This window comes from Phragmites australis, chromosome 21, assembly GCF_958298935.1.
Source record: "Phragmites australis chromosome 21, lpPhrAust1.1, whole genome shotgun sequence".
Lineage (NCBI taxonomy): Eukaryota > Viridiplantae > Streptophyta > Magnoliopsida > Poales > Poaceae > Phragmites > Phragmites australis.
The window spans coordinates 22,990,244-23,061,137 of NC_084941.1; the positions used below are offsets into that span (position 1 = coordinate 22,990,244).

Below are 70,894 nucleotides of genomic sequence, written 5' to 3' on the forward strand. Positions count from 1 at the left end.
AGGAGATCGATAAGGAGGAGAAGGCCAAGGTGGAGTCTCGTAGCTCTTCCTCATCCTCCGGCAGCTATGGTGGCTCAGGGGCCAACTACTACATCAGCCTTCGCTGAAGCATGTGCCCCGTCACTAGGATAATTTGGTAGGGTAGTTAGGTGTCCTTTTGTTTGTGCTTTCTTCTCCGAGTTGCCCGAGATGCTATGAACTCAGAGAGGTGATTTATGCATGCGTATTTTGAATGTAAAAACAATTGTTAGTTTTTATGGTTTCTGTGAATCCTTGGTCATCTCCTTTTGATTATCATATGCTAACGATGTTTTTCCTTTAATTGAAACGTTAGTGAGCCCTCGCCTTCTCGGGTAGGACTTCTATCCATCCAGGGTCCTGATGGCCCCTAGTTTATCGAGCTAAGGTACTGAGCCTTGCCTGATGAGCTTTGTGAGTCACCCAGTAAGCACCTTCCTCCGAGCAAGAACTCCGGGTTAGCTCGGAAAACTCTTTAGGATGGGGAAGGCTAGCCCTTTTGGAGGTGAGGGGTGGCGCGAGGACGGCGAGGCTCCAGAGCCACTCACACCCTTGTGTGCTACCTAAACCGTCAAGATCTCAACCCTTATAACCCTTTGAGGGTAGCGTGTGCAGAGAGGGTTAGCGAAAAACCTTTAACTATGCAGGACTGTCTAATCTAGCTCTTTGCAGGTTGTTTTAGTGTGCAACTGGGTGCATAGTGGCCGTCATTTTGACTTCTTGATCCCCCAATCTCCTTTGCGTCCTAGGCCTATCGCTTCTAAGTTTGCTCGCACCTATGCTCTAGTAGCGCTTGCGTCTTCCCGACCCCCTCGCACGCTATGATCATTAGTGGCCAGAAGGTGCGACCATAGGTGCACTAAGGTGTCTTAGGTGCGACTCGGATGAGTAGGCCTCGCTTAGTGAATCGAGTAAGTTTTGATGCTTATGCCCTTGACGCGACCGAGGATATGCCTTCGAGGTGCAGAGGTTTTGGACCTCGACGCGATCGAGGCTATGCCTTCGAGGTGCAGAGGGTTTTGCTCCTTTACACGACCGAGGCTCTATGCCTTTGAGATGTGGAGGGTTTGGACCTCGACGCGACTGAGGCTATGCCTTCAAGGTGCCGATGGTTATGTTCCTTAATGCGACCAAGGCTATACCTTCGAGGTGCGGAGGGTTTTATTCCTCGATGCAACTAAGGCTTTATGCCTTCAAGGTGTGGAGGTTTTTGTTCCTCGATATGACTGATGCTATGCCTTCGAGGTGCAGAGGGTTTGGACCTCGACGTGACCGAGGCTATGCCTTCGAGGTGCGAAGGGTTTTGTTCCTCAATGCGACTGAGGCTCTATGCCTTTGAGGTGCAGAGGGTTTTGTTCCTCGATGCGACTGAGGCTATGCCTACGAGGTGTGGAGTAGAACCATGGTGATAGGTGACACTATTTGAGCAGGGATATAACTTAAGTTTTGTGACTACTATTATCAGAGAATATGTAATAGAGAATATCAATAGCTAGGTAAGCTACTTTCAGCATACACTAAACTCCTTTTATGAAACATATACCAGCTAGGTAAGCTATTGCTAGTACTGGGTAGTTGTCAACGGGCATCCCTTTGCACGAGTTGAGCTTCCTCAGCAAGGCTAGGGGAGCAGAAGCCTTCGCTTGAGCCTCCGGAGTGGTTGGAGCCTGACTGCCAGAACCCGGCACCCTTCTACCTAGATCACCAAAGCGAAATTGGAGCCTTAACAATAGGGGGTTTTCCTGAACCCCTGAAGCAGTTGGCGATGTTTGGCCATGATGATTAGGGTGTGGGTGTAGGGGAAGTTCACCCCCACTGTGTTTTGCCGGAGGCGAAGGTCACATGGGCTTTGGCTTGTTTTCCCTGGCATGGATGCCCCAGTGTGCGTAGTTTTGTCGATGCCGCTTCCAGGAGGCACCAGAGGTTCTGTCTTCCGTTATGGCTAGGACTGTTTGCGTGGCATGGTCCCCATTGTTGAGGCGCTGCACCATTGGTGGCGGAGTTGGAGGCGGCAGAGCTAGCTATATAGGGATGCTAGCCGTAAGGCCAGGTGATCCACCTGGCGGCCTGTCACCAATTCTTTTCCCCATCGTACGTGTCGCCTGCCTCTCGAGGTATTCCTATCGGAATGTTACGAGGTCCCTGCAATTTTCGGTATTGTGGCTACGTCCAGCCCCATGTAGAGTGCACCAGTACCCCTCTTCCAATAGCCGTCCTAAGCTGCGTTGTCTTTTAGGGAAGGAGCTGGAGCACCTTCGGTCACACCGCCTATATTGGGGCGGGCTTGAAGCCCCCCACATGCGATTGATATTGTGGATGTCGTGTCATTGGCGTTGACGGGATCTGCACGCTCCAGAGTCCTCGTCCTCCTTGGAGCCCCTTTCCGCCGAAGGAGACTGAGGAGGCTGCTGGGCGAACTGGCTCTCATATTACACTAGCTTGACGAAGGTGCCCTAGTTGCTGATGGAAAGCCTCTGAACTGGCAGGGGCCCCCGTGCCAGCCACCACAAAGGTCGCGGAAGGATCGGCGGTGGCCGCTGTGCCAACGTTCCACCCGAATGTGGAACTGGTGGTGGCACATCGCGTGTGTGGTTGCGATTGCCGTGCAGACTTTTGCACAGGTGAGGCAGTGGAGCCGGTAGCTTAGGCTGGCGGCCTGGTGGTTTTCTTCTTTGGTGGCATTCTCTTAGTGCTCCTAATCTTCTACAACGTCCATCCCCACGGACGGGGCTAGTTGTTGATGAAATAAATCATTTTTCGCAAATAAGATGCGGCGAGAACTAGATCACAGGAGCGGCTCAAGCTTAGGGAAGAAGTGGAGAGAAAAAGAATGCCAAGAGTGATTGTGAAATCTGCTGCCCTGGGGATCGCGTGCCCATGGTATGTATTTATAGTGTCATTCAGAGAGCAAGTGTACAAGCACATTCCTATGGGGATTATGATACAAGTTGTTGCTTACACGGCTGGGGACCTAGCGCTAGTCTAGTAAAAATTCCCCCGACCCAGACCATAATATCAGCTACTCTGATATTATCCTCGAACAATGGAGGTTACTGGGATGACATGTGGCCACAATGCTTGGTCAGTTCTGGATGACGGCATGCCGGCCCTATGTGGCAAACCTAGGGTGGCCACCACTTGCTCTGGGTGTCAGGACGGTCACCACTTGTTCTGGATGTCAGTGCGGTCACCATTTTCTCTGGGTGTCAGGACGGCCACCACTTGCACTACACGTCGGGGCTGCCACCACTTGCACTGGAATTAAATGTTAGTCCCATCGTGGATGTCTATGTGACCAGTTGACCTGTCCCACTGATTACATCGGGGGCTCCTCACCCCTCCCGACGCCTCCGGAAGGCTCCTCTAAGCCTTCGGGATCCTTCCGAAGCCCGCCATTGCCAGAGGGGTTCTCAGCCTAACTATCTTCAGACACAGTCTTAATGGAGCCAAGGGGTGTTGGGGGTCCTTGGTTGCAACATCCCAACATTATCCATGGGCTTGGGTGTTTCCCCAACAAAATTTTATTTCCTGCGTTCCAAAGGGTTCTAGTCGTTCTTGTTGTCTACAAAGCTTTTAACGTCAGGAATCCTATTTTCAACTTAGGTGTTTCTTTCCCCTTTCTCACTTGATTTCTTGTTCGTCTGATCCATGCCAAGATGTGTGGTTCTCGAGCTCCTCCTTCTCCGCTGAGGTTATGGGAGGGGGTTTCTCCGGCTAGGCTCTGGCAAGGTTAGAGTTAGGGTTTGAGTTGGGTTGGGCTAGGGATCACCTGAGAATGGTGGGCTTTAGAGGGATGTCGCAACGGCAGGTTAGCCTAGTGGTGGTGGCGGGGCGGCAGGCGGAGGACAACCGGTTGGGTGGTGTCAGTGCAGGGGTGTCAAGGTGACAGCCTGGCAAAACCGGGTTAGTGTGGTGGCGGTCGGCGATGGTGGATCCCCACCACTGGAGACTAGAGTATGAGGGCAAACATGGGGCGTCACGCGGTGGAAGTTTGTCGGCGCGGATTTGAGATCAGGAGGAGAAAGAAGGTCGGGAGGAAGAAGATCAGCTGGCTATTGGATTTAGATCTAACGTTCCAAAAAATTGAGTGGTAAGCGAGTTAGAAATGCTGAGTGTTGTATAGATGGACCCTTTAACATCCTTTTGATTGGGCCCTGAATTTTGGTCAAAGATAGCCATTGTGTCAAAACAGTTCACCTGATCTGTCCTGCTGCTAATGTATCGCACATCAGTATGCAACAAAGAATATAATGCAGCAACACAAAAAGCAACCAGAATGTTTCCTTGACCATCCATGTTAAAGCCTCTATGACACACACTCTCAGTCTCAGTCTCTCAGGCTCTGATTTTCTAGCAGCCAACTCAGCAACACAAGCATCCTTGATTGCTGATCCTAATCCAGAACGAAAGCCATCTTCATCTCCGAAAAGAAACAATTGCACCATCTCTCTTTCTCTCTCTGCTTTCTCGCTCCTTTTCCCTCCCTCCACCATGCACCTTTTATGCTGCTAACCACAGACCGAACTCATCCTCTCCCCTCCCCTGCATTGTCTCCCGGCTGTCATGCAAATGGACATGCTCAGCATCGTCCTCCTCCTATCCTCGATCTACGCATCGGTGCCAACGCCGGTGGCAGCGGCGGAGACCGACGCGCAGGCGCTCCTGCGGTTCAAGGCATCCATCCAGAAAGATCCCAGAGGAATTCTCTCATCTTGGCAGCCGAGTGGGAGTGACAGTCCATGCAGCTGGTATGGCGTGGCGTGCAACGACGATGGGAGGGTGACGCGGCTCGACCTCGGCGGCTGTGACCTTGCTGGGCGCGCGTCGCTCGCCACGCTCTCCACCGTCGACGCGTTGTGCCACCTCAACCTGTCCGGCAACGGCGCGTTCCATGCCGACGCTGCCGACCTGCTCAGCCTCCCGCGCGCGCTGCAGAATCTTGATCTGTCCTACGGCGGCCTCTCCGGCAGCCTCCCGGGGGACCTGCTCACGCGGTACCCCAACCTCACCGACGTAAGCCTCGCGAGGAACAACCTCACGGGCGCGTTGCCGGAGACGGTCCTCGCCGGCGCGCCGAGCATCAGGTCGTTCGACGTGTCTGGCAACAACCTGTCCGGTGACATTTCCAGGATGTCGTTCGCTGAGACGCTCACACTGCTCGATCTGTCAGAAAACCGTTTCGGCGGCGCGATCCCGCCGGCGCTGTCGCGCTGCGCGGGGCTCAGGACGCTCAACCTGTCGTACAACGGCCTGGCCGGGACGATACCGGAATCTGTCGCCGGCATCGCCGGCCTCGTGGTGTTCGACGTCTCGTCCAACCACCTCACCGGCGTAATCCCCGACAGCATCGGGAACGCGTGCGCGTCGCTGCAGGTTCTCAAGGTGTCGAGCAACAACGTTTCTGGATCCATCCCGGAGTCCCTGTCGTGGTGCCGTGCGCTCCGGCTGCTGGACGCCGCCAACAACAAGCTGTCCGGCGCCATCCCGGCCGCCGTGCTCGGCAACCTGACGTCACTCGAGAGCCTGCTGCTCAGCAACAACTTCATATCGGGGCCACTCCCCAGCACGATCTCTTCATGCGCGAACCTCAGGATCGCCGACCTCAGCAGCAACAAGATCTCTGGCGCGCTGCCAGCGGAGATCTGCTCGCCCGGCGCGGCACTGGAGGAGCTCCGGCTGCCGGACAACCTGGTCACCGGGACCATCCCACCGGGTCTGTCCAACTGCTCGCGGCTGAAGGTGGTCGATTTCAGCATCAACTATCTGCGCGGCCCAATCCCGCCGGAGTTCGGACGGCTGCACAGCCTCGAACAGCTGGTGATGTGGTTCAACAGCATCGAGGGCCGGATCCCGGCAGAGCTGGGGCAATGCCGGAGCCTCCGCACGCTGATCCTGAACAACAACTTCATCGGCGGCGACATCCCCGCCGAGCTGTTCAGTTGCACCGGCCTTGAGTGGGTGGCGCTGACGAGCAACCGGCTGACCGGCACGATCCGGCCGGAGTTCGGGCGGCTGACCCGGCTCGCCGTGCTGCAGCTTGCAAACAACAGCCTGAAGGGCAGAATTCCCAAGGAGCTCGGCAACTGCAGCAGCCTGATGTGGCTGGACCTGAACAGCAACCGGCTCTCCGGGGAGATCCCGCGGCGGCTCGGCCGTCAGCTTGGATCGACGCCGCTGAGCGGGATCCTGTCCGGCAACACGCTGGCGTTCGTGCGGAACGTGGGGAACTCGTGCAAGGGCGTCGGCGGGCTGCTGGAATTCGCCGGCATCCGGCCGGAGCGGCTGCTGCAGGTGCCGACGCTCAAGAGCTGTGACTTCACGCGGCTCTACTCCGGCGCGGCGGTCAGCGGGTGGACGCGGTACCAGACGCTGGAGTACCTCGACCTGTCGTACAATGAGCTCTCCGGCAGCATCCCCGAGGAGTTCGGCGACATGGTGGTGCTCCAGGTGCTGGACCTGGCGCGGAACAACCTCACCGGCGAGATTCCAACGTCGCTCGGGCGGCTGCGAAACCTCGGAGTGTTCGATGTGTCGCACAACGGCCTGACCGGCGGCATCCCGTACTCCTTCTCCAACCTCTCGTTTCTGGTGCAGATCGACGTGTCCGACAATAACCTCATCGGTGAGATCCCGCAGCTCGGGCAGCTCAGCACGCTGCCAGCGAGCCAGTACGCGGGCAACCCGGGCCTCTGTGGCATGCCGCTGCTGCCGTGCGGGCCGCCGCCGAGGGCGACCGCGTCGGTCCTGGCGGAGCCCGACAGCAGCCGTTCTGACAAGCGCACCATGGGTACCGTGATCCTGGTCGTGCTGGTCGCCGCCGGTCTGGCGTGCGCTCTGGCGGCGGCGTGCGTGGTGGCGGCGCGCGCGCGGAGGAAGGAGGCACGCGAGGCGCGGATGCTGAGCAGCCTGCAGGACGGGACGCGCACGGCGACGACGTGGAAGCTGGGCAAGGCGGAGAAGGAGGCGCTGAGCATCAACGTGGCCACCTTCCAGCGGCAGCTCCGGCGTCTGACGTTCACGCAGCTGATCGAGGCGACGAACGGATTCTCCGCCGGCAGCCTGATCGGCTCAGGCGGATTCGGCGAGGTGTTCAAGGCGACGCTGAAGGACGGCTCGTGCGTGGCCATCAAGAAGCTGATCCACCTGAGCTACCAGGGCGACCGCGAGTTCACGGCGGAGATGGAGACTTTGGGCAAGATCAAGCACAAGAACCTTGTCCCCTTGCTCGGCTACTGCAAGATCGGCGAGGAGCGGCTGCTGGTGTACGAGTACATGAGCCACGGCAGCCTCGAGGACGCCCTCCATGGCCGAGCACTGCGGCTGCCGTGGGAGCGGCGGAAGCGGGTGGCGCGCGGCGCCGCCAAGGGGCTGTGTTTCCTGCACCACAACTGCATCCCGCACATCATCCACCGGGACATGAAGTCCAGCAACGTGCTCCTCGATGGCGACATGGAGGCCCGCGTCGCCGACTTCGGCATGGCGCGGCTGATCAGCGCGCTGGACACGCACCTGAGCGTGAGCACGCTGGCAGGGACGCCCGGGTATGTGCCGCCGGAGTACTACCAGAGCTTCCGGTGCACTGCCAAGGGCGATGTGTACTCCCTCGGCGTCGTGCTGCTGGAGCTCCTGACCGGGCGAAGGCCGACGGACAAGGAGGACTTCGGGGACACCAACCTAGTGGGCTGGGTCAAGATGAAGGTCAGGGACGGCGCCGGCAAGGAGGTCGTCGACCCGGAGCTCGTTGTCGGCGCCGCAGACGGTGTAGAGAGGGAGATGGCGAAGTTCCTGGAGCTAGCTCTGCAGTGCGTGGATGACTTCCCATCGAAGCGGCCCAACATGCTGCAGGTGGTCGCCATGGTCAGGGAGCTTGACGATGCGCCGGCGTCTCAACCAGCACCAGCATCAGCACCAGCACCAGCACTAGCACCAGTTGCTCCTCGTGACTGATGACGGCATAGCTGTTGCATACTTGAAGAGTTCTGTGTGGATGAATGATGTCGATTGCTCTGTTCTGTACATTGCTGCTCTGTAATTCTGTATCGATGCTGGACTGATTTTTGTAGTGAGATGGACACGTTATCGTTGCAGATGGCTCCATTCAGCGTACATTCTAGTACAAAAATAATTGTTGGAATCAATCTGATGCACCTGCAAGATCGAATAAATCGGATCGCAAGCATGAACCATGGAGGAATTCACGGCAGTCACCAGTGGCGAACACAGGATTGGTACAATGGGTGTTCAAGCTTCGAAACTAATAAAAATTAGGCAAAAATGATGACGTAGCGTTATTTTCGTTTTACAAACATACTACTAGAATTCATGCTTTTGCTAAAACTGGGCATCGATGTATGTTTGTTGGACTCATAGGGTAGATGGGTCACAAAGAGGTTCACAGTTGGACTTTTGAGAGATCCGAGTATTAAACTAGGCTTTTTATTATTTCAGGCTACAAATATGTACCATTTGATCCAAATTAAATGACACATTATACAATTTACATACTATATAGCCATTTTTTGGCTCAAAAGTTTGCCCCTGGCAAGCATGAACTTGTACTAGCTCTTGGTTAGCAGGTAAAGGTTCCATGAAAGATACAGGATGCAGGAAGTGAGCAAACAACAATCAACCACTAACCAATTAAAGTGAACTAAAACACAGAAATTTGCACAATTTCATATTGCTTTCAATAAAATAAATTTGTACAATTTCATATGCTTTCAATAAAATCTTGGTAAAGCATATCTCAGTTGGTTAAGTTCTTTATGGTGAAACCTGCCCACATGGTTCGAAACGTCTATGGTGACTTTATTAATATCAAGATTTGCTAGCCCAATCTCTCGTAGGCATTCATAGGGGTAGGGTGTGCGTGCCTACATTCATATGGGTGAATGTGTGTGCGTGTGAGCATCTGAGTCTGTACTGTGTTTCAGAAAAAAAAAATCTTGTGAACAAAACCTTGTTCTCTGGGAGAGGGAGAAGAAACACAGCAAATGGAAGGATCCAGCGTCTCAATACCTACATTGGGCCCAAAAACTTGAGTCATGTGTTGGGCTTAGAGATACTGGGCCGACAGAGAATCGACATTTCAGATCACTGCTGCTCTCCCTTTCTCTTTTAAAGAAAAATCTACCCAGGATTTAAAAAGGAGGGGGAAAAAGATTAGGGTCATTGTCTAAAATTTGGCAAGAAAACAAACGAGGACAAAACGTCAAAGCACTTTTTTTTTTTTTAAACGGATACGTCAAAGCACACGCAGTACTGCAAGAAAAATGGTGGACTTTCAGTAAATAAAATTCCGAATTCAACTGCTATCAATACCGGATTAGTAAGTGTGCTCCAATATGATGTAGAGATATCTAAATATATATTAATGCAAGTTTCTCATTTTTTATATGTGTTCTGTAGGATTTATTTCCTCAATTCTTCTACTCTGACAAGTTTAGATTGATAATTGGACGATTACGAGTATATCGGATCAATTCCGGTTAGCAGTTTTTATTTGGAACAATTGCAAAGAAATCACTATTCCTGATATTATTATAAACTTATCATTTAAAAATTAAAAAATGCTATTAAAACTATTATTCGAATAACAACTTTGAAAAAAAATAAATAACCAGTGGTATATTTACAAATACCCTTTTTTATTTTGTACACACCGTACGTGTTCCTCCAACTGCTGGCCCGATGGCTCTTGGGATCGAGCCCTTCCAAGCTACATCCTCTCTCTCTTCACAGACGTCATTCCTGTCCTTGGTAGTGTTGTTCGTTGCAGGAGTTAATACCAAAGGTAATTAATTTATACCTAATCGCCCTCGTGTTGATCCCAGGTGTAGGTATGCTCCGCGTTTATATTCAGATGAGCTGGCTAGGAAAGCCCGTGATACGTGATATCCGGTGAACGGTAACTCGCGCATGGAAAATATAGAAGAAACTAAGGAAACTAAAAAGGCATAATTGCGCAGCAAAGCTCGTAAACTATTGTGCAATCAAGCTTTTAAAGTACAGTTTTCACTGCCACAGAAAAGTTCCTACGAGACCTCTTATCTCTTATGGTTTTTTTTAACCATGTGAAATTTTTTATCTCTCACGATTCCAGTTAGAAGCCGTATGCGACAAGCTATATGGCTGAAATCGTGAGAGGTAGCTAATATCTCCTATGGGGCTAGTATGGATCTGTCTCAGAGTTTAATGTTAAACCGTACGGAATACTCTAAAATCATGGAGGATACTAAAAGGTAAAGATTTTCTCACACGGTTCCTCTCTCCCACTCGTGAGAAATAAATATGTGTCATCTCACATGGGGGCTGACCTTTAAGTTCCCACCTGCCAGGCGTCTCTCTCTCCCAAAACACCCCAATCCCCATCCCCATTTTCCTCTCTTGTGGTGCTCTGACATCTTCTAAGTTGAGCATGTCGGAGTCAGAGGTGGAGAAGGAGGAGGTCATAGAAGTCTTGTTGGAGGAGACCAACTCCAACTATCCATTGAGCCCGCGGAGGCTGGCGGCGACGATGACTTCAATATGTGGTGGGAGGGCATTCCCCTGCCGTCGGGCTTGGATGAGGAGGCTACACCACTCCACTCCAACGAGAAGGAGGAAGAGGATGAAAAGAAGAAAGAGGAGTCCGATGGCGCCTCCGTCGGTAGCAACTTGCCCTCGAAAGAGGAAGTCGTTGGTGAGGAGGAGGCTAGTGCCATGGATGACGTTGACCTGATGGCCTCACCAGCATGGGGCAATGCCAACTTGGTGGGTCATGCAGGCGCCAACGGAGACACCAATGCCGACACCGAGGACAAGGGTACAAATGGTGACTCCAATGATGACGATGACTCCAGTGTCGTTGGCCCCTTCTTCACCATCAGCCACAATGCCACGCTCAGTGGCGAGTCAAGTAAGAGGTGTAAGTTCTTTTAGGGTTAGTTAAATGTAGGTGATGACAACCTGAATTGTGGGATTTTGTGTTTTCTTTTTCGTATATTTATGGAAAATCAGTTAGTTGATGCGTCGATTGAGAAGGCTATGATAGTGTATCTAGGATGGAAGGCTAAAATATACTGATCTTCTTTTTGTGTATAATGAGAAAATATGTTTTTAATATGTTTTTAGATTAAATTCACTTCTCTTCAAGTTATCTTTTGTTCTTGTGTGATGTATGAGTTAAATTTCTAAGTTCATTTATGATTTTAATTTGTTCTTGTGTTTAAATTATCTTGTGCTTGAATTTTGGCATCACTTGATTGTAGTAATAACAGGTTAAAAGGAATATATTCTGGAGCCAAGCATTACATCAAGCTATCTCAATGGTAAGAGGGTTGGATCACAAGTATGAGGTCTTCAGTTTGAATCCCAGGCGATGCACTAGCAAAAATGGCGAGAACAAGCTAAAAAGGAGAAATGTCCTTATTTTTCATCGAAAGATAAGATAATTCTCTCTGTGCTATCCTACGAAATGAACTTTCTTATTTAACACTGCTTCTAATTTTTATTTCTTCCTCATCATTATCATACATTTGACCTATAAAAAAGACACATTTGCCATTAGAGAGGAGGACGACGGAGAGGCTCAAGCCATAAACCCCTCGTGAGAGTAAGAGCAGGTGGAAGGAAAAGGCGGGGAGAGGACAGCTACACGGGGTCCGTATCCCCATCACAGGCGTCCATGCCAGCACTATACCCCAAAACCACCATTCGCCGCCGACAGCTATGTGTGAGGCCGCCATCGTCCTCTCCAAGGGAAAATGTGTCTTTTTTATGGTTAAATGGACGGCAATGACAATAAAAAAATAAAAATTAGAAGCAATGATAAATAAGAAAGTTCATCTCGTAGGATATGAGAGAATTACCTTATCTTCGGATGGTAAATAAGAAATTTTCTTTTAAAAAAAGAAGGGGTGGCCAGAGGTGATGACTAGGTGACCTAACTGGCCCCCAATTATTTTTGGCACATTTTACAATTTTTGTTTTATCCTTTTTCAGCCACCGGAACAAAGTATGACTGACGTCCTGTCTCTCACAATTATAGCCATGAACATTGAGAGATAGCAATTATCTCACACCACTACTTACCCGTGGAGGATAATTGGCGGTAATCTCTAATATTATAATAATGGTGACCTGGAAACCGTTTAAGATGTGGTTTCCGAGTCATGTGAGATGAGCCACTGTTTAACTGTGTTCTCAATTAAGGCACCCTAATTATTCGGTTTTGTGCAATGAAGTCCTCTATGCAAATATGATTTGCCTATTTCAGCCCATCTACTATTGATCGTGTTCAGTTAAGACTTTAAGAGCCACGACTACAGAATATTTGATTGGGCCATTACATATTCCAGCAAATATATATGCGACATGACGTTAGTTTGAACGAACGAGGACTGGTAGCTGAGTTTTAAATCGGTGTAAACAGTTATCTCCTGGACTTGTTTGAATTCCCGAGAAGAAGAAATATTCCTAATTCAACATTTGATTGCACAAGAGGGCCTGAGTGCACAAAGTTGAGTAGCACAGATGATTTAGCAGAATTGGAATTTAGAGGCCGGATCTGAAAAAAAAAAGTGGAGGAGTTATAGTGCTATTTTACCAATATAAAAAATTGCTTCTAGAAATCAACATACTTTACCAATAAAACATCGAGTGGCAAATATTTATAAACATTTCAGTTGAACCACAACATATTTGATTGCAGATGTACAGATGGAACACCTTAGTGCATATGCATCCATCAGTCGGACGAAACGAACGCTGTTTCGGTACATTGGCCGGCGACGATCTCGCCATCCCAGAACTCATCGGTGGTCTTGAACGGCCCAGACTCATGGACGAAGAAGTCGTAGTTTCCCCTCGACTCCGGGAGCGTGCTGATCTTGCGGCGGTCGTCGTCGGTGAGCTCCCAGTCGAAGATGTCGAGGTTCTCTCGCATCCTCCTCTCGTTAAAGCTCTTGGTGATCACGCAGTCGCCTTGCTCGTAAACCCACCTAATGCACACCTGGACCTCGCCGAAAAAACAAGTCCAATATATAGATCTGTAAGTTCTTTGCGCCATATAAGGTCAAATTTCATTTTTAAGGTATGACACAGGCAGGTATCTCGTTGAAGTTCAAGTTATATACTTTTTTGGAAAAAAAATCGATTTTTTTTACTATTAGTACACTGTTTATAAATAATAGGTGTATTTTGTTTTAAAAAGTCAAATTTTGTGTACTTTAGCTAACATTTAATCAAATTATAAGAATATCTAGTATACAAAATTATACAACTAGATTTACAATTTGAAATGATTTCACACTATATAGATTATGTAGTTATAAATAATATATTTTATTAAAAAAATTTAGTTAAAATCTAACTTCAGAGATCAAATAAAAATACCCATACTATTTTTAAATAGAGGGAGCAAATGGGTATGGTAATGATTGCGAGAATGACCTGGGCGACGGTTTTGCCCCTGTCCTGGGCGATCTGTTTGAGGACAGGGGATTCCATGACGGAGTTGTTGGCCCATGGTGCGCCTCTGCCGCCTAGCGGAGAGTAGCCGCAGAGCTGGATCCCTTTCGTCCTGCAGAACTCCCTCACCTTCTTCTGCCGGCAGAAGGGATGCACCTCCACCTGGTTAGCAGCCGGAGGAATCTTTGCAAAGGAGAGCAGGTATTCGAGCTTCTTGCAGCTGAAGTTGCTGACGCCGATGGCCTTCGCCAGCCCTCGCCTCTGGCACTCCTCCATCTCCTCCCACACCCCCTTCATGTCCATCGCCACCAGGTCTTTCTTCACCACCACCGGGCCTCCTTCAGCCGCCACCGGCCGCATGCTCACCGGGTGGTGAATCAGGTACAGGTCCACGTACTCCATCTGCAGATTCCTGAAAAACAATCGAGAGTTGGTTGCAGCAAGCGTGCATGCAGGGTTCCACACTTTTCAGTTGTACTGGGGGGCTATATACTTACCGGAGTGTCTTCTCGAGCGCCGGCAGGACGCGACCGGGGTGCGCGTCGACGATCCAGAGCTTGGACGTGATGTAAAGCTCGTCGCGGGAGGCGATCGTCCTGGCGCGCACGGCCTCAGCCGCGGCGTCCCCGAGCGCAGCCTCCGTGCCGTACACCGCGGACGTGTCGAAGTGACGGTAGCCGGCCTCGAGGGCGCGGAGGACGGCCTCCGTCACGCCGGCCCGCCCCTCGGCATGGCCGAGAGTGGCCGACGCCGTGCCCATACCCACCCGCGGCATCGGCTTGCCGGAGCTCAGCGCCACCACCGGCATGGCCACGGGCACTGCCCTCCTTTGCTCGGCACCACAGGCAGCCATAGCTAGCGTCCGTCGGCTCCGCTAAGTTCTCAAGTGCACACCTGCTCTCGACGCTGCGGATGGCGTGACCCCACTGCCGAGCTTGATTAATATTGGTGGTCGCAAGTAGGAGTGGGAAATGGATGTAGATAATCATGTAAAACGTGACTGTGGTAAGCTGGAAATTAAACATCCGAGAAAGAAAGGGATCGAAATGCTGTTTATAGCGACTTGATCGGACAATTCAATATATGATGGAGGTTCTGGATAATTATAAGGCTAGCTATAAGCGTACGTTATATACCATGTTGCTACGAGACAAAAGGTCACAATTATAGAAGTAATGAGAACAACACTCTTCAACATCTCTTTCAGTTGACTGATTATTGAAGATAAACTAATTACTTGACCTAATCTAATGTTAAAGTGAGTGCATATTAACATTTTCGACGAACATAACATATTTAAGATGGGACTACATACAAATGAGAGTTTTTCAGCCTATTTCATATACAAATAGATAATTAATAAGCTCATTATGTTCCTAAATAAATGGCTATAGAAACTTAAGCTCCTATTAAAAATAAATATTTTCTTGTGCTATTTAGGAAGATGAGTAATTTAAATCAAAGATAATTTGACAAAAAAAACTAAAATAGTAGCTTTAAATGCAGTTTTTACAACTACAATAAAAATGTTTAACATCTTTTTTTATCTTACTTTGCTAAAACCAACTCCAGCACAGTTATCTGGTGCTACAGTACCCCCGTAAAAGTACTGTACCCCTGAGAATCGATCTCCATCGGATACCACATCCGCGCTACAGTGGGTATACAGTACTGCTACAGTACTGCGAGAGTACGAGTCTGCATTTTTGCCGGGTACTATAGCAGTGTAGCAGTACTATTTATAGTGTCGACCAGTGGATCCGGGAAACCCTGTACAATACTGTAGCGGTACTGTTTATAGATGCTGCCAGCGGGATCGGAGAGAGAAAAAGAGTAGTAGAAGGTAGGAAATAAGGTAGCTACTGGAGATGAAAAAAATAAGAGATGTTGTAATAGTGATTAATGATGCTGTAATAGTATTTTTAAGGATGAAAATTTAAAGTAATTGCTAAAGATAGCCTAACTCATTATGGTGGATAGTCAGAATAACTCTGTGTATTAACAAACCTAGATATATACATCATATTATGGGTGGTTATAATTTTTTTTGATAATTTAACTATGTCGTAATGATATTATCTTTGATAAGAAAATAATAACTTCTTCTTCAGGTATTTACTAATTGAGATTTTGGAGATCGATGCAGTAGGAAAGCGAGAGAGAAAAATAAACATAGTGCCCTAGGCTTTAGAGGTGATAGTCACAGAGTTCTTTGTCAAAAATATATGGTGGATTAGTACTAGATTATGCAATCAATGATTTATATTTATGTGATCTATAACGTTTTTATTTCTTTTCAACATGCTATATTATAAGATAATATAATAATGGACGAGAGTTGGATGTATAATAAGATGCAAAAGACATGAACTTTTTTCATTATCTAAAAGCTATACGCGTTCTACTCATATTTGTTTCATTGTTTATCTTTCGTTTTGCCGTGTCATTTCTAACAGAAGGTTATCACTTATCAGCTCGGTGTACTTATGAAGTACGTACATGCCTGGGAAAATGAGTCTTGAAGTGAAATATCGAGGTCTATGCACATATGCTATTATTAATTTCTCCAAACGATGTCCATAAATATATCACTGCATGCCCACATCATATTTAATATAATGTCGATTAATTGTGTAGAATTCGCCGTCAAGGCTTTGTTTGGACATGGAAAACTTTAGTAATATAACGAACACAAGCAATGGCAGGTACACGTTGGGGGCATGGATGTATACACTCAATACACCATTTATATTCTTTTAGATCTTTTCTCACTACCGTACTCTATCATTTCAAAATTTAATTAACTTTTGATGACCTAAATCTTAGTTATTGAACAATATTTTAACTATGTATATCCATTGTTAAAATGCTGAACCCACCACTAAACAGAAGCCATCCAAAATTTGGCTTCGGACGGCTTGACACCGGGACGATGATGTGTGCTAGGCAAGCTGGAGCAACGCTAAGGACACGGTATAGGCCAAGCACAGTCCGGGGAGGACCACACAAGGCCGTCACAATCATCAACGCATGGTGAAACATTTGGATTTATGTAGATTACTCTGTTAATCTGTGCATGCATAATAATATTTATTCGATCTACTGCATGCCTGCTTTTGCAACTTTTCTTTTATACTTCATCACAAGAAGAGGATCTAGATTGGTTTATCATTTGCTGGCCTCACCAGTTGAAAGAGAATTTGAAAACAACAGTAAGATAATACAGTATCATTTTCTTTTCATGCGACGACAAAGAAGATCGTATGCTGACAGAGACTCGATTGGACGGGCTAGTTTTTCGTGTCAACATCATATAAAATAGATTGGGACCATCTCTCTTAAATTTTTGAGAAGTTTTCAGGAATTAACATATAACTTTTAAAAAGTTTAGCTTCGAATGTCGAACGGCTCAACCCAAGGGCGATGATGTACGCCAGTGTTGGGGTGTGGGCAATATACAATGTCAGGTGGGTGCGGTGACAAACTGACAATAGTGGCGTTAGTGAGGGGATTAGCTATGCACGAGCATTTAACTAACATTACGTAAAAAATAGATAAAAAAGATACTACATAGGTGACGGGTCGTAATATGACTTGTTATTTATGATAAAAGTGATAGGTCGTAGTTGTGATTTGTCACTAATGTTAGTCATTGGTGACAGATGAAAATTTGATCTGTTACCAATAACGACTTATCACTCACAGGTTGTTGTAGGTCAATTGACCTGTCACCAATGACTAATTCATTGGTGACGGATCAAGTTATGACCCGACACTAATGATGTTATTCAGAAATATAAAAAATGATCCAAATATTGTAAAAAAATTATTTTTATTTTATTTTTCTCACTTCAGAAGCACTAGAATATAAACTATTGTACATTTCTGCTCAAGTTTGATGTAAGGGGTAACGGCTATGGTCACAAACGCTCGTTTCGAAAATGGTGCAGAAACTTCCGGAGGCGAGAACTCAATCTTCCAAGCTGTTTTAGACCTTGAAAAATTCGTTGAATCCGACAAAGTCGGAGAGAAACGGATGTAACCTTTTCTGTAGATATCCGTAGAGTAAAAAAACGTCAAAATCGAAATTCGTATACAAAAGTTATGACCATTTAACCGAAAACACTCCGAGTCAACTAGTTTTTTATATCTACTGTAAAATTAACATTGGTGACGGGTCATAACTGTGATCCGTCACTTATGACCTCGGTAAAATAGTTAAAATGATGTTTTATCCGAGTCCCTTCAGAATGCACGCGAGATTGAGGTGGTTATGCATCTACGCGCGTGAGGGGCCGTCACGAGTTTGATTTCCACAGAACGCACATTCTAAAAATAACTTAAAAAATAGGTAGAGACACGTGACGAGTGATGATAGATATGAATTGGATTGGCTTGGGTGAAAAACATTTTTTTTTAACTTTTCTTCGCATCTAAAAAGCGTGAAAACTATATATCAGTCATAAGTGACGGGTCACAAACAAGTCATAAGTTGTGACCCGTCACCAATAATCTTATTAGTGACAGATTCTTACCCGTTACTTATTACATGTTATCAGTGACACGTTCGGAATGACGCATGCGGAATCCGTCACCCATAACGGTTATGACCTATCACCCTTATCTATTTTTTACGTAGGATAACCATGAGTCACAAAATGTGGCGTGAAGACAATTGTGGGCTTTAAAATCTTCACGTAGTGTAAGCATGGGTCACAAAATGGGGGTGAAGACAATTGTGAATTTTCACATACGACTGTTTACGATAGCCGTCTATGTGTATAGAATGATTACTATAAGCGATTTTTTATATGAATTACTGGTATAAAAGATCATTTTTTAAGATGGTTTTTTTTTATGTAGATCGCTTTTGAAAATGAAATGATTATCACAGACAGGTCGTATAAGAAGTTATCTGTGTAAAAGGGCATTTCAAAAGACAATTCTTTATATGAACTGTGAACTACCTCTGGTAATGGGGATGATTTTTAGAGGTGGTTTTCTATGTGAACTGTTTCCGATAATAGATTGTAAAAAATTATAACTTTTTATATAAAGTCAGATAGGGATAAACTTTATATAAAAATTATAGCGCTCAACTAGATCTACAACTTTGTAATTATAAACTTTTTATTTAAAATCGGTTAGATGTCTAAATAATCATTTGAAGAGAAATCAAATTATGACTGTCTTAAGAATCCCTAATAGTAAGAAGAAAATGAACAAACCCGTTGGCATGGCTGCCATTTCAGATCGCAAATTTTGTAGAGAAAGCCAAAAAAGACTTGGCTAGTATCAAAACTAATATATACTGACCAGGTAGGGGGTTCTGCAAACGCCATTGAAGTTGATCACGGAAGCATAGCTTGAATCTTATGACAGTCATAGTTTGATTTCTCTTCAAACAATTCTTTTAATATTTAATGATTTCAAATGAAAAAATTTTGAGCTGAGCAGCCCCGCAAGTAACACTTTTCCGCTGCACGATGGTGGGTTCTGATGGTGATTTGGTGCGCGCCGCACTAGATTCCAGCGACTCGTGCTGGGTAGACTTGTCAGGTATTAAATAGGAGGCGACAACTTTGTTTTGCTAGAATTGTGGCGCCGAGTGATTCCGTGGATCATGGGTTCTGCAAACGCCATTGAAGTTGATCATGCAAGCATAGCTCGAATATTACGGTAGTCATAGTTTGATTCCTCTTTATACGATTTTTTGGAAATTTAATAATTTTAAATGAAAAAGTTTTTAATTAAAAAATTATAGATCTCGTCGAAGACTATAATTTTCATATAAAGTTTCTCCCTATCTAATTTTGAATGAAAAAGTAATAAATTTTTATAACTCATTACCACATATAGATCACATAAGAAATCTTTTATATAAAAGATATTTTTAAAGATAGTTTCTTATGTAAACCGCTTCTACTAGTGGGGATGATTTTTAGATGTAGTTTCTTATATGATCCACCTCTGGTAATAGGTTGTAAAAATTTATAATTTTTTCATATGAAGTTGAATGAGGATAAACTTTATATGAAAATTATAGCTCTTGATGAAATCTACAACTTTTTAATTGAAAACCTTTTCATTTGAAATCATTTAGATGTCCCAATAATCATTTGAAGTTTCAGACAGAAGAGATAAAAAAATTACATATGCTATTAGTATCACTGGTACTTCTGTGATAAAATGGTAATGACGTATCGTGCAAACTGAGAGGTTGAGTTCGAGTTCCACAAACCACACACTCACAAAAAAACTAGTCAGGTGCCTAGTCGTGATTTTTTTCTGATTTTTTAGACAATTATCGATTTAAGGACCGATTATCACATACAGTTTTCCATGGTAATTGATTTCTACGGTCGGTTCTATAAGTGAACCGGCTATGGCAAGCGATTTTCACAAGCAGTCTTTTTTACATATGTGAACATTATTTATTTTCACAAACCTTCAATCAGAGACGGGTAACAAAATATCCGTGCAAATGAGTTACCACGCGTATTTAAAAATAGTTTTGTAGTAGTGTCATATTAGTTTAACACTATGTCAAACGTATATGATATTTTGATCATATAGTTTTGCGTGTACCTTTCTAAATATGGGTCATGCAGCAGAAAAAACTTCCTTATATGTAGTATGGAGAAGAGGATTAATGCTTCGTAAAAGCAATAGAGGAGATTTTATTGCGTGGACGAATTAAGATCCTCTGACTTTTATGTGAAAGTGAAGTCAGTGACTTTAAATGTATGAGTCATTTGATCTCAAATAAATAGATAAGATTTAATGATATAATATTTCTAAAACAGTAGAGCACCATAATATTTCCATGACTATAGATCACTATAGCATATCTCATATTTTACTGTGTACCTATGCCTTCAACCGCCCGACTGTAGAAGATCCGAGTCCTGCGTGGACTCAGGTAGCAGTAGCAACCTGCCCATGCACTACCGATTTTAATCTTCTTTTCCCTGGAGGTAAACTCCCGATTTTTCATGTGGGGGCAGGCATTGCAAGCGTTCAAAATACAGCCCAAAGCAACCGCCAAATCATAGCCACTGCTCCGAGCAAGAATTGTCCAAAACCCTGGTCCACCTGAATTCCATTGTGTGATCAGAATATGCAAGCTAGAATCGTTGTTGAAGCAAACATATAGGTAGTGGTAACTTAATCAGTAAATCAAAGAAGCCAAGGTGTCGAAGGAACATAATGTTTCCAATGCTAGTATGTAACTCCAAAAGTTTCAAATTTCCATTTCCGAAATCGTTTGTTTGGAAGCTGTAAAGATACATAGGAAATCCAGCAAATCGTCATCTCCCATGCATCTCAGCTTAATCACTGTGTATAATTATTTTACCTTTTTTTAGATTTACGATTTTGTGTCATTATATGTGTTGAACATTTTGAAAAGCTGGATTCAACATTTTATGAGATCTAGTTCAACAACTTGATAGAGTAATTCAACATTTTATGAGAAATAGTTGAACTAGTATATTCAAAATGTTGATCTTTTTAAAAATTAAAAAAACAAAAAATATTCATATTGTATCTCATTTTGTTGCATTATTTCTAAACAATAACATGATTCAAACGAATTTAAAAATGGATTACGATTTAAGAGAAAAATGTATTATATTTGAAGTTTGAGATTTAAACTAGATTCCCACCACCTCAACCAACCAAAGGCTGACACCTGTCATTCCCTTCTGACCCGTGTCCACACCTACACTAACGTCTCCCATGCATCTTAGCCATCGGAGAGCCCTCACACGAATCTCAAATGCCGATCTACGTGGAGGCCCGAATCGGGTGCCCAATGCATAGGAAATCTAGCAAATTTAACCTTCTGTAACTCTGTTCTACTAGATAGATAGCCATCCTTTTATTGGCACTATTGTTGTTGGTTGTACAAAAACTGGAGAGGATATGCATTGTATCGAATTTGACACAGTGTAAATCCTGGTGTATCCTCGCCACTTTCGTCCAAGTGGACTGGTCCAAACATACCCGTCGAAAGGAGAAATTAAGTTCTGGCAAACGATGGAGTTATGAAAGATGGAAAAGCTGAATATATGGGAGAAATACATAAGAGACTTTAAATCTAAAAGGCAGGTAATAATTTACTTTAAGCTCAAACTTTTCAAAATTGCGCAACTAGGCCACTAAAGTGTAGTCTAGTTTTTTTGGCACCCAAACTATCCAGTTTTGAGCAAAAGCCTCTTAAATCTGATGTTACTAACCGCATCCCCTTTAATATTGATCGTGTTCAATTACACTCTTAAAAAAAGCTCTAATTAGGCCATATATTCCAAGCTCCAACTAATATATCTATGCTATGGTGTTAATTTTAGCCAATAAGAACTTTTAGTTGAAATTTAATAACTATTATGAACTTCCTCCTTCACACTTATTCCTTTTAATGAAAAGGAGGTAAGAGATGCGATATTTCAGCTGGAGCACAATTATAAGCTCTAGGTTCATATGGTTTCCGGCAAAGTTCCAGCAGATACTTTGAGAATTGATTAAGAGTGATCTAACGGCCCTCTTTCATGATTTCCACCATAGAACTCTACCATTATGTAGCCTCCATTTTGGATTTATTACCCTCCTCTCAAAGTTGAGCACGCTTCCAAAATCTAAGATGCCGCCCAATATATCTGTTAAACATGAGCTTTAAGACTTACTAAAGTTGGCACGAATAGAATTTGGATTGTGGCTGAAAAAGTGATCAGTTCTACACAAACAACATTCATAGCCTTGTCGAAATATAATGGAAGGAGTAATTATCATTTACGAGACTATACATGAATTGCATAAGAAAAATTAAACGGGGTGATATTGAAAATAGATTTTGAGAAGGTCTATGATAAGATCAAATGATCCTTTTTACAACAAACCTTGAGAATGAAAGATATATTGAGAGCTTTGTGATACATGGGAGTGTAGGGATCAAGGTCAATGATGGTACTAGTCCTTACTTCCAACAAAGGATTAACACAAGGAGATCTGCTATCACCAATCATGTTCAATATTATGGTTGATATGTTTGCTATTCCTAAAGCCAAAAATGATGGGAAAATAACAGGGTTCATACCTCACCTGATTGATGATGGTTAGTAAATCTTGTAATATGCAGATGAAATCATTATATTCATGGAACATAATTTGGGGCAGGAAACAAATATGAAGTTCCTATTAAGTGCTTTTGAGCAAATATCTAGCCTTAATCAATTTCCACAGAAGTAGATATTTTCCTATGGGGCAACAAAGGACTTTGAGGACCAATATACGCAATTATTTAGTTATGGAATTGGCACATAGTTTCATGTACCTTGGTATTCCCATGCATCACACAAAATTGAGGAACACTAATTGGACGGGAGTTGAGAAATGTTTGGAGAAGAAACTAAGGCAAACATCTAATTTCTGAGGGTCAATTAGTACTTATAAACTTAGTCCTCAGTAGCCTTCCTTTGTTTGCGATATTATTCTTCAAAATACCATGAGGTGTGCCAAGAAGATTGGATTATTTAAGATCCATATTCCTTTGGCAAGGTGACAATCATAAAAGAAAATATAGGTTGGCTAGACAGAATATATTGTGACAATCTAAAAGACCAAGGAGGTTTATTAATTACTAATCTCATGGTCCAAAATACATGTCTACTCGACTGAGGCTATATCAGTTATTGAATGAAGATGGGATGTGGTATCAACTGCTCAGAAACAAAAATCTTGCAAGTAAAACACTCACTTAAGTCGAAGACAAGGCCAAATAAAGCGTCATAAAGTTCAAAAATGAATTCCTAAAGTGGAGAAAATTTCAAATACAAGATGGCACCCAAATAAGGTTTTGGAAGACACATGGCCTTATAACAATCCATTAAGCAAAAATACCCTTTGATGTTTAATGTGGTGAGGAAGAAACATGCCATAGTCGTGGAGGTGATGATCACCGCTAGATAGAAGCTCAGGGCTTACTGTATGGATAGATCTTCATGTCACCGTATGATGCGATGGTGTGGTATGGTGCATGGTACCACTAGACAAACATCAAGTGAAGAGTGAGAAAGTGCTGAAGTTATAATCACGTATCATACATGGGTATGATATCGTGCATCATACCGCAAGACAAAGAGTTTGGAAACTTAAAGGCTTAATTATGGAGTGCTCATCATATAATATGGTGGTCACAATCACCGTTTGATATGTGGGTCACCATATGATACCGACTTGTATGGAACAATAACATCTAGTTTTCTAATCATTGCAAGTTCCAGCCACACTATGATACATTGTTAGTCACCGGATGATAAGTGACCTGGATTTGTGCGGCTCCTGGGTTTTAACAGCTAGTTTTCCTTGGGGCTATAAATACCCCTTCACCTGCTGCATTGAGGCTCTCTTGGCTGGGTGAGTTCATACACACCATTGGAGAGTCAAGAGGAATAAGCACTCAAGTAGTTTGCAAGATCTTTAATTAAAGATTAAGGACATCATTAGTGCTAGGAGAGTAGCTAATGTGCATCAATCCATCTATATTCTTAGATTAGGTCAAGTGAAATAATTGGCTTATTACTCTTAGTGGCCCTAAACCGCTCATCTGCCTCCCGTGGGTTTTTGGTGTTATCGAAGATTGGAGACTTGATTCTCATGAATTCTGCCATCTTGCTCGGGAGTCCGAAACCATAACCCCGGTTATTATTTGCTACTTGTGCTATGGCTTCCATCAGATAGGTTTGATTTGCCACTATTGCCACTAGGTCATTGGCTGGTGTGGGGGCAGTTGGGTCCTTTGATTGTTGTGGAGGCTTCCCTGAACCTCATCTTGTCCGAACTCTTGGTCTCCTGCTAGGTCTTCCTCAGCCTTATTATCCTCCACATACTCAACCTATTCACTTGATTCATGGACTAGTTGGTTGTTGGCGGCTCTGCCTCTTCCTCTACCTTGGTTTGTAGCGGCTCTGCCTCCTCCTCTGCCTTTGTCTGCATCAACTTTGCCTCAACCTATACCTTGGCCTGCAACGGCTCTACCTCAGCCCCTTTGGCCCTGCTGACTTCTCCCTCTTGCTTCTCTTACGACTTCCACTTCAGACTCACTCTCGTGGGCCATGTTGGTGAGAATCATGTGGCATCGATGATAAATGCGAGATGACTCCCTTATTGGCTCCATCTTTTCTCCGAGGATAAGAGAGAAAGTAAGAGTTGAGGTATGAAGCTTCAAGATGGGGGCAAGAAAGGGCAACCTACCAATCACACAATCAAAGAGACAACAAGAAGTAGCACCACACACAAGCACAAACATACTATCGGTAATTGATAAATCACCGATCTAACAAACTTGTTGAAGAATAGGGGGATGCTTTGAGTAAATAAATCACAAGGAAAACACATAGGGGTTTTTAAACAGGTTCGATCCTCCCTGAGGATAATAACCCTACATCATGTTTGTCTTATATTGATCTGAGCTTGTTACAAGGGGGTGTAACTAGCCTAGATGGATCTAAACCTAGGCGCCGACTTCTTCCTTGGCTTCTGTTGGCTTGTATGAGCTTGTGGAACTCGTATCAGTCATGACGACTTGTTCTCGCTTGTCCTCCGCAAGGCCCATTGGTTCCATATATATATGGGGTGCCGTACTTCCTTTGGACTCTTCCTTCCAATTATTGGAGATAGATCTTCTTGGTATGGAACACCTATGAGTAGTTTTCTTTCTTCTAGGGATCCTCTTCCTAAAGATAAATATGATCTTAGGATTACGGGATAACTATACATTATTCATCGTCACATACATAGATTATTAAACAAATCTAGGGCTATCTTCACTAGGTCACTGTTACAAGAGTCTTTGGATCTAGTACACGACAAAAGCATGCTCATAGAGAATCAGACTACAAGGAAACTTACAACAAAAGATACTAAAAGGCCTACTCCGTCTACTAACTCAACATGACCTGTCGTCCTCAAGAATCGGCTGCAGATCCGTTAGTGGCATTGTCAGTAGTTGACTCAACCAATGTGGAGGTTCTTGTTGGTGATGGGTAGAAGCAGGGTCGCTGAATCCGTTGTTGTCATCATAATCATTGCTTCCTCTTCCTCAAAGTTGTCGGCTGTTAGCACCATATCTCCATCCTCAATCGGCTCTACGGGCACCAAACCTCCTATGGCAGCTGGGATTGGTGAGGGGTCGATCCTACCTTTTGCTATGGCTACTACAGTACGCACTGGTATAAGTGGAATACCTAATAGGACAATGTGGCGTGTCCGATTTGCAAGTAACCTAAGGGCGCTCTTCTGAGAAGTCTGTCTGACACGGGAGCCATCCTGGGCATTCCGCCTATTAATCTCTCTGTAATGCTCCCTTACTGCCCTATGCCATCCTTGGTAGTTCCTCACGGCAGTGTCCTCAGCAGCTGCTACCTGAACACTAGTTTGGTCTAGCATCACACGGAGGACTCTCTCCCGTGTCTCAGACTCCTCCACCCTCTAGCGACTGATCAACCACTGTTGCAAGTACGTTTTGTGCAAGTGCTCCAAGGAGTGAATGTACTGTGTTGTGACGGCTAAGGTGGAGTCATCCTCTTCTTGATCTGGACCTTCCATGGCATTATGCGATCACACCAAGCGATGCATAAGCCATCTGCAACTGGAAAGTGCCTCATGAGAATGCATGCTACCTCACTGGTGCATCTCCCGCACAAGTACTGAAGGGCCTTATAGGCTGCCTGCTGGTATGTGTCGGAGTACCATACGCTAGTGACTTCATCTCCATGGCTACTAGTTGAGGGTCCTCTTGCAATAAAAATCTAAAGATACACCTAGCACTTGCGAGAACCATCCTCCTCGTACTCACATCCTGTGTACTTTGGACGCCGAGTGTACCCCAAATGGCACAAAACTTCCCACATCAACTGGGGAATGCCCTTTACTCTTAGACAACACAACGTACTCCATACCTCATCTTCCATCTGTTGGAGAAAAGGGACAACTTAGAACCAACAAAATAGAGTTTTCAAAAGCAACAAGGTAGAAGGTAAGCAACAGACTTAGGAGGAAGTATGGAGGAATTTTCCATAACATAGTTTTTAGTAACTAGCAGACATCGTACATGTCTATCCTAAGGTCATGTTCTACAGCCCAGTAGGGCTCTAGTACCACTCTTGTAAGACCCCTTCCTGGGATCTCTTATGCCTTTTGTATCAGTCATTGGATCAAGTAGCTGATATGCATAGTATAATATTTGTGGCATCACAGTCATACATCGCATATAAAAGTTTAAAGTTACAACAGTACAAAAGGTCTTAAACCATATGGTACAATACAAACCTAGACAATCAGCCAATAAAAGCACAGCAAAAAAACAACCTAAAGCCACAGGCAGATAGGGTGCAAATGTGACCACTAATTTACTCATCATCCTCAACTTCATCTCCCGCGAAGTCAGCATCCATCTCCTCATCTGAATGATAGCAAGAATGAGTACGGAAAGTACTTAGCAAGTTATATACTATTGCAAGGGGTTTGATAGATGCATAAAGGATGACTCAAGGACAATGGTTTATGGTTTAATTTTAAGTGGAAAATAGTTTCATGCAGGTATCTAGTTATATTCTCTAATGTTAACTTTGAGACAGATTAAACATAGTAACAAGTTATATATGGGGGTTTTCGGTCATGGGAGGGACTACATCTCACTCTGAAGTCCCTATTATTGTGTCTAGTGTATCTCCAATACCACACAGCTTCTAGTGGATCGAGCCAGCATCCTCATCATACGGACATCTAGTTCACACACTCACACATCAAAGATATGCACGCCCTGACTCTAAGGAAGTGAGGTCATTGCTTTGTATGTCCATGACTGTGGACACAACTATTTGAATATATTTACACTGTGTAGAGGTTATACACTGTACCCATATGATATTCTCAGCCTCCAATAGTTGCAAGCGGAGGAGCAAATCATACCGAGATACTTCAATCACCTTCCCTTGTTGAACTACGAAAAGGATGTCAGGGTACCACCTAGACCTTTGTAAAGATTCTGGTTCAATAACACCCCGTGAAGCACCTGCCATATACTTGGGTTCTTGTTGCTCTCCTGGCCTTCTAGTAAAATGTCCAGCTTGGTCAGGAGATAGAAAAGTCAAGTTCAACCCATAACAAGATGCATGGTTGCACTGGAGTAGCTTAGCATGACGACGAAATGATTTAGTACTTATATGTCCAGGGCATGCATCTTCAAACTGGCAATGAATACCACATAGGTAACTCAAGCCCCCAAGAGTATCCTCACTAAAGGACTACTCTATTTGCCCCCGCCAAAACAGTTTTCACCCGTTTTATACACCACCCACCATATCCCTCACAATTATCAAGAATCCTATACTCACCAAAAATTCATGGCATATAAGTTGAATTGATATTCTATGAAGCTGCATCTCCGAAGAGATATATTGCATAAGCGATATCTCCGAAGAGATGCATTCCATCCTAAGCATGCTATATATATAGGCATCATCTGACGTTAATATAGATAACGACAGGTAATTCTAGGGTGACATGGATTTTGGATAATGGCATTTAAGGCATGTCATTTGTTTAATAGGATTTAACTACTGCAAGTAGTTGAAATAGCACAGTACATAGCACATGCGATAATAAGTTAAGTTTTAAGTTGATCAATTAGATTATTGGAAACGTGGGATCAAAATGATCAAGGTGATAGGATTTGCCTTTGCTGAAGTCTTCTTCTAGCCCTTGGTCGAAGTCAGGATCCTCTGGGTTCTTTGTGAAATCTTCTGGTTCTGCTCAGCACGATTATGATTAAAGATGGCCTATGCTATAGAAGAATCAAATAACACCAAATAGAAAATAAAATGAGCCCTAATGGATATCACACTATTATAGAAATATATCTCCAATTACGATGAATTTAGAAGAAAGAATCACTAGGATCAGAGCCAGAATAGAGAAGTTATGACTACTGAACAGTGCACTGGTGGGGCCCATGAAACAGTGCTTTGGGCTGGACTAAATTGGGTCTAGATATGGGCATGGGCTTGGCCCTGAGCTGGGTTGCATAGTGGCCAGCCTATCGGGGGGGGGGGATGGCCTTAGGCCGCTAGTCTCATGGGCTAACAACAAGACAACAGCCCACCAACTTGATGGCCCACCGGGAGGAGCAGCTGGCCAGCCTGGCTAATGGGTCGAGGCGTATTGCCTGCCTAGCTGGCCCACGTTGAAGCAACCAAGGGCCTAGCAGTGCGTGCGAGTGATCTCACCACCGGATGAGAGTAGCGAAGGGGCAATAGCGAGGAAACACATCGGTCCCACACCGGAGAGCTCACCGGGGTTGAGGACCCACTGGGGGTTCATGACCAGACTTATGGGACGAGCATCTACACGCGACGGTGATCCAAATTTGGGGATTATCGACAGCAGGCGATGGCCGAAGCACACCCAGATGGCGGCCAGAGCTGGTCAAGGCTACGGCAGAAGAACTGGGCGACAACGTCCTGCGATTGGCATGCTCTGTGTACCTGCAAGTTACCCTAGTCTCACCTACATCTACGCGGCATGGCAGCCGCCACATAGGGGGGCGAGGGTCGCTGGTGCCAACCACAAAGCGACAGTTGGGAAAATCCCACCGCCAAACACCTACCACATGAAGGCGGGTCACATTGACCACCTAAATAGCTATGTGGAGGGGCCTCAAGGAGGGAGGAAGCCCACTGGCGTGAGAAGAGAAGTGTGGCAGTTGGTAGTGAAGGATGCGTGATGGTGGTGGTAGCGGAAAGCTTGGCCTCGTGTCTGCGCACTCACTCCCGGCATCTAGATGAAGAAGGTTGAGCCACATGTGGATGACGAGCTTCTCTTTCTTCTCAGTTGCTCACAGGGAAGAGTCGGCGACGGAGTGGCTCCCGACACGTGGGCTGGCGTGCGCGGGGGCGTCAGGCCAAGACCCAAAGTGTGCGGGGGGGGGGGGGGATGCCAAGCCGGCTGGCTGGTTGAGCCACGTGGGACTGGGCTCTGCAGAAGAGGAAAGAGAGGGGCGGCCTGAGAAGAGAAAAAGATTTTGGAAATTAATTGGGGTAAATTCAAATAAAGTTATTGAATTTGGATTTGGATTTAGATTTAGGTTTGGCATTACTTCAAATAATTTTATTTGAATTAGGATTTGGATTTGAATCCCTGAAATTTGAAAGAGGTTTGAATACAAAAGATTTGAATTAATTTGCATTTCAGCTCAATTAAATCTATGGAATAGATTTGAATTTGAGAGATATTCAAATTCAAATCTCCACTCAATAAACCATAAAACAAATAAACAAAAATGCATTGATCAATTTATTGTAGGAATTAATTTAGAAATTAATTTGTTGCTCTTTGAAATACTTAGCCAAAGTAATATATTTAAATATATACATACATGTATATATATATATATATTCAAATATATATTTTCTTGATTTATTTTGATTTTAAATACTTATAATTTTTAAAAAGAGTGAATTTTGGTGCAATCTAAATGCTAAAATTCAGGATGTTACATGGACGGTGGAGATCGTCCGGATCTACCATAACTGGTGAACTATATAGGAGTATATATATAGCTATAGATACCATGCTCCTCTTCGATGGGCACATTTGATGACGATGTGTTCCTATTTTAAATAAGTATTTGCTTAATCAACTTACCAATCATCGATGCACAAAGTCGATAATCAGATATTCCTATTTTAAATAAGTATTTGCATAATTAACTTTACCAATCATCGATGTCTGGTTGATACCACTTGAAAGAAAATGGTTGGAGTCGGACATTAGCTGGTAGGCATGCTAGCAGGGGAAAGATAGGTGAGATTGGGGAACACGGAGAAGCGGAGGAGAGTGACAAACACACGTCTGTAAGGGCAAATTTCATGAAATAACACTACAAATAGTGTCATTCGGAGAGCACCATTTAAATAGTTGGCCTTTAGAAAATACCACTCCGAAGAGTTTATTGCTTCAGTGAATACCATTATCCCCTCATTTAGCCCATTTTTATTTTGTTCATAGCCTAAATTCTAACGTGATCTGACTTTTTTACCCCTCGCTTGCACAGGCGCCAGCCATCACCGTTTTCGTGTTGAGTCGGACAAGTCCCTGCCGTCTGACTCCCGACGACTCCATACATTTTCTTCTCATTGCTAACCTTAGCTCCATGCCTTGTGATGGAGATATTCAGTTCCCTGACTTGTCTCCGATTGCAGCCCCATGCATCTTTGTTCTCATTGGTTGTCAACCTTAGCTCCTGTTCTGTCATTGAAAGCTTGAAACGAATGGAATCTCCAACTCCAACGCTGGTTTATGCAGCTGCAGCGGCCACTTGCTGCTGCTCGAAACGCGGCTGAACCTGAAGGGAGCTGCTGCCAGGGAAAAAATTATCGCCGATAGAGATGCCGATAAATCTGACTTTGCTGTTTACCGGTGGGGCTCTATTTTTTTTTTATGCCGGCCAAAATTTTCGGATTTTTTGAATTTTCACCGGCTCACACCGCGCCTACAATTTCAGCCCGGCCCACAACACACCTCCACTCCAAGTCTCCACCAACCCTAACTCTCTCAATCCCCAATTCCCCAATCTCCACCCGACTCTGTTAGACCGGCCGTCGGCGTCGCCGCTCAGCTTTTGCCTTGGTTGCCTGCCGGTCGTCAATCCGTCGTCCTCGTCCTGTTCACGAGCTCGCAGGCAGCTTGCCGGCTTTTGCGGCGCGCACGGCGCGCCATGCGTGGTCGAGGCCGAGCACCCTTGCGCCCGACGCCCGAGCGGCGAGCGGAGGCGAGCTCTGGCCTCTGGGCAAGACGGCGAGCTCGACGCTGTTGGCGAGACGGCGAGCGCGGCGCGCCGTGTGTGGTCGAGGCCGAGCGCCCCTGCGCTTGATGCCCGAGCAGCAAGTGGAGGCGAGCTCTGGCCTCTGGGCGAGACGGTGGCGCGGCGCTGCTGGTGAGACGGCGAGCTCGGGCGGGACGGCGCTGCTGGCGACTGGTGAGACGGCGAGTAGGTAGGGCAGGCGCGGGGCTACGCTGCTCCCTGCTCAGTGGCCAGTGCTCAGCGCGACAGCGCCCAACGCTCTCTGCTCAACGCCAAGCCCATGCACCGGTGACGTGCTCTCTGGTATCTGCTCGCTGCTGAACCCCTCTACTCTCTGTTGTGCGCTGCTCTACTGCACTCGGCCGTCGGAGGAGTCTCTAGTGTGTTGCGATGGTCATAGAAGGTGAGAGAGGGATGGATCGAGGCAAGGGTGCCACCGGCGCATCATCCACCAGTGGCGCTGGTAGGAGCACGGCAATAGACGGCGCTGTTGAGGTGGTCACTCAAGGAGGTAGTAACCTGTTATTAGCACTTGCAATGTATTGATTGCATTCATGAACAACAAGCACTTAAATATGATTTGGCTCATTGATCATTTGATGGATATAAGGATAACAAAGGTAGAAAGATATAACCATTCACATTTATTTGGTAACTATGTTCCTATTTTATGTGCATATCATCATACTTGTTAGCGGCTATATTATCTCTTTTATGTGCATATCATCATATTTGTTAGCGGCTATATTATCTCTTACACATATGTTCCTATTCTTGTATGGTACTGTAGGGAGACGAGTAAAATTAATGGGAACCATTGAGAACCCTTGAGCCATGGTGAGCCTCTTGGCAATGGCTTTAGCTGCAATTATTGCCCTGCTCGCATTAAGGGTGGAGGTGTGAGCCGTCTCAGGGAGCATTTGGGTGGATTTTCTAGGAATGTGGCGTCCTGCAAAAATGTGCCTCTTAATGTTAAGGCATTAATGACGGATGAAGTGGCAATCCGAAGAGTAAGGAGGAAACAAAACAAGGACCTTCATCTCTATGTTGAAAAGGAGGTTATGCAAGCAAACAGAGATTTTGGTACTTTTGGCAGGGCAAGAATTCCTCTTGATGAAGATGGGCAGATTGAGATGGCGGTGAGAGAGTCATTGAGGGAACATGCCAACACTTTGCCTTTTGGTAAGACTACTGGAAGTGGGTCTGCTAGTTGTTCAGCTAATCAACAAAGTACACTTGACAGGTAAAGACTTGTATAATTGAGAAATTGATGTTGAATGTAATAGTACTAGTGTATTTACTTTTGTTTTTTTGTGCATGATTGTATAGGTTCTACCGAAGTCGAAGTGTTTCACAAGCTCCCTTTGACATAAATTTGGCACGTAGCAGGGCACAAGCGCAGCCTCGGGTGGACATTATGCTCATGGGGGATGGCAAAGAGAAGCTTGGAAAAGCTTTGGCCAAGTGGTTTCATGTCAATGATATTCCAAGACGGAAAGCAGACTGTCCATACATTCGATTAGCTATTAAATTAGCCCAACAACTTGGAGAAGGAGTGCACATTCCTAATGAAAGAGAAATAGATGGCCCATTTCTAGATATGAACTATGAAGACATGGAGGCTCACATGGCTGAATTCAAGGATGAATGGGATGACTATGGAGTTACCATCATGTGTGATTCATGGACAGGTATATACTTGTATAATTGAGGAAATAAAATTGAATACAATTGTATTTATGCACTTTTGTTTTTTTGCATGATTGTACAGGTCCTATCATGATGTGTATTATTAATTTTATGATCTTTTGCAATGGACGCATGTTCTTCCACAAGTCTATAAATGCAACTAGTTCTATCCAGAATGCTGATTTTATTTATGATTGCCTTAGAGAGGTGGTTGTTGAGGAGATTGGGGCTAAGGTTGTCGTTCAGATTGTCACAGATAATGGCTCCAACTACAAGAAAGCATGTCGGCAGCTCATTGCTCAGTATCCACATATTACTTGGCAGCCATGTGCAGCTCATACTATCAATTTGATGTTGAAGGACATAGGACGTTTTCCAGAGGTCACGGAAGTCGTGGATAGTGCAAAGCGAATTTGTAGATTCTTTTATAACCATAACAGGTAAATACTTGTATACTTGAGAAATTGGTGTTGAATACAATTGTACTTATGTGTTTAATTTGGTTTTTCGTTTTTCAGGCTGCATGCTATGATGAGGGAGCAGATTGGTTGAGAGTTAGTTCGATGGAATGCCACCAGGTTTGGTACAGTTTTCATCTTCCTTGAAAGTTTCTGGGATAGGCAAGATAAGTTTAAAGCATGGATGGTGTCTGATGACTGGACCAACAGTGCGTGGAGGGATGAAGAGGACCATGAATTCACATATGATTGTTTGATAAATAGAAGATGGTGGAGTGACATGGAATTGGTGTTGAAAGCTGTCACACCAATATACTCTGTACTTCGCTTTGCTGATCAACAGAAAAGTGCATCTATATCTGGACTCCTTCCAAAGATGTTGAAAGTCATAGATGACATACGTGCTACTAAGCAATAAGGAAGATCTCCGTGATAGGATAATGGAAGTAATCAACACGAGACTTCGATATCTTCTCAATGAAACGCTCATGGCTGCAGGTAAGGTCTAAAACAAAATTTATTCATGCATTATATTGGTCAAAGCTACAATATTGCTCAACTTGAATATTCCTGAAGTTGTTTCTTTTTCTAGCTGTTGCACTTGATCCCGAAGCACTATATAGGTCGAAGCTTGTGAAAAAATCATTTTCCAGACACGCCGTCACACTAAACCTCAAGAAGATTGCAAGCTCATCTTCAAAGGCATCTATTGCAATTGATCAATTTGCCTTCTTTAGTGCAAAGAGAGGGTTATTTGGAGGAGAGGAGGCTCGACGATCAGCACTTAATGGCCGTATGAGTACAGGTTTTGTTTTGTTTGCAGCTTTTTAATGGTGTCATTGCAAGTTTTTTTATTACTTCTCTTGTTGTGATAATTGTTGTCATTTATTGTAGCTGATTGGTGGGATTCATATGGAGGAGAGCACAAAGAACTACAAAAGCTTGCACGGCGTATTGTTTCACAATGCATGTCCTCCAGTGGGTGTGAGCGAAACTGGAGCACATTTGCTATGGTTCATACCAAGTTGAGAAATTGGTTGGGTTACGATAAGCTCCATAAGTTGGTTTATGTCCACTACAATTTGAAGTTGCGCATCTAACATTTCGAAACTGACATGCAAAGCCTCCAAGAAATACAAGGCTCTAAAGAAAGGGAGTCTGATCCTTGTAGCATCATGATGGATGTTGCCATGTATGATGAAGGCAATCCAATCATGGATTGGTTGTGTAACTCTAGGAGTGAGTCTGCGCCTATTCTTGATGAATATGTTAACAACGAGCCTGAATCCCCAAGCCCAAGTAGATTTCTTATAGAAGAGTTAGGAATGGATGAAGAAGAAGTGGCCATATTTAAGGGGAAGTTTGATTTTGGTAGAAAGGGTGGTAAGAAGAAAGGGAAGGTAGGATTGGAGGAAGATGAAGAAGGTATTGCAGACGGTTTTGAGTCGGATTCTTCACAAGGTAGCCCAACTTATGCTGAATCAGGGGATAACAGTTCAGATGATGATGCAGGTTGTGGTATAAATGATAACTCAATTGCATGTCGCATTTAAATTCAAATTGATACCTATGTTACTTATATTTAAATTTATAGGTGCTACACGTGAGCAACCAATCCCTATCCGTTCAAGATCAATAAGGCAAAAGAAACTCTCTATCAAGGACCTCTATCTTAAAAAGGTTTGACAAACCTCTTACCCTCGTATCTACATATTGAATTTCTATTTTCTTTTGAATTGTTTCCTTCCAAATTTGAGTATATGTCACTATTTGTAGTGATCCAAGCTGCCAAGGAGTATGGACGAAGTTAGTGATCAGCTCTGAGTATGTCACCATCTTGTCCTTTTGGTTTATGTGCTTGTAATATGTGGGACTATGGAGTAATGACTGATTTAGTGAGAAGATATAAGCCTATGTGGTCGTGTTTTGGTTTATATACTTGTAATATTTGAGACTACGGACTGATGTTTATGTTGTGTATTTTTGTTCAAACTTGTAATATTTAGGACTACGCAAGTGTCATTTGCAATCCACAGACTATGGATTGATGCTAATGTTTCCTATTTTTTTTAAACATATTATATTTGAGACTATGTCAGTTGTTATATTTAAATCTATCTAATGGATTATACATGCGGAAGGGCATGATCTTATATGATATTTTGTGCAGTTATCAAATGTAACATATTGAACGTGTGATATGGAAGTGTGATATTATCTCATTTATATATTATTAAACGTTATTTTCTATATCAAATAGTTTGGATACAATATATGTGATTTTTTAGAAAAATTGAGCTATTTTTTTCAAATTTTGTCTGAAAATTTTTGCCTGTCACCAATAAAATTCCGATAATCCTGTTTACCGCTAACCTTTAATATTTTTTTTATCAATAAGTTTTTCCTTGCTGCTGCTGCGTCCCAAACGCGGCTCGAGACACGGCTGCTGCTGCTGCTGCTGTTGCGGCCGTCGCCAGCTGCCACCTCCAACTTCACCGGCCGCAGCTGCTAATGCTAACTTCGCCCGCCGGAGGAGATCCGCACGCCGCCCCCAGCGATGATGACCCTGGATGCTTCGAATGTTGACTTGAAACTGCGATGCTAAAAGCTAATTACTGGATGCTTCTTATGTACGCTGGCCTTCTTTTTCCTTCCTCTAGCTGGGGTTGTTGATTCCAGTGCAAGGACAACACTAAAGCTGCGATTTATTTATTTTTTCCTGTTAGATTTTGTCACAAAGCGCCCAACAAAGCTGCGATTGCCATTTCCTGTCGGTCGATCGATGCGCACAAAAAGGGAGCTTGAGTAGGTGATATTGCTTGGTAGGGCCGATAATCCTACACTGTTTAGGACGAAGTCAGGGGCTCTATTTGTAAAAACAAATTCTGATTTCACAGAAGGCTAGTTTTACATCTGTGTAACATCTGCAAGTTTTATATGCTGCTACCAAGTTCCTTCAGGATGGTTTGTTAGTTCCTCACCCTAAGTGGTAATAGCGTGTGGTGCTCAATCAATGACATATTTATGATGAGTATAAGAATGGTTTTTTTAGACCATCCTAATTATATTTTTTTCATTTTATTTTCTTCTTGATTTTCCTTCTTGTTCTTTTTTCTCTCATCTGCAATAGCTTTATTTCGAAGAGATTCGTGAAAGGAAAGAAGAGACCTTATGAAACCATTGGAAATGACCTTATGAAACCATTCGTGATGAAAACCATAAAGGAAAGTCGTTAGAACGTTGAACGAAACAAAAATCACTTCACGAAATGATTCTTATCTATGAAGAGAATCACTTGGAATGCCCCAAGTTCCTCATCCTGTGTGGTAAGGTAATCAGTATAGTTATTTACAAGAATGTTGTTCTTTACTGCTAGATGCTTCTGTTGCATTACACGCTGTTTGTCTCGCTTATACTACCTCAATTCATACGTTCAACTTACACCCTGTAACATTCACCCAGGACCAAGATTGTCACAAACCGTTCAGTTAATAATCATAAACTACGATTTTTGGCACCACTTAGAACATGCCGAGGTTGTGACCAAGGAACTTTCCACCACGCAGGTAACACGCTAGGTGACGTTGAGTCTTGTTAAGCTCCTTATTATGACTTGTAAACTTTTTCGCTATGCTCAACACCTTTTGCTTCAACTCTGTTATGACTTGTAACTTTGTACATCTCACAATACAGAGACTGGGATACCTTTTACATTATTTTTTAGAAAAAAATATAAAATTGGACCTAGTTGTAAAAACAAATAACAATCTCCTTATCCACAAAGGGCACCGAGGGTTTATAAAAAGAAATCCTTTCTCTGCGAAGGGATTCCTCTAGCACCAGTCCAAGAGTGCAATTAGGTAGCTCCATCGGCAGCTCCGCAGCAGGAGGCTTCCCTGCTCGCCATGCTACTACTTCAGTGAGACTTGCCTGCAGGAGATGCTTCTCCGCTCCACCATGCTCGCAACCTAGCTCATCCCCCAGCATCATGAGGTCTCTCTCTCTCTCTCTCTCTCTCTCTCTCTCTCTCTCTCTCTCTCTCTCTCTGCAGTGTTGTGCTGTTTTGGTTCCAATTCTTTTTGTCTGTGATTGCCATACTTCCTTCCCTGGAAAGGGCCGCAATTCTTGTTAGCTCAAATTTTGTTCTGGAACCTCTTTATCTATTTGAACACAAGGATATATCTGCCTGAAACTGATGTTCCAAATAGCAATTATTGGAATATACAAAATTACAAACCAGAATGTTTTTTGTAAGTAGTTATTTAGGAAGAAATTTCTTAATATGCTAGGCTACCTATGCTCTCGTGCCAGAAAATGATAGTGCCATGAAATAATAATTAAGCTTATTCTTGTGCCATTTATTGGATTAAACATTGCTTCGTTGCCCTGCTGGCTAGAAGGCGTTGCTCGCAAGAAAACAGAGTATGCCTTGCCTTGCTAAAGATGAGTCACATGCCTTGCCTTGCTAAAGATGAGTCACATGGTAAATGCTTGCTTATCTTCTTGTCATTTGTTATCATGTCATTGTCCAGCCGGCAGCAGAGGGATCATTTGAAAGTAGCAGAGCAACTTGCATAGGGTGCCATGGAAGCAGCAGCAGAAGAGGAGAGGCCACTCATTCATCACCTGCCTCCTCAGGTGATTTTCTATATAGCACTTTGCCAATGTTACCTCTTGTTAAGTAGAACAAAAATATTTCTTTTCCATAAAGCACAGTTAAATCTTTGTCTTCTACAAAGAAAAAAGGATTTTTTTTCCTTTGAAAAACATAGAGTTGTTCTTTAGCAGTTCTTTCTATGCAAGAATATAATCAACTAGCTTTGGCATAACCAGCTTTAGTTTGGGTACTATCCATCATTCAGGATGAAGGCTCGCCATATACTAGCGATGGAACAGTTGATATCAACAAACAACCTGCTCTGAAGCGGAGCACAGGGAATTGGAGAGCTTGCTTCTTGATTTTGGGTAGGTGCTGCAGATATGTTCTTCCCACTGAATAAGAGAAATTATTTCCTTCATTGTCCTGAGCATGCCTTAGGTGCCGAATTCACTGAATGCGTGGCCTTCTTCGCAATCTCGAAGAACCTCGTCAGCTACCTCACCGGTTTGCTCCACGAAAGCAATGCTGATGCTGCGAGGAGCGTGTCTGCTTGGATCGGCAGTTGCTTCTTCACGCCGCTTATCGGAGCCTTTTTGGCCGACACATACTGGGGAAGATACTGGACAATAGTAATCTTCCTCTCGGTCTACGCTGTTGTAAGTTGCAACACGCAAAGTAGTAGCTTAGTAAACATGTTCAGTCTATGACTCTGAATCACTCTGTTCTGTCAGGGGATGCTCACTCTGTCAGTTTCGGCATTTCTGCCACTGCTCATGGTCTCGTCCTACAATAGCGGCGTTCATCGTGTCGTGGTATACTTGGGGCTCTACCTTGTCGCCCTTGGCAATGGTGGCATCAAGCCCTGCACCTCGGCCTTTGGTGCTGACCAGTTTGACGGCGCCGATCCGGTGGAGCGCGTGGCAAAGGGCTCATTCTTCAACTGGTACTACTTCTCCATGAACATTGGCTCCCTGCTGTCAGGCACCGTGCTCGTCTGGGTGCAGGAGAACGTTGGTTGGGGGGTCGGGTTCGCGATCCCGACGGTGCTCATGGTGTCTGGCCTCGCCGTCTTCGTCGCCGGTAGGAAGGTGTACAGATACAAGAAGCTGGGAGGGAGTCCTCTGACAAGGGTCTCCCAGGTGGTTGTTGCAGCTGTGAGGAATTACCATTTGGTGCTGCCTCAGGATAGTTCAGGGCTGCATGAGGTGCCTTCACAAACTGAAGCAAACGGCAAGATTGACCATACCAGCCAATTCAGGTAATCCAGTCCTTTTTGTCACTTGAACATTGTAAACTGAAGCAAACGGCAAAGAACTTATATTTGGCATCATCTCCTCCTGTCCAGGTTCTTTGACAAGGCTGCCATTGTAGCGCCACCGTCTGTCGAGAAAGGCACAGCAGCGCCGACGAGCCCCTGGAGGCTCTGCACGGTGTCCCAGGTGGAGGAGCTGAAGATGCTGCTCCGGATGTTCCCCGTCTGGGCGTCGATGGTGCTCTTCTTCGCGGTCACCGCACAGATGTCGTCGACGTTCATCGAGCAGGGCGCTGCCATGGACAACCGCATCGGCCCGTTCACCTTGCCGCCGGCCTCCCTCGCGACCTTCGACGTCATCAGCGTCATGATCTGCATCCCCGTTTATGACGCCGTGCTGGTGCCGTTGGCCCGGCGCGCCACCGGAAAGGACCGCGGCCTGTCGCAGCTGCAGCGGCTCGGCGTCGGCCTCGCGCTGTCCGTGGTCGGCATGGTGTACGCGGCGCTGGTCGAGGCGAGGCGTCTGGCGCTCGCGCGGGCGGCCGCGCCGATGGCGATGAGCATCATGTGGCAGGCGCCGGCGTTCGCCGTGCTCGGCGCGGGGGAGGTGTTCACCGCCATCGGCATCCTCGAGTTCTTCTACGACCAGTCGCCGGACGGCATGAAGAGCCTGGGCACCGCGCTCGCGCAGCTCGCAATCGCGGCGGGGAACTACGTCAACTCGGCCGTGCTCAGCGCCGTCGCGGCAGCCACGGCGCGCGGCGGGAAGCCCGGGTGGATCCCGGACGACCTGAACGAGGGACACCTGGACTACTTCTTCTGGATGATGGCAGCTCTGGGCGTGGTGAACCTGCTGCACTTCTTGCACTGCGCCATCACATACAGTGGCAACTACAGCAACACAGCTTCCTGACATTCATGGCCATGTCATCTCCGTTTTCAGTTTATAAAATCAGGACGTCTTGGGTCAGGGTTATATAGTACTCTAACGCCAGCCATTGTAGACACTAACCTGTGTTTCTTCCGTGTATAATTAAATAAATATCAACACATATGAGCCATTGTCGACACAAACAATTTCTTCTCTTGGCTAAATGCATATTTGTTCTTGGGCCATGTGATTTACTTGCCCTTTTTTTCTTTGAGACGTAAGCAGCGACTTTATTTATTTATCATAAGTATATTGGTACAATACGTTGGAATTATTGCTACTGATATTCCTAACCCTAAAATTTTCAGATTTGAGAAATATTGGATGCAGCATGAGCACGTTATGCAGATTTTTTTAGCATGGTTGGACTATCCCTACTAGTCAATCTGATAAAGAAAAAACATTGTGGCTAAAGTCAAAAATCTCAGAAGGATTCTACACTGGCAGAAGCATCTCTATAGTCTGGCTAGTACTATATCCAATACAAAATTTATTATTATTCTTTTGGATACTTTGGAGGGGATTTCAGGGATCTCTTAAAGAATGGATATTCTTCAACATCTTGCCCACCTGTTGGTCCAACAAAAAATTTATTAGAAGTAAAGAGGAAGTCTAAATTGGGTGAAGTTTGGGGGTGACTGTACCAAGTTTTTTCATACTAATACCACTCTCAAATACATGAAAAACTCTATTATGTCTCTGTCAGATGCTATGGGAAATGTTCACACCTCTCATGAGGATAAGTCAAAACTGTTATGGGATGCTTATAAAGATTATCTTGGCACTTTTGATTTCACTTAGATGCATTTTGATTTATCTAGCCTTATTATATCCAAAAATGACCTAGAGTGGATTGAGCATTTCTTCACTAAAGATGAAATTGACAAGGTTGTTGCTAGTCTTTCATCTAATAAGTCTTCTGGCCTTGATGGTTACAATAGGGATTTCTTGAAAAAAAAAGTACTAGTCTACTATTGCTTAAGACTTTTATGATCTTTGTAATAATTTCTATGATAGAAATATTAATGTTCAAAGAATCAATGGTTCCTACATTACCTTTGTACCGAAGAAAGATAATCCAAGTCATGTTGGAGATTATGGCCCATCTCCTTCCATCTCCTTGCTAAACTCTCCTATCAAGTTGATCACAAGGATTTTGGCTAACGTACTTCAAAAGGTTATTCTTTAGTTAATTCACATAAATCAGTATGGGTTTATCAAGGAGAGATCCATTCAAGATTATCTGGCTTGGTCTTTGTAGGAAACGGTGACATCTTAAGAGGAGGGTTGAATTAGGACATTTAGAATCTATTCGACTAAAAAATAAAACAAGATAAACATATATCAATTTTTATCTAAATATACTCTAGGTTAATGTGTCTACTCTACTGATCAGAGCACTTGCAACCTATCTATGAAGGTAAATTGCAAGTAAGTAAATATGAAAACGTAAATAAGGTAAAGAGAGCAAACTCAACACAAGGATTTTTTTTTCCCGTGATATCGATGGCATAAATACCACATCTAGTCCACGTTGGAGCTCCACCAAGGATATACTTCCGGTCAGCACCTAGTCACGGCTATTGAGCCACCATGTCACAAAGACAAGGCTTCAACCCAGATGAGCCACCAAGCCACTAAGATAAGACCTCACCACAAGCCTCTCTTCCGTTCTTTTACCGTTGTGATCACTTCGGAGCTTGAGCCACCAAGGTAAGGGTCTCCACATCCCCGTATACGTGTCTTGCCACTGCTCCATACCAAGTCGCTAGGTCAGTAATTTGCCAACGAGTCACCAAGACTCTAAGGTGCCGGCGTACCTCTCGGTACACGGTTGGATCACTCCTTGATTCACTCTAGGCAGCAATCACCTAACAACACTCTCTCTAGACCTATAAACACTAATCGCTCACTAATCTTGTGCTTAATCACTTTGGATGATCATTTTAAGCACTTTGGTAGTTTGGATGTCTTCTCAGATGTATAAGGACTTCTCTGGACTCCAACACCTTCAAATGGCCGAGTGGAGAAGTATTTATAGCCTCAAACTCACCAACTAACTATTTTTCTAACGGCTCAGAAAAGTTGTTAACACCGGATCATCCGGTAAGTAAATCCTCAGAAACTAGCCATTGGAACCCCTACTAAACCCTCTATGAATACCGGACACTCCGTTGTATATTTCATCTCTATCATCGGACTATCCAGTGAGTTATCCTGAGCCATCCGAGTATTTGCTTCTTCTCTGTGTAAATTGCTCCGGTGTTCAATCCATTCACACCAGACCTTCTCTTTTTTTCCCTATAAATGCTCTAGTGCAACTCTCTGTGATCACCAGACTATCCGGTGGGTTGATCTTCAATCTTTGATGGTTGCAACCTTCTTTGGTACAAATGCTCCGATGTGTATCCTCCTCTAATCATCGAACCATCCGGTGGGTTGTCCCATTTTTCCTTCTGAGCAGAAACACTCTGGTGAGTACACAGGCCTCAACACCAGACTATCCGGTGCTTTTTTTTTTCTCCTCTGCTGAGAACACTCTAGTGAGTATAGACTTTTAGTACACTGGACCATCCGGTGAGAACAAATCTCTTAGGACTTCTCCAATTCAACCAAACTTTATCCCGACTGCAATGGCTTCTTCATATATTGCATCTATGAGACCTACTGACAAATATTCTTGACAAACATATTAATCACATTGACTATATTGTCATTAATCACAAAAATCACAATCATGATCTAATAGGGCCATTTCGCTATAGTCTTTTGAATATCTGCATATATGCCATTCTTTAAAAAAAACATATTGTTTTGTTAAAGTTGGATTTTGAAAAAGCTTTTGATAAGGTTGAACATCAGGTTTGTTTGGATATCCTCCTCCACAAGGGTTTTGGACAACGATGAATTTCATGGATTTCAGATATTCTACAATATGGCACTTCAGTTGTTCTTCTTAATGGGGTCCTAGGTAAAGTGCTCCATTGTAAAAGAGGGGTAAGACAAAGGGATCCTCTTTCCCCTCTTCTATTTGTTTTAGCTGCTGACCTCCTTAGTATTTTGAATAAAGCCAAGAAATTGGGACTTCTTCATCTACCTATTCAAGTTGGTGTAGGCTAGGACTTCCCGGTGGTCCAATATGTAGATGACATATATCGGTGATATGGGATCCAGGGGTTCCTGAGTCCCGAGGTCAGGACAGCGTGGTGCCACATAGCGTCTTCCCGAGGACCACCTCCCCGAGGGCCCGAGGAAAGCATTGTCCGGGAGTGAGAACAGGTGGTCCCCGAGCACCCATAGAGCCCCGAGGACCCGAGGGAAGCAAGATCTGAGAATAGGTGTTTAAAGTAAAAAACAGTTGATCCCCGAGCATCCAGAGAGCCTCGAGCTTTTGGTGTTGTAAGCCTGTAATGCAGCTAGCTTGCAGGTTCAGACGATACAAGTGATGGATCAGTTGATATCCTGCCCTCAAGCACAGCACAGGGAACTGGAGGGCATGCTTCTTGATTTTAGGTGTCAAATTCTGCGAGTCCATGGCTTTCTTGGCAACCTCCAAGAATTTGTTGGTTCGGAACTCAATTCCAAATCTGAAGCTTTGGGGGCTGTAACTCAATTCCAAATATAGATCAAGTTTGCGTTTCACAGTACGTGCATTTCTGTTCCGTCTCTTCTTTCGTTTTGTTTGCTTGTGACTGAATCTGAAATATTGCTTTCTGACGTCCGGAGAAGTCAGGACACACGCAACAAAACATCCTTTTCCTTAAGAAAATGACATCTAGCTACCTCACCAGCTGGTTAATCGGACTAACCAACCATCAAGACCTCTGCCGCACATGGAATTAAATTAAGATGGTTGGGTTTGTTAATTGTGGTGCAAGGAAAAACCAAATTAGTTGCAACTTTATTATTTTCTCCTTTGGATTTTTTTGCAAAAATTGCACACCAAGTTAGGTTATTTGTATAAATAAACTTGTACGAAAACTTTTTACATCGTTCTAACACGTGCAAATTTTATGGGACGCTATGGACTTCTTCAAGAATATATAATTCTTCAAGTTTTATGTGATATTGTGGAAAGCTTTGGAAATTCAAAAAACACTACAAATAAATTTACCGAAATTGTCGCGCTTTGCACTTACTTTCCATCATACCGTGCATGTACAATCCAAATGATTATAAATCTATTCACATAAAAACAAGGGAGTTTTTGACATATATGATCCGTAAGCTCCTTTTCAAATAGCAACGGTACTTGGTAGGATTAATGGATCTTATTTTTGTGAAGCAATTTGAGCATCCGTGACAGGATATGCTCCCAAAAAAACGGAGCTCTTGATGGTACATGATGTGTTAGGATACAAAGATGTTACATGAAAAAATGGTTTTTGCCACATGGCACAATTAAGAAAGATAAAAGTAGTCTAATAAAATGGAGTCTTCAACAACACCCTGTCATGAGAAGATATTGCTTTGTACAATTGTGAGGATCATGGAGTTGTAACTATACGAACCGACAGTGATAGTCTAAAACAGTATGCTTTGTTTGCTCGGCTTCTCTCGAAAGCCTTTATATTTAACTCTCCGACGTCGATTGCCCAACCCACTCTTGCTCTCACATGTGCGTCGCTCTCTCCCCTCCACCGCCGTCGCTGCCGCATGATGGAAACTCCACCACCATATCCCTCACCGTCCACTACACCACCCCCTCTGCCACCACCATATCCATCCACACCACCCATCCTCAATCCTTTGTCCAACGTGAAGGCTTTGACACAGTCGGAAAGCTTAGACGAGGTGCAATCCTCGGACCCTAGACTAGTAGGGTCTCCCACCTTTGACAAAGATTGGAACTACTTCATTGATGAGCCAAAGCCGAAGAGGCTCCAGAGCTCAGATGAGGAGGAGACCGCTAAGGAGGAGAAGGATGCAGAGCATGAGAAGGAGGACGATGATGATGCGAAGGAGGATGATGGTGGTGGTGGCGGCGACAATGACGTCTACTAAAACTTCTTCTTCGTCATGGCCGACCCCAACTGCCCGTGATAGGCGCACACGGCAGGTGCAGCTAGGGCCTCTTTTGTGACAATGGTGAAACAGTAGTTTTAGGGTTCTTTTGCGCTCGTGGTCGCGTCCTTTGTTTTGGTGTACAATAATTTTAGAGACGAAAAATTATTAGTAACTTAACTAAATATTAATGTGACATGGGCTAGCAATTCTAAAGATTAGTAATATAATGCTCGGATAAATTATTGCCTGCATGTTTCAATTTTGATTTTTTATTTGAGATTGAGTATCACTGTCAGTTCGTAGCTCGAACCAGCAGTGATAATGAATATTAGTGTTGGTTCTTGAGCCGGCAATGATAATCTATGATTATCACTGTCAGTAATGTAATTTTTGAATCAGCAGTGATGATTTTTTTTATAGTGTCTTTTATTTTGTGAGCATTCGTACGTGGATGATGTGCTCCGAAGAATCAAGATTTTCTTTTAGTAGAGAATCGAGATCTAGATGGTATATCATGTGTCAGGATTTAAAGATGTTACGTGTAGAAAATCTTCTACCACAGCACAGTTAGGAAATATAAAAGTAATCAAATAAATCACATGATAATTTATTCCAATTACTTATTTGCTCAAGAATAAATATCCTAATATAATCATATATAATTTAAATTTAGTACTTGGAGACATGTTCATGTGTAAAAAGCAGTACCCAACAGATATACATGTATGGTTATGCGTAACACTTACCAATGCCCGTATTACCCGTGAACTAAAATAAATGAGCTCCACAAAACCGTCACTCTCTCCATGGCTTTGTCCCTCTTCCTCGTAGGGTCTTTTTTTAAATAATATTATTTTATTAGAAAATTAAAAAAAGTAGATACTGGTAGGCTTATGTAGTGCGGACTAGGGATATATTGGTATTCTACGTACTGACATTCTAATGGCAGTGGGTCCAAAGCCTATCGGCACATGACAGATTATGTGTCCTATAGATGATATTCAAAAAAAAAATTATAACTTTTTTATATAATTTCGGATGAAGACGATTTTTATATGAAATTATGTCTCTCAACTAGATCTACAACTTTGTAGTTAAACATTTTTTCATTTGAGTCACTTTAGATGTACAGAAAGTAGTTATAAATTTCAAATCTTAAAAACTAGATCTAGAAATTTATCAACTTTTTTTGGCATTTAACGGATTCAAATAAAAAAATATTCAACTAAAAGTTATATATCTGGTCGATATGTACAATTTTAATATAAAGATAATATTCATCCGAGGCCATATAAAAAAATTTCTTTGAATATCGTCTGCGAGACATAGGACATGTCAACACGCAGAGTGCTAACCGGCCACTGGGCCCACTGTCACTTAGGATGTTGATATGTAGAGTACCGACATGTCCCTAATCAATATTCCATGTACTGATAGGTAAGTATTCTTACAATTTATAAATTTAACTAATATTTTTATAATTTTTTAATAAGTAATACTCTCTTTGGTTGCAAATGTAGGTCGTTTTAGCCTCCTTAATTATTCTCTAAATATAAGTCATTTTGAACTTCTATGCATTTTTTTCTCTTTTGTTCTCGTCTTGCTCTTGTTTAATAAATACTACAACTCTCACAAATAAATGAATTATCTTTTCTAATACAGAATAAATAAAAGGTAACAAAGTCATTTGATATACTTTCTTAATCCTTATGTACGAATCTAAAATGATCTATATTTATAATCGAAGGGAGTATTACTTTAAAAAAATCTTCCTAGAGACCCTCACGACCACACCCACGCATGGCACGAGTCACGAGTTTGGATGCAGGTACACGTGAGCGCAGCGGCCGTAGACTGCTAATCAAAATACCCAATATAGGGCATGTTTGAAGAACTCTAACTTCAAGATTCTGGGAGCAGTTATTTCAAGCTCAAAAATTCTTAAAGTTAGATCTGTAGGTAAATTAAGGATCTTTAATTTAGATATAATGTCCTTATTTTAGAATGAAAACATATATTTAGATTATTTTATTTTATTCTATAAACTCTAAATCTTATATGGATTTTGGAGCTGGAGCTCTTTTCTGAACTTGTTTTTCGAGTAGAACTCTACTTTTCTATTTTGTTTTCTATGCAAACTCCAGCTGCTGCAGGCGATCAGTCAGGACGCATGAGGCGTGGGCTCGCATGGTGCGGAGGGCCAGTCCGGGCTAGAATAGTGGCATGGGACTGGGAGGACACAGCAGCAGGCAGGCAGTTGCATGCAGCATTAAGTTGGTTTTTGTTTAGATAGTTTTCGACTCCTCCGGGATCTCATGTGCAGCCAGATATAAATATAGTCATGACTATACTCTGGCTGTGTACGTCATAAGCTTATTGTCCACACACACACACAAAAAAAAAGGAAAGCTTTTCTTTTTCGGTGATTCTCGGAATTAATACATCATTAATGCAGAGAATCACTGTTTTGTACAGTACAATGAGTCTGGTGCTACAGTGATATACATTAGTTAATCATATATCACTGTACCAACAGTAATCTGGTTCCATGCGCAGTCGTTCCGGTACTGTAACGAGTTACTGTAGAGATACTGTAGCATACGAATCTGATGATCCACCATAAAATCAACGGCTCAGATCAGACCTAAATGAATTCTACTGTAAGCTACAGTAGCCTCTCTGCAGTTACCAGCAGCAACTGCAGAGGATCCCGATCCACAAACTTGCTTTCCCCCACGTGGGAGTACGTGCTGGCCATGCTGGGCTCACAAAAATATTAATTTTCTCATGCTGGGTCCACTGGGAGACCTGGTTTACCCACACAACACCACCTTCCCCCCACGCGCCGCCTCTAGGAGACCTGGACGGGACAAACGCGTGGAGGCGCCGCTAGGGTTCTGGTGAAAATGCAAAAAATCTCCATTAGAGCAGCACATGAAGCAATACAGAATTATCTAGAGATCAGGTATGTTTCAGTAGTTATGTTTGTCCAGATTCAATGATGAACTTTACATCGTTTTGCAAAAAAAGAGGGAACACACATTCTTCATTCGTTGAAAAGCATCTGACACTAAGTTCCACATAGACCCCCCCTACAAATTTACATTAGCTTCTACATGTTTGCTTTCTGAAGAAAGATTTAGCATGTATGATTCAAATTATATCATAACTTGTCTGCAGCAGGAAAAAGAGCACACACATGGTCTTTGCAATTGATCAAACAAGAACCAAAGATCCTCATCGTCGCAAAAATATTTGAACAGTCAAGCATGCTACCTTCTTATCGTACCTGATGCTACTTACTAAATATACCTACAAATTGGGAGAAACAACAGATGTGAATGAGATATTTCTATTCCTATTTAATGTAGATTCCAAAAACATATTTAGCAGAAAAAGGGGAAAAGGTTTATGCTCAATAGTTTATGTCTATTTTGCTTCTCTGAACTAGTTAATCAACATGAATGAACACATTAGAACTGTCTTTATAGTTTATTAAAAGTTCTATCTTCTAAAATTTGTTGAACCCTGTCAGTTTTTTCTGCATGTTTTGTTTCTCTCAATGAACATAATATAGTTTTGTGCATATTTGTCTCATGATAGATAATGATACTAAAAAAGAACAGATATTGTACTTCAAAAAAAGGGCATGCAATATATTTTTCTTCATGATCTAGTTCCAGATGTTTTATAACCTAAAAAAAAGGATTTTGGTAAAACAAAGCAACAAAATGTACTAAATCAATATTATGTAGTGTTTGTTGTGAAAACATATATGAGTCAAAAACTTTTTTATGTAGAAATGTATACACACACACACACACACACACACACACACACACACACATATATATATATATAATGCATTGCTCCCTGATCTGTATATTAATTCTCCAATGATACAATTTGTGCTGCAAAACACAAAACCTGTTTACAGCTGATTCCGTATGCATGATTTTTTGCTTATGAAGGTATGCACCACTGAAATGTGTTTCTATAGGTTTTAAAAGCAAATATGAGTAATCAGAAAAAATATTGCGGAGATGTCATTTCCAATTTTGAATTTTGTCTTCCATGTTGTTGTAGGAACAAAGAAGAGAAATCATACAAATGATGGATCTAAACCAGCTGCCGCCTAATATTGACTATGATTTTATCTTAAAACATACTAAAGCTGCAATTGAGTTAAATCCAAAAAACCGCACCCTACCACTGCCTATCCAGCAAGATTCCCCAAGCATTTATGATGTTAGACTATCTTTTGAAGAAACACAGTTACAAGATATTTAGCAAGGAAATGCTGATAACACACTGGTTGCTGTACGGGATATTGTTGTTGTAGATATTACTGAACAAGTTGATGTCATGAAGAGGGAGGTGAGGTTTGGTCTATGCCGCAAATCTTCTATACTAGGATGAAATTTGGTAGTGTAGTAGAAGCAAGAGAATACTACAACGCATATGCTAAGAGAATTGATTTATCAATCAGGACAAATACCTCGCGCATATCATGTACTACAAAAGTGCTGGCAAAAATACAGATCGTCTGCAGCAAAGAAGGAAAAGGGAATACAAACAAAACTGATGAAAATACCGAAAAGCCTATAGATGATTCAGATGAAGAAGATTTTGAACAAGATGATCTTGATCTACCGGATGAGCGAGGCATTAAACAGGGGGGAGGCGTGGTGGCAAGAAAGGGAAAAGGGAGAAAATGAACTATACAACATGCAATGTGTCGAGTATCTAACTATGGGTATATATGTATAAGGAGTATATCGTATATAGACATGGTATGTTGCGTGCATGTTTAATAACCTCGGATACTATGGAACCGAATTTACGGTACCTGATATACCCAGAAATCTAGAAGACGTATACTAGGAAGGCCTCAATTGGTTGCCCAACTCGAGAACGACTAGTATCTCAGTTGGATTCATTTGCTTTATTTTTGGTAGACAAGATGAAGGACTCCCTATAGACTACGGCTAGATAGGAGGCGGCATATCAACCATATATAAAACAGGGACCCAGATCCCCGGAGGGGAGAAGGAGAAAGCTCACGCATCTGCAACTTGATAGAAGCACCAAGACCATAGGAGATACTCAACAACATCATCCTTAGTTTAGCTTAAATCCAATATGCTCCTTGTAATAGGTCTAGACACATTGCTTGACTCGAGAGAATATATACGGATGTTGACGAAGCTCACAGGTGGTTTGGCGATGGCAAAGTGCGATGAATTATGGCCGACAATGAGCACGGCTGAGCGGCAATGGTGATGGCTAGGGTTTGGGAGGCTCTGTTTGGGAAACAATCGAGGGGGAGAGTGGCAAACTTACATAGAGGGGAAAACGCGTAGGGAGTTCAGATTTGGCTGGGGTTTGCTGGGATACAGTTTGAAGAGGCGGCGAAGGTCGTGGCCGGCTCGGACTTGAGACAAGTGGCACGAGGAGGAAGGCGAAGGCGGGTTTTCGGTAGGGCACCAACAGAGAGGGGCGGAGCGGCTAGAATGGGCTTGGCCTTTGGCCAGCCCAGGCGGGGAAGAAGAGAGGGAGAAGACGGGCTTGACCCAAAAAGAAATGGAGGACGAGCCGCAAGGAAAAAGAAAGAAAAAGAGAAAAGAAGGGAGATTCAGCCTAAGGAGGGAAAATAGAATTTTCTTTTATGAAAGCATTTTCAAACTTTTCCAAAATTCAAACGGTGCACCCCAATATTTTCGAAAATTCATTTTTCACACAATAAAACTCTAATGCTTGTATTCCATCGCTTTTATTCGAAAATAGTTGTAGTCAGGTAAAAAGAATCCATGCTCCTCCAACACTTTCAGGCACCTTTTAACGACGGTTGTTTTGGAATGCAATGAAATCAGTGATGCCTTGCCACAGGCCCCAATAGTGATATCCCCACTACTTTCTCCGCTTGAATCACAAAACTCCTTCCATCTAGAGTGGATTGCACCAAAGGTACAATAACACCTATCGCAGGGATTACCTTTTTAAGACATAGGATCGGTTTCAACACCTGCACGATAATATGATATGAACTGAGCCTAATATACTATAAACTCAATTAAATTATTGTGTCCTAATGAGTGTTACTATGAGCTTAACAATGAGGGAGAAAAAGATAAGAGGTTATTATGATCGGTCTCGATCGTGCCTGGTGGGGGAACGTCGGTGGGGAAACGCTTGGAGGGTAGTGCACGCTTGGTGCGTGAGCCGATGGAGTTGTCTTATGGCCAGCTTGATGAGCATCTATTATCATGTGGCTGGTTGTATGATGGGCATGGGCATGATGTGTATGTGTCCCCTCTGTTTGGTGATGGCTATCTTATGCTGAGTTGTGATATTTGCCTTTGTTGCTAACTTATATTGAGTTATGCTGGTGCCTTTGTGGCTTGTTGTTGCTTTCCCTCTGATGCATTGGTGATCACCCTGCCAGTGTGGCTAATTTGCCTCCGTGGCTGAGTTGCTTGTTGTCTGTGGGATAGTGCTGAGGTTAGAGGTCGTAGATAGGAGTTTAGAACATTGCGCAGTTTCACGGGCTCCCGCTAGATTGTAGCTGGTGAACTGTCGTGTAGCTAGACTCTCTCTCCCTCTACTTTCTTATGTCACTTGAGGCTGAGGCCAATGATGAGGGACTATACATATTCTAAAGCTATGCAGTCGATGATGACCCGAGATATATAACCAGTCCATAAAACTCATGCTAGCTGTTTGTTCAATTTCTTCTACTGTGTTGATTTCTAACGCTTACTTTCCTTTGTCTATGATGTATGTGACTACAGCCATGCAGACTCGAAGACGACTTGATAACGACCAGTAGCAAAGCAGCTTAATCGGAGGTTGTCCGGGCTAGAAGCCGGATGTAATTAACCAGCGGCCTCACGAGTTCCCGGGAACCAGGACAGCAATCGTCGAGGAAGTTTAGTCAGATAGCATGTGCGTTTGTACGCGTGTGTGTATGGTATTGTAATTGAATGAAACTGTACTTTATGATTTCGATAATGAATGAATAAAGTTACATGTTTTAATTACAATTGTCTCTGTTTCTTCCGTATACTGGCACACTCACGATACAACAATATATATATATCCAGCAATTTGAATACAAAAGCGCGTGTTTCGAATCCGCGAAATAGTATCAAAGGTAGCATGGCAATTGAACTTACCAGGCACATCTCTACAATCAATGGCGGGGCAACGAAGACCGTATTCAGTCGAATGGGGTGCCGAATTGCCAAAAGCCCACTCATTGCTAAGGGGCCAGACTCCAGTGGTGTAGAACTCTTCGACAACGTCACAAATTCCTAAGTCATGGGCGGCGTCATTGAAACATGGGGCTTCCAAAGATACAAATCTCTTTGGACTTGGAGTGCATAGCAGGCCTGCAAAGACTTGTGGTAGAACCAGTAATCTATCCAACCGTTGCTCCAGCGGTTTCGGTAGGCCTTTGCTGGAACCTCCAACGTCCCGTAGGGAACGAACGAGATGCTGCCAAAGGAGGAAACATGATCGACTTCGCTAATCTCCTGCCACTTCAGCTGGCAATGAGCATAGTGTTGGGCAGTGAAGGTGCTCGAGCCGGGGACTACCCCTTCTACCTTCCAGATCGAGACGAAGGCGGAAAGGCAAACAAAGGCATTGGGAGTCAACTACTGGATTTCCAAATTTCTCCGCTCCAGCACACCGCTAAGGAACTTCGTCCATGGAAAGCGCAGCCCAGCTGCAAAAAACTCGACGAAGGCCACCACCTCGTCATCATTCAGAGTGGGCCTCGATGATCCAGGAGCTGGCATTCGTGCGGTTTCAAGTTGCCAAAGCTAACTGGGCTCTACAAGCTAAGCGCGGATTTCCTCGGTAAACTTCGAAGGAAGGGGTCGAAGGGAGCTTGACACTAGCCCGCTTGGGGTTTGTCCTCGACATGGGTAATGGGTTCGGGTGAGAGAGAGTGACGATCTGAGGACGTGGTGGTGTGATTGCGAAAGGCATCGTCGGGAGCTTAGTGATGGGATGAGAGCAAGGAAAAGAATGCGAGCGAGTGCGAAAATGACTGAGTTACCGTCGGGGGCGGGGGGGGGGGGGGTGAACTCCTAAATATACCAACCCCCGCCTACATGAGCTGGAAAACTGGGAGATGTGCGAACGAGAATGCTGGGTGACGTACGAGTGAGAAAATCGGGTGACATGCGCGAAAAATAAATAGCACGGAAGCCGTCGGTTAATTTAAAATATTTAAAAGTGAATTGATTAGCTAATTGATCATAATAAATTAAGGTTAATCATGATAAGGAATTGTTTAGGCTTAATCCTATTTGGGGTTGACTTCAGCCGATCAAAGAGGCGCCAAGAGAGAGGGTACCATCCCACTGTTTAAAAAATCTCAGCTTTGGCTCCCGAAGTCGGACCTCAACTGTGAAGTGTCATTGTTGAGATAATGGTACCACGTTAGTTTCTCTTTTCACTTCGGCCAACCCCAGATATAAATTGGCATTGCTAGCATGATAGTGGAGTTGTCTCTAAACTTGTCTTGTAGATGTGAAGTCGAAGGGACAACTAACGCCAAGCGAGATGCTTAAAGACCAAGTCTCTGGTCTCGAAGGGCGAGAGTTGCCCAAGGCATCAATGAGACCCGAAGAACCACTTGGTGAGGAGTGAAGGTCCCGAAGGCCCCCATGTCTCAGTCGAAAGGGCAAGGATCACTGAAGGTGTAGACAACGAGCAAAGGACCACCTAATACGCATCGAAGAGAAGTGGCCGACCGTGTCACCAAAGGGTTGACTGACGTGCATACTGGTAGATACGTGTCACACCCTAAGGTGATATAACCTGTAATAGTGTAGTGAATATAATACCCAAAAATATTCTAAGAAGGTTCTTAGAAACACGGGGTATTATTATAATCTGAACTTGGGTGGTTATGGTATGAGTATAAATATCCCATCCATTGATGTGATGAGAGGAACAATTAATATATCACCAAATACTAGTATAACTATTTTATTACTAAAATGATATTTATGCAAATAAACTCCTGAGTTAAGCCATTCTTGATAACGCCTATTTTTTCACACTTGTTGAATATTCCATATACTTACTCTTGCTCTCCCCACATCATATCGCTGCCCAGAAGGCAAGGACTTAATGGATTATCCCGAGGATGATGCTACGTTCTAGGTGTGTGACTCTTTTTGTCGGTGACTGTGGAGTTTTGGGAGCTTGCGAATCTTACCACTACAGTGTATTTTTCTTTTAGACCCTTGAAGTCATTGATGTAATAAAATTAATATTGTAATAAAAGATTTTTTTTTATTACTACACTTATAACGTCACTGTATGTATGAAACTTGATCTTGATATACATATAACTACATTCAATTTGATTTTAAAACCGGGTATACCAATTAAAGGCTAAAGCATTCATGTTTGCAATGGGAAGGTTGCGAAGGAGGAGTGGAATACCCTGCGTTCCCAGAAGGGGAGGAAGCAGACAAAGTCGTAGACAAGGGAAATGGTGTTGACAAGCACCAGATTCACTCTCATGAACACCAGCAGCCTCGTCATCGGTGATTCACAGTAGATTTTTTTTTTATTTTAGTCTTTTTTAAACTAATATTTTATTAATAGCATGAGGGGAACTAAATTTACAGGAAGTAGCCCCTTTTGTCATACCAAATTTCTTGATGTGACTCCCCAACTTGATCACGTCAATTTGTATGGTGTGACCAATTTAGCCACGCTGACATCCGCCCCAGCACCTTTACACGTGGAGTGGACATGGAATCCTGAGTCACACCAAATAAGCTGGCGGGACTCAGTTATCGGATGAACAATACCCACCATGATTTTAATTTTTTCCTTCTTTCTTTCTCTATTTGGACAGTGAGGTTGCCGTACTCCAAAATTCACGAAACTTTTTTAGTTCCTATAATTCATGATGAATCTATTTTAGAAGTATTCACCTTTTTAGTTCCTATAATTCATGATGAATCTATTTTAGAAGTATTCACCTCAATAACCCGTGTAGGTTTCAAAATAAAAAAAAATCCAAAAAGAGCTACTTTTAGAACTTCTATCAATTTTTAAAACCTCAAATAAATTCTCAAAAATCTGAGAAAATTCACTAATATTCCTCTTATGTATTGTAATAATTTCTAAACTTATTTTCAACCCTAGATTATTTAGTGAAAAAGTGAGTTGCTTTGCAATATTCCATTTATATGCATTTTTATCATTTCATACTATTTAGCCTTGTAAACGCCTTCTAAATAATTAGCAATTGTGTTCGATTTTCCTCCAAATTTTGCCAGCGCTTAATGCAACATGTACATGTCGTATTTACAAACATGCACATCCAATAGATCGTAGAATTAGAATTATTCAATTTCGAATGTTGGTATCTGTTACAATTTGTTCTGTAACAGTAATACTTAGTTGATTTGGGGAGCTAAAAAGAATTACCATTTATGGTCTAAATCTTACCAAATTTGTCGTATGGACAGTTCAGAATATGTTTTAGCTGAATCACACACATGATTTTTATTGGCTAAGTGTTAAGGCTACCTACGGCCTTTGAGACTACAGGGTGAATTAGGTATATATTTTAAAATACCTAATTCACCCAAATAACCTAATTTCATCCGACACTGAGTCCCGCCGCTTATTTGGTGTGACTCATGCTTCCACGTCCGCTCCACGTGTGAAGGCGCCGGGGCGGACGTCAGCGTGGCTAAATTGGTCACGCCATATAAATTAGCGTGATCAAGTTGAGGAGTCACGCTAAGAAATTTGGCGTGACAAAAAGGACTACTTCCTGTAAATTTAGTTCCCCTCGTGCTATTAATAAAATATTAGTTTAAAAAGGACTAAAATAAAAAAAATTCTGCACAGTACAACATCTCTCTCCTTTACGTCGTCTCCTCACCGGTTGTTGCCAAATCTACAAACTACAACGTAATTTCTTGTATCACAAGCATACGCGGACCAAAATTATGCCATCATTCCAACTCAAGAAAAACACCAGACTGCATGCTCAATTCCTGAAAAAGTAGTGCAAAGATCAGGCTACATTATCATTATCCACAAGACCTTCTCCGGGCGAAAACAATGGCCATCTAAATCTCATACAAGCAACCCAAATCACGATCCGACGAAACGATAGGAATCTGATGAGGCACGGGGCAAATATGCCGTATCGTTGGTGATGATGGCCCTAGTCAGGGGCAAGACCTTGAACTTCTCGGCGACGAAATTGAGCACCTCGGTAAAGAGCTGAACATGCGCGAATTCAAAGCGGTCAGGATCACTCTAGATCAGGATAGCAGAGTCAACCAACCATGGTAATCGAAGGATCACACTTAAGTGTCTCCTTGACCTGTAGAATATCAATACATGGTTACAGTTGCACCCCATGATAGTAGATACAATTTTCGAAAGGTTGCTGGGAGAGGCATTTGATTTTGAATATCATATGGATTTTATTTTGGTTCATCGTAGGATCGTAGAACAAGGTTCATAGTAGTATTGTATTTCGATTGAATGGATACACCTTAATCAATACTACCTTACATGGTACATTGTCTTTTTTGTTAGTGGGTGCTTGTCTTACATGGTACATCATCTTTTGGTTAGTGGGGTGCTTGTTTTAAGAACCAAACATCATTCATTCAACGTATTTAGTTCATGTCGTCTGAGAAGTAAAATAGAGATTAGGCGTATGTTTTAAGAACCATTGCATGGAGAGGGAGATGGTGAGTTGGCGTAGGGAAGAGAGAGATGTGCGAGGGGAGGTGCCACCATGCGAGATATGGAGTAGGCAAATGATATTTAATTATATTTTAGATTAAAACATAAAACTTAAGTTAATCATAAATTGTCTATTTATTGTGAGAAATAAAATAACTAATATTAAATATATTTTAAATTCGTTGTAACACATGAGCACCTTACTATTATGTTGAAAATTCTTGGTTCATGCGTGCTAACCTAGCTAGAGGGTTATTTTCCTTCTCTTTTGCCCATATGTTGAAATGCCTATTATACCCCTTGGGTCCTGCTCCCCATCGAGAACCCTAGCGATGCGACGTCGCCTTCCTCCATTGCTTCCGAACGCAGGTGCCGCCTGAGATCCCAGCAGCCCCATCTCCTTGTCCATCACGTGCCCACTCTCCTACCTCTCCTCCCGTCCTCATCACATCCAAGCAGCCGCTCATCTCCCTAGTGCAGCAGGTTTATTCCCCACTTCGCTCCACCTCCCCTTCGATTCGATTCGATTCGATCTAGGAATTCGTTTGCTGCCGTTTTTATCCGCAAGTCTTTACTGATTTCTTGCACCTTCTCAATCGTTTTTCCGATCTACGAATTCTTGGCTCCTCAGTTCATCACTTGTCCATGATGCAGCTTGTCTGGGCACCACATGTTCGACGGAATACCCCTGTGACTCCAACCCCATGGCAGAGAAGTCTGGAAGCCGGCGCATGGCGGCGGCGCGCGTTCCCGGCGGCGGAGCGAGGTGCAGGATCAACGCCCTCCCCGACGACGCCCTCCTCCACGTCATCTCCTTCCTGAACGCGCGCCAGGCCGTGCGCACGTGCGTGCTGTCACGGCGGTGGCGCCACCTCTGGCGCTCCGTGGCCCGCATCAACGCATCGTATGAAGAGTTCGACGGCATGGCTGACACCGACGAGGAGTGTAATGCATTGTTCAAGAAGTTTATCAGCCGATTCCTGATACTCCGTAACCCCACGGCCTTGGACGAATTCAGGCTCCGGTACAGCATACCTGATGATGATTCTATTGATTCTGTCCACCAGCTTGAAGCGGAGTCAGCAGACGCTAACCTATGGATCAACCATGCATTGCAGTGGAATGCTCGGTCTGTCAAGGTCTCCGAATGGGGTCTTAAATTGCATCTTGATCCCGCGGTGTTTACTTCAAATTACTTGATAAGCCTGAAGCTTTCCAACGCTATTTTGTTCCCCGGTTTCTTTAGGAACATTCAAACTGGCTGCACAAAATTGGAACGTCTGATCTTACGTGGCTGCGCCATTAATGACATTGAGATTTCTTCCCAGACACTGAAGGTTTTGACCATTGATATTCACTGTCACTTCACATTTGATGGCTGGGCTTCTATTTCCGCTCCAAGCCTCATTTATTTTGGCTTCTTTGGTGATGGCAAAATACCTCTACTAAATAACATGGAATCACTAGAGACAGCATCAGTTTCAGTTGGTACTAATCATATTGTGGTTGATGATATCCATCAGTTTCTTGGGAGCCTTTCTGGTGTTACAAATTTGGACTTCTATTATCAAGGAAAAATGGTACGCTTCTTGAGTTGATTTTGTACATCCATGCAATATTTATAAATCAATATCTGAGACCTAAGCATGGAATTTAGTCTTTGTACTTTATGTGCAAAATCAAGTGCTTGATAATTCATTCTGATGTCAAGATCTATCTAGTTAATGCTCTCAAGTTCGAAAAATAACATAGCCTAGTTCCTATACTCAGTTCATTTGTAGATTCATTAACCAGTTTTGAAAACAGGTCACTGAGTACTCGGCCGTGTACTTGTAACAGGTGGTCTAACCTATTACGAGGATGCAAAACCGGGTGCTTAACAGGCTGAGAAATTGGCCTGTTAGACCCTATGACAGCCCATCAGTTCTAGTACAAGATGATGACTTACAGACTTCGTGCTTATAGTGATTATTTAGACCATGTATTAGGATAGTGATTGCTGTTTTTCTCTTTAGATTATAAAGCTAATCAACTAAGTGCATCGTGGCAAGAATAACAATTGTCTTACTTTGCATGAAAGGGGATGAGTGTCAATGTTCTTTTTTTAATTAGGTACATGTACATAAGGGATTAGTGCTAAAGGTGTAGGTGTTAACTATTAAGGAATGAATCATGATGCACTACTTCTGGAACAATATATGATATGAATCACGAGCTTTACTTTATTTTAGATTTCCTTCCATTAGTTGTTTTATAATTAAAATTATTCATTCACACTTTAAGTCGAAAGAGTTTCATTTGTTGTTTATTTTGGCCCTCTATGAACATAAATGTATAAATCTGACATATAAACAAAAAAACCGATTACAACGCCGAGTACAAGGCCGAGTACCGTATAATCACTACTAGGTGAGGTGACTGACTGAGTACCAGTTACTGATTTTCAGAGCCTCAAACATTACCTCAGTTGGTGATTTGACAAAGGAACGGAACCGAGAAACTTCCTATTGAGAACCGTGTACCTGTTTTATTGTGCATACAATATATATGTGTCAAGGGCTGAAAATGCATCTTGTCCTTTAGCAATTAGCAGTGTGATTATTTAACTTTAGTCTCCTTACTGCAAATAGAGTGAAAATTAAAGGTGCCATGCAAACTGCAACTGTATTGATAATTCTTGGAAGCCTTGTCCCTATAATTACAATCAGATCACTACAACCAAGGGGATAGATCTTCGAGTCCTATTGTAATTTCATCATTACTTCTAGCTGACTTGCATTTAAGTCATTCATGATGACTACATGTGCTCTAGATTCTTGGCTCTATCTTTAGATAACAAGCAGAATATTGTGTAATGTGGACTATTTTTTTTGTTAAACATGATTGCTGCAATGTGTCTTTTTTCCTCATGTCTTGTGTTCTTAAGCTATAGTTCGTATGCAATTATATATTTGTACCTGCCTCATGATTTCAGATCCCTCCTAATTCTTTTGGCAAGTTTTGGCTGATTCAGGATTTTTTTTAGAATACGGCATCGATTCTATGTCAAAGTCCTAATCCTCTGAACCATGTGCAGCTGAAGATGGAACACAATTCGCACTGGTGCCCAAAATTCAACAATCTTACAATCCTGACTCTTGGCGATTGGTGTCTGTGTGCTGATTTCTATGCATTGATAGTCTTCCTTCAGAACTCACCTAATCTGGTGAAGCTAACTCTAGAATTCGAACTGGTACATCCTTCTCTCCACAAGTACATTGATCCTTGTATGAAAGTTTATGCATGTGCCATCAAGGTTAAACTTGTGTGCTTTTCGTGCTGCAGCAGAGTCCAGATACAGGTAAAAAATTCATTGGCGAGCTAGAAGAAAGATCTTTCACTTGTGACCACCTTAAGATTGTTGAAATCGTTTGCTCGGAGGATTTGGAGGATGATCCTGTGGTAAAAAACCTGGAGAACTTTTTGCTTGGGAGTGGCATAAGCCCTGATCAGATTGACATAATAAACTGGTGCTAGCTCAGGTTTTATTTCTATCAAGCGCTCACCCGATAGTATGTGAACCGACAGTCCCACATAGATAAACCATCACCTACTTGCAGTTTTGTAGTAGTGATGTGATCTCTTGACGAGAATAACCATGTGTTGTTTGCTTGAATATTAAGGAAAATATATAGGTCCGAAAGGGCCTATGATATTTTTTTTCTTATTTAGTTATATAACGGTGTCCTCCAGGGAGGAGGGAACATAGATAGGAGTGTTGGTTGCAAAAGATGATATTGAACCCTATGGCCACAGCTTGAGTTGATGTTTGCAAAATAGCAAATTTCTTTCATCAATTGCAACTTTCATACTGTATTCCATTGTTGGACTAAGTCGAGTGATACAGATCGACGCTCTCCAGCTGAGCCCAAATAGGTCACCTTGTATTTCAGACGTTACCCCAGCAACCCATACAGGATGAAAAGAAATGATGTGGATGGGCTGTTGCCGGGGGTTGGGCTGAGAAAAAAAGGCGCACTAAATTTCTTTCTTTGATCGGAACTTCGCATATCCAAACCTGCATGGTCATACACACCCAAACCTGCATGCTCGAAAATCAAATCTGCTCAATCGCTCGACAGCTCCTTGTACATGTATAAAACCCTCCGAGATGATCAATACAATTTCGTGCGTTTGCGTCGTGTTATACGTGTTTGTTAACCTGCATGTATTCTTCAGATGACTTAATAGACCATTCTATAATAGATTGTCTTTCCAGTTTTGTTTTAATTACTTCACAGGCTCTTAATTTGTGGATTGGTGAAACCAGAGTAAAACACATCCATCACAACAGCATAATGGTATATGCTCGTAGTGCTAAATTTTAGCTTATGAGAAGGCTCTTTCGCAAGACAACAATCTCTTCTTCACGTCATCGCAAAATCTGCCGTGGAAATGCATTAGACAACATACAAGATGGCTGATTTGGACCATTCTAAGGTTATGTTTGGTAGAGCTATGGTACAACAGTGATGTTTGGATAAGTCATCTTATTTCTATTTTATACTAAAAATATAAGTTTAAAATATTTTTTTTTAACTTGCAATCTCTAAATCAGAGATAGAGCTCGAGGCTGGAGCCTTGCCGAACAGGGCTCATAATATCAAAAATCTCTTAGGTGAGCTTTCAATCTCTCTAACCTAATCGTATCAAAATTTTGTAACTCCGTATATTGGATGTATACTTTTTTGAAGGGGAAAGATTTTGTCGCTTGTGTTTTCTTTTGCAAATGCTTTACAAATACTAATATTTTAGTGTACTTACAAAAAAAACTCACTTCCGAGGTACAAGATGGATTTAGAATATGATAAAGTGATGGAAGATTTAATTTTAAAAAAATGGCCGGTCAGCGCTGAGCAATTCCTAAACCGCAGCATGAGGTATCAGAGATGGTGAAGGTGGACTGTTGCAGGAGTCGCCTCCACAGGGTGTCCACCGCCAACTCTACTACCTCTTCTCCCTTCCTCTTCACATCCCTAATGCAGAATCTTTTTACCAATAATATTATTATTTAAATAAATAACGCACTTTGGTACTCTGATTGGGAAAATCTCAATAATGTGAGCCCGTCGCATTTCAAATACCTATTAGCAAGTACTTGTGGGTACCTTTCAGTCGGGCATGGGCATCATTGAATGGAGGAGACCAAACAACACAAGGCAACTCTTTGCCCTGACAGAGAAGAGGGCTCCTCGTTGTTCATGTGCATCTATCTCTTGTCCCAAACCATAGATAGTTCTTTGTCAAACTTGCAAATATATCCGGGAAACTTCGAATGATTCTAATTGGAAGTATAAGTCTAATGGTTTCAGACCATCTGACTTCTTCAGTTTAAATAAGTGTGTGTTGCAGATTCTGAAATAGTAACAGCAACACCTGAATATTGTATTGTACCATCAGAAGTCCTCTTCAGTACTCTGACGTTGTCCGGTCATGCAGAGGAGCTGCAGCAGGAGGAGCAATATCAGACGCAGCAGCATCTGCAGTATTTGCCACCACCAGCAGCAGCAGAGTACAGGCACTATGGGTTGACGTGTAAAGATGCTGCAAACCAAACATTGAGCACCTAGTGTGTAATCCTAGACCGGAAGTTCTCATCAGGATAATTGGAAGCTCCAATATGGATCGAAAGTTCCGACTATGACTATCCAACGGGTAATGCCTATGAAAACCCTAGTCGTAGCGCCATGTCATTGTACCTTTGTAATCACCTATACTCTGGAGGGACCCCGTCAGAGTGCAGATGGCCGGCGGCTTGTTCTTGGTCGTTTAAAATCAAGAACGAGTAGTAGCAGGAGGGAGAAGAAGGGATGGGACTACATAAGTTAGGTAAAAAGATAGATGCAATTGTATTTTTGATCGATTGATGTTATCTCTCGATTGGTCATGACCCTCTCATATTTAAATAGCAGCAGGTCTTCGTCATACAACATCAGGACTCCTAATTCAAACCAAACAAAACTTACAAATATGTGCGATAGGTCTTAGCCGTACAAGATCATGACTCCTAATTTAAAACGAACAAAACTTATAGATATGATTCGGCTATACCTTCTGATCTTCGAACTTTCTATAACTAACATATCTTTCCTAATCGACCACATAAACTCATATATATCTACTCGAGTATCCTTTATTGCAACCTTCTTGGATTCGACTACGTGCTCGATCCGAACATCTGCTTGCGTACCACCTTCTCGGTCTGACCACCTGCTTAGAGACCAATTACTCGATATATCCATGTCATCGAATCTGACCAGTTCTTCCACCTACTCAGAGACCATGTAGTCAGAGATCACTGTGGTCAAAGATCACCTGGTCAGAGACCACCGTGGTCGGAGATCACCTGGTGAGAGACCACCGTGGTCGGAGATCATCTTGTCAGGGACTACCTTATCGGTTCGACCACTCCCACGCAATTGACCAGGTTCGACAATATTCCTAAAAGATCCTGTCAAGCTCTCAGCTTCATCATTGCACCTTGTCATCTTCAGCAATTACCTTCTGTTCTCATACAACCTCTCCTAGTCAGAGCATTCTTTCTTCCAATTCTAACCGAGTAGCAAATGAATTGGTAATAATCTTAAGTTCTTATCGTTAAGCCAATCAATACTGCAATGACCATTATAGATGCCAAATCTTGCCATCAACAAATGTCCCCCTTGTTTTTTTTTTTGGCAAAACTTACGTGCCAAAAAATAAACCAGACTCTCAAGCATGACTACAAGCCCAGAATAATCACCAACTCTTATTCCCTCCGGTGACAGAAATAATTCATATTTCTAGTTTAGATATCCCCTTTGAACATACTAATATAACTGAAATAAAAAGTTCTAACAAATGTTTTGGCTTTAAATACATAATAATAATGTTCTGGATACAACTGTAGCAACCAATCACATCCATCCCCTTTTGGATGATATCGAACTAAAATATGAAGACTCATAAAACGACATCCAATGACCATACCCAGTCCATAATGGATATTCAAACATACCTAGATAAGAAGTCCATGGTATCTGCATTGGCGGAATAGATGATAAAAAATGATGATATGGTTGCCAATGATTTTGGTTCCGTATGCAGACTTCTGACATTATAGTAACCTTTTGGATCCCCACGCCTAACCAAGACCACATTGATCAGCTTTTTCATCCTCACACTTATCCTAAAGTTGTTTGGATGTCAACTTCAGCTTTGTCTTTTGGGTAGCTTCAATAGTTGATGTTTGAATATTAGTTTCAACCTTTTTGCTACCCTTATGGATCCAAACCATCTTCCTCTCTTTTAACCTTTGTGTGTAAGGTTGCTGTGGCAATCTTTCCTTCTTTGGATATGATAAACCGTGTGAACAATGTCTCGGTTGTAGCTTTGCGTCAAGCAGTATAGACACTCCTGTTCCTTTTTTATGCACATCCAACTTACTTTTAAATGCAGCAAACCTGCTGCTTTTGCATTGCTCCTGGCCAAACTCACAGTATCATTGCCTCTCCATTCAGTCCGTATACTAGTCCGGACATCATAATCATTCTCGTGACTAGCTCTTGCCATTGTTTTGTTATCATCACCAGCAACCAGGAACACAACAGTAACTGGCTGTTTACATTCCTTTAAATTAACCGACTCCTCCTTTGCATAGGTAGCAATTATATTGATCGTATCTCCTTCAAACCCTTTGACTCGCATAGTAACCAACCTTGCAGCAATATCAGTCAACCTTTCCTCCTTTCCAACTAAATCTGATTGCCCATCAGAATTGCTGCTATCCTTGACGTGATACACTTTCTTAACCACTTTATTCTCTTGTGTATTACTAAATCAATTCCTTTGATCAAAACAGTCAATGTTAGGATATGATGATTTGTCAAACACGGGTTTCCTAGGCGACGCTCATCCCGAATGAAAAGAAGTAGAATGCATTTGAGACGGTGACATCCACATACCGTTGAAACCCCATGTCGGGCAAGGAGGAAACACAATTGGATGATATCTCCAAGGCATGGGCATTGTCGGCTTGTATGGCGGAAAATAGAACCTCTTCATTGGCACTCTTCTGTTGATAATGCTGACCGCCGAATCCTTGCTTTGATTATGACCTCAGTCGTTTAAAATTATTAAACCAACTAGAACTTACCTTATCAGTCTTTTCCTTCTCATACTTAGCTAGAAGCTCCTTGAATGTAGTCATCGGGCTTTTAATCCTGTCCATGTCACTGTTCTTGTTATTATTAACTTTTCGTCTACCAACCTTTGGCTTTTTTGATTTTGACTTCTTCGGTAGCACTCTTGTGCCCCCCCAGAGCTTGGTGTCGATATTGACTTACGACCTTCCAGAGTATTTTCAATTTGCACCTTTCACAAAAAATCCTCATTCTCTCCTAAAGGCATTTGCACCTTTCCCCAAAGATCCTCATTCTCTCTTGAAGGCCTTGGATGTTTCTCTCTAATAACCATATCCCTGTCTTTTGTAGACTCGGCCTGAGATGATCGAACTAGGACACTTTTACTCTCAAGTTTGATCATGTCGATGGGAAATGACCGAGTACCTTCTTGCATCTTTGGACTTTCAACAAATTTCAATCGTCTTTCATTAGCCAATTGATCCTTGCCCAATATCTTAGAATTATCTTCCATCACACAAATATCGTTATCTTTAAATTCCTTCAGCCTCGGCCTTGTATATCTAAATCCGAAATAATCACAAAACTTATGCCCCATTCGTGACCAAGTGTATACCGAATTTAGAACAAGTAAAGTAACCCATACAAATACAATACCTGATAGAGATGATGGAAATAATTCTAACTTGAATACATCGCTATTGCAGGCCTCCTCATATGGCGCAATAACTTGGCCGACAAACTCCACAACGATTTTATCATCCTTACTTGTGAATTCTGCAAGCTCTAGTACTTCAAATCCTCGCGGGTATGGGAACATATTACCATGATCAGAGTATGGTCTTCTGCATATGTATATTGTCTTATCAAGTTCTATTTCAAATTGCCCTTGCAACACACTATCAATTTGTTTATTAACACCTCTATACTCTATACATGGTTTGACTTTAAGTAGCAATTGTATTTCTTTTTTACTTTTAGAAACATCAAAACTATTCCTCTGTTCGTCTGTAGCTGTTGTTATGACTTGTTCAAGCTAGTATCAAAACTATTATCGTGCTTAGCTATTATGTCTTGTTGCGTAACGCCAGGGTTAGAAACCGAACCAAATTGTTGTTCAGTTATTATAATCGACAATTCCCTTTCATTATGCTTGGCAACCAACAATTCTTCTATTTCCTTTCTAACTTGATTGTTTATTTACATTATCTTCTTTACCCAATCTTTCGGAATCATTTAGCATAGTATCACCAATAGATTTATCTATTGAAATTATAGAATCAGATTGGAAAACAGATAATGTACTTGCATATCGTACCTCTTTTAGCACGATATCGATGGATAAAAACTCCTTTATCTTAATGATGCCTTGCTTTGTTTTTCGATAGCACGAAAGTAGTTTCTTTCGTTGTTCTCGCAATTTTGCTTCAATCGCGCTATGATCTCCTTCAGATACTTCATTAAGCATAGACCTCTATTCTTTTGAGATTGAATTTTTCTCTTCATATGATGAAGCCCAAACTCCTTTTCTCATATCAAATTTCCCCCCAGCCGAATTCACTATTTGAGCACGGTTCAAGCTAGGCATATGTTCGGCTGTATGCATTGTTCTCGTAACACTATTGCAGCCAGCATTTCCTTCATGTTGCTCTAGCCCAATAGCTGAGTAAGGTATGTATGAAGGTGAACTATATGCCACAGTGTTGCATGTAGGTCCATACATGTTTCCTCATTTTTTGTTTATTCGGCTATAATCTGAAATCGAAGTGGAGGTATTAAGTGCAGCACATAACTGTAGTGTTTCATAACTTTGGGGCTAAATATATGTAGTATTTTGCAAAAGAACCCTAAAATTTGCTTTTGGCAATGACCCGTACAAAATACCGGAACCCTGTGGTAATGTATAAGGCACAACATAGGTTGCAGCGTGGTATGAAGGTGTATGTATGCTCACCAAATTCTTAGAAACTAGGCTATAACTTGTAACCGAGGCATATGTATTAGGCGCTTGCGTATTTACTGACTCAACTACTCGGGAAAACATCACTAGCCGAATATGTGACCAAGTTAAGTGAATATTGTGATGCAACCTCTAGTCTAGATGGCCCACCATAAGTATTTGAATTGCTAATATCATTCTGGCCATATATATTGTTTATCAGTGTAACTCATTGCATAAACGTATTTAGATGGAAACATTGTCGATGAATTAATATGTAAACTTCCTTGTTGCATGGTACCAACATTACCAGCAAATGGCGGCTCAAAATAATTTGCTGAATTCATCAACTTAATTCGGCCATGTTGATCATTCATTGACACTCTAGTTTGTGATGTCCTAAGTGGTGTAAGAATTGCCAATGAACTGAGAGTCATAGAATCATGTTGCATGTTACCAGAAGAATTAATATTTGGAGTACTAATGCCATGCGATAGGAGTTGCCTCTAATGCTGCTCATCTGGTACTTGAAACATTAAAACCCTAACATGGCTAGATAAATCTAAACTCTAAACCATTCTTTCATAATGTTTCACTATGTCAATACCAATTAATTGAAACACATGGCCTGGAATGGCCTAACCTGTGGCAGCCTCGACAGTGAAGTATCCCTTACTGATCGGAACATGTAACATGCAAGGGGTAGCCTCTGTGATATCATCCACAAGATATCTTTATTATCAACTTGCGTGGACCCGATGCTACTCCGAAATCCTAGGCTAGTTGGTTGCTCTATCATCATTAATACCGTCCTTTCCTTCTCCTTTTCATTCCACAAAGGGATCATCTCCTGTCTATCCCTAGTCACAGCAAAATACTTCTACTTGATAGCTATACCTCTGCTTGACAACTAACAAATAAAATCCCAAACAACTTCACATCAAGATTCTAACAAAAAAATGGTACATTCCATGCCCTCGAAGAACGCTTTGTCGTTCAACGTTCCCTGTCACATCTGGGAATACGGCGAAGAGCTCGGAATGCATTTTATCAAGGCAATCCCTCCGGGAGTCCTCTCTTGGCCTAGTAGTTCTGCAACTACTACTGTGGTTGTTGCCAATGGGGATCCCCCATTCCAAAAGGTAACGGGGCTGCCTGTTCCATCTTCCTCCCTAGTCTCTATCCATCTCTTTCACTTGCCCTAGCGCCTAAAGTGAAAAATTAGCACTTGATGCGGCAGTGGATTTTCATGAACTGGATCTTAACCTGTTCTTGTATCTCTTCTGCTAGGATCTTCTTATATCTATTACAGGTCTTGTACTGGCACATGGTGTCTGGGAACCTATGCTTCCAACCACCTTTTGATCTGATGCCTTGAGTTCAACCCGGGTGTTCCCTGTTTCCCAGGGCCTTGGTAAGTAGGTCATTCTCCCTTTCGGGCTCTCAAGACCCTTTGTTAGTGATCTCTTGAATGGTTTGGGTTACTTCCATGGTCTCAGGGCTTTGAAGGCTAAGTCCCTAAACTCGGTTCATTCTGACTGAGCGTAGACCTAGTTCCTACTTCGCTCATCTCAATTTTCCAATGGGTTAGGTTTCCTAGCCGAGCAACCTCTTCTTCTTGCCTCCTCCATTCAGAAATTTTGGGGGCGTACCCAACCGAGCCCAGGTGATGGTGATATTTGTTCTTCTTCGCAAGGTTCTTAAACGATTCACCCAATTTGATGGCTTCAGGTTGATCTTCTACTGAACAAACTCTACCCATTGGTCCAGCATAATTTTTCTGTATTTATTTAAGTGTACCATGTTCTTCTTCACGAAGTCCTTATTCAGCTCACTCTTCCAGCCCCGGAAGCTCTTTCCTATAGTTTTCAACGCATTCTATTTGGCAGCTTCCTCTATTCCTAAGGGGAATCAGATGGTTCTATGCAATATTGCCCACATGAACTCATTTGTCTCATCCAGCACCAACCACCAATCAGTTATTGTAATTGGGACGTACTCCTTCATAACAAATCAACAACTGTTGCGGAATTTGGCACAGTTTACCGACTTGCATTATTGTAGAAGTGCTAGATGGCAACTTGTTTCTGCTTCACTTGCCGCATCTTTGTTTTAGCGTACCCTCAGAGGGACCCAAAGTTTTGGGCACAGAGGGAGAGGACGGTTGTGGCGCAGATGATTGACGCGAAGATCTTTACACCCTCACCCTTTAGAGAGAAAACAAGGGGAGTTGACATAAACAAAAAAATCTCTTCATTTAAGAAATATAAAATGCATGTACTCATCTCAATACCTCTTCGTTGGGATCATAATTGGGACTACTTTCCCGACGTTGGCTCTCCCGCTAGGCTGTGATATGAGCTCTCGCTTTCGCTGCTATCGGAGGAGGACGATGGTTGTGGGCTTGGGCTCTATCCGACCTCTAGCTTGCATCCACCCCATCTTGTGCGGGACGCCCTCTAGTGTGAACATCCTTGCATCCGCCCCATCTTGTGCTAGGGCATCCTCTAGTGTGAGCATCCTCTGTGCTTCTGATTTCTTAGGGGTTGTTGTTCTCTTCTGCCGCATGGTACTTAACCCACTAACTAGATTATTGTTTGCCTAGAAAACAGCACAATTGACGGGTCACTTAAATTATATCTCAAAAAAATGATTTTAGACCATAACATGATTATTACATATGTACATGAAACCTAGAGCAGAATATACACATCAGTGCAAGGTAGTCATGTATATTCAATTGTCATGGATGTTGTTTCGGCTTCATGCGTTGTTCTAGAAAATAAGATGAGAAAAAAAATGTTCTTGTGGCTTTGGTATGTCAATGTAAGCTAGGTATTCATTATGGACCGAACCAGTTACAAGGAAATTAAAGATCAACTCATGCAAAGGACTACTATGCAGCAAATTAAAGAGGAGAGAAGTTAGGATCTAGTGGTATATTATGTTCTCAATAGAGGAAAGAAAAGGAATCAAGGTATCTGTTATGTCTAATTTTGTTTTACTAGAAGACAAAAGATTTAGAGAAGGAAAGGACAACTACTAAGTGTTATGAGTAGATTATACAAGGAACCATCCTTTTCTTTTTATCTTTTCAGTGTTGCTACTATATGCTATTATACAAGGAACCACCCTTTTATGTTTTTCTGACTTATTCCAAAAAAAGACTAACCAGATAGCTCAATTGATTAGTCAATATAAAATGATAGAAACTTGCAAATTCAGAAAAATTGTAACTGGTGAAAACAAAAGAGCAGGGAGAAAAGGAGCTCAATAAACCTCCATAAGAATTGATTATTCAGAGCAACAACAATATATATAATCTCTCAAAAAAGATACATGCAATATGAGCTTGATAGTGATAGCTATAAACCAAATATATATATGAAAAAGTTGACAAGAGGAATATCCCTATCTATCTCAACTTAATTAATCCGCTAAAGAAATTTGACAGACAAACCATTGGATCACATCTTGAACCCAATCCTTAACCCATCCCTCGGGCGTGACAATTTACAATTTCCACACAGAACATAACCAAGAACTATCATGTCAGTTTTCATCCCTCCCAAAGACCAAACATCAAATACAAAATGTCACAACTATGATTCTCAAGCCGTGCATATGTACAGATTGTATTGCTATCTATGTTCATTTGTGCTAGGTTTATTTTCACCTTGCATTATTTACAAGAATGTACAGATTAAAAGTTGTGATGACCTAAGCATATAAATTTTTTACTTTTGAGTTCATGCAACATTTAGGAACTTTAACAATTGTGGTC

At 42.8% G+C, this 70,894-nt stretch overlaps 5 protein-coding genes, 1 long non-coding RNA gene and 1 pseudogene across 10 annotated transcripts; 6 read left to right on the forward strand and 1 right to left on the reverse strand.

Moving 5' to 3' along the window:
* Positions 1-4,337: 4,337 nt before the first annotated feature.
* Positions 4,338-7,965, forward strand: LOC133903249 (brassinosteroid LRR receptor kinase BRL2-like). Its single transcript, XM_062344557.1, has one exon. It carries the CDS (start codon positions 4,582-4,584, stop codon positions 7,963-7,965), a length of 3,384 nt encoding a protein of 1,127 aa, XP_062200541.1. The 5' UTR covers positions 4,338-4,581.
* A 4,497-nt stretch (positions 7,966-12,462) lies between these two features.
* LOC133903515 (deoxymugineic acid synthase 1-B-like) lies at positions 12,463-14,498 on the reverse strand. Of its 2 annotated transcripts, XM_062344930.1 has the most exons (4): positions 13,965-14,498; positions 13,450-13,879; positions 12,727-13,009; positions 12,463-12,565 (listed from the first exon to the last, which is right to left on the reverse strand). In XM_062344930.1, the coding sequence occupies exons 1-3, from the start codon at positions 14,318-14,320 to the stop codon at positions 12,746-12,748; spliced, it is 1,050 nt and encodes a 349-aa protein (XP_062200914.1). In that variant the 5' UTR covers positions 14,321-14,498; the 3' UTR covers positions 12,463-12,565; positions 12,727-12,745. The 2 variants fall into 2 exon arrangements, with proteins under 2 accessions (XP_062200914.1, XP_062200913.1); XM_062344929.1 differs by lacking the exon at positions 12,463-12,565 and having other exon boundaries at positions 12,617-13,009.
* Positions 14,499-32,129: 17,631 nt separating this feature from the next.
* LOC133903250 (uncharacterized) lies at positions 32,130-33,038 on the forward strand. The gene is made up of 2 exons (XM_062344558.1): positions 32,130-32,570; positions 32,657-33,038. The coding sequence occupies exons 1-2, from the start codon at positions 32,311-32,313 to the stop codon at positions 33,036-33,038; spliced, it is 642 nt and encodes a 213-aa protein (XP_062200542.1). The 5' UTR covers positions 32,130-32,310.
* Positions 33,039-33,092: 54 nt separating this feature from the next.
* LOC133903603 (uncharacterized) lies at positions 33,093-34,244 on the forward strand. The gene is made up of 3 exons (XR_009907311.1): positions 33,093-33,456; positions 33,535-33,972; positions 34,212-34,244. It is a non-coding gene; the product is annotated as an uncharacterized LOC133903603 (long non-coding RNA).
* A 25-nt stretch (positions 34,245-34,269) lies between these two features.
* LOC133903251 (uncharacterized) lies at positions 34,270-35,986 on the forward strand (annotated as a pseudogene).
* A 1,291-nt stretch (positions 35,987-37,277) lies between these two features.
* LOC133903602 (protein NRT1/ PTR FAMILY 8.3-like) lies at positions 37,278-40,403 on the forward strand. The gene is made up of 6 exons (XM_062345023.1): positions 37,278-37,467; positions 38,007-38,112; positions 38,337-38,439; positions 38,513-38,730; positions 38,806-39,332; positions 39,420-40,403. The coding sequence occupies exons 2-6, from the start codon at positions 38,059-38,061 to the stop codon at positions 40,237-40,239; spliced, it is 1,722 nt and encodes a 573-aa protein (XP_062201007.1). The 5' UTR covers positions 37,278-37,467; positions 38,007-38,058; the 3' UTR covers positions 40,240-40,403.
* Positions 40,404-57,278: 16,875 nt separating this feature from the next.
* On the forward strand, positions 57,279-60,842 carry LOC133903666 (putative F-box/FBD/LRR-repeat protein At1g78760). 4 transcript variants are annotated; one of them, XM_062345101.1, is made up of 4 exons: positions 57,279-57,579; positions 57,667-58,592; positions 60,089-60,244; positions 60,337-60,842. In XM_062345101.1, exons 2-4 carry the CDS (start codon positions 57,717-57,719, stop codon positions 60,526-60,528), a joined length of 1,224 nt encoding a protein of 407 aa, XP_062201085.1. In that variant the 5' UTR covers positions 57,279-57,579; positions 57,667-57,716; the 3' UTR covers positions 60,529-60,842. The 4 variants fall into 4 exon arrangements, with proteins under 4 accessions (XP_062201085.1, XP_062201086.1, XP_062201084.1 ...); XM_062345102.1 differs by having other exon boundaries at positions 57,279-57,495; positions 57,644-58,592; XM_062345100.1 differs by having other exon boundaries at positions 57,279-57,495.
* The last annotated feature ends 10,052 nt before the right edge of the window (positions 60,843-70,894 follow it).

Bases quoted from the DNA above. Each gene is read 5' to 3' on its own strand.
- LOC133903249 (XM_062344557.1), top strand. From the start codon at position 4,582: ATGCAAATGGACATGCTCAGCATCGTCCTCCTCCTATCCTCGATCTAC.
- LOC133903515 (XM_062344930.1), bottom strand. From the start codon at position 14,320: ATGGCTGCCTGTGGTGCCGAGCAAAGGAGGGCAGTGCCCGTGGCCATG. The intron at 13,880-13,964 runs GTAAGTATATAG...ATTGTTTTTCAG, and splicing joins GCGCTCGAGAAGACACTCCG to GAATCTGCAGATGGAGTACG. The intron at 13,010-13,449 runs GTCATTCTCGCA...GGCGAGGTCCAG, and splicing joins GGGGCAAAACCGTCGCCCAG to GTGTGCATTAGGTGGGTTTA.
- LOC133903250 (XM_062344558.1), top strand. From the start codon at position 32,311: ATGACGGATGAAGTGGCAATCCGAAGAGTAAGGAGGAAACAAAACAAG. The intron at 32,571-32,656 runs GTAAAGACTTGT...ATGATTGTATAG, and splicing joins CAACAAAGTACACTTGACAG to GTTCTACCGAAGTCGAAGTG.
- LOC133903602 (XM_062345023.1), top strand. From the start codon at position 38,059: ATGGAAGCAGCAGCAGAAGAGGAGAGGCCACTCATTCATCACCTGCCT. The intron at 38,113-38,336 runs GTGATTTTCTAT...TCCATCATTCAG, and splicing joins TTCATCACCTGCCTCCTCAG to GATGAAGGCTCGCCATATAC. The intron at 38,731-38,805 runs GTAAGTTGCAAC...CTGTTCTGTCAG, and splicing joins TCCTCTCGGTCTACGCTGTT to GGGATGCTCACTCTGTCAGT.
- LOC133903666 (XM_062345101.1), top strand. From the start codon at position 57,717: ATGGCAGAGAAGTCTGGAAGCCGGCGCATGGCGGCGGCGCGCGTTCCC. The intron at 58,593-60,088 runs GTACGCTTCTTG...AACCATGTGCAG, and splicing joins TCTATTATCAAGGAAAAATG to CTGAAGATGGAACACAATTC. The intron at 60,245-60,336 runs GTACATCCTTCT...TTCGTGCTGCAG, and splicing joins TAACTCTAGAATTCGAACTG to CAGAGTCCAGATACAGGTAA.